This window comes from Lissotriton vulgaris, chromosome 6, assembly GCF_964263255.1.
Source record: "Lissotriton vulgaris chromosome 6, aLisVul1.2, whole genome shotgun sequence".
Lineage (NCBI taxonomy): Eukaryota > Metazoa > Chordata > Amphibia > Caudata > Salamandridae > Lissotriton > Lissotriton vulgaris.
The window spans coordinates 1498237728-1498309816 of record NC_141694.1 but is presented as its reverse complement, the minus strand read 5'-3'; positions in this window follow the sequence as shown (position 1 = coordinate 1498309816).

Sequence of the window (72089 nt, the reverse complement as noted above, 5' to 3'; positions counted from 1 at the left end):
AGAGAAAAGCAGCAGAGTCGGTCGAGAGTGAGTATAAGGGTCATGCGTTGTAAGATTGCGGTGTTTTATGTTGTTCCTGTGTTGTAATGTCAAGCGGAGTTGAATGCCTGTAGTGTGATTGAGGGAAGGTTGTGAGCGCGCGCAACCGGATGAAATCTTAAGCTCCAGGGAAGGACTTAAGTGGTTCGGGTGTATCGAACACCCAGAGTAATTTGTCTACCATTGAAAGGGAGTCATGAGGTACCATTGATTTTCCCGACAGACCGATGATAGGGGGAGCGTATGAGTGAGTGAATGAGTAGCGGACGCTGGTCGTACGTTTACTGTGTGTAAGTAACCTATCAGTTGAGGCGATCGTCGGACCGTAAGAGGGAAGACGTTTCGTCAGTTAAGGTGACAATTACAGTTAGACTGTGGCCGTACAGTCAGAGAAAAGTGATCGCTTGGACGGAAGTAGTCATTTTTCAGTGTATGAATGAAAACGCATGCGAAATCGTGAGACAAATTGAGAAAGAAGGAGAATTGCTGCAAGAGGGAACGAGTGACGTCAGCATAGAACCGAGCTGAGATTGGTTAGTTTGTCAGACGTCAGCAAAGAGTCGCACTGAGATAGGCCGATTAGCAAGAGCCGCGTAGGGATTGGTTGGTTGGTTGTCATCGGGACGTAAACAAGGAAGAGTAAAGGAAAAAATTGTAAATTATCGAAAATGAAGTGTTTTAAGAGTTTAAGAGCACTCTTTAGGAGAAATAGAAGAAACTTATATGCCGGAGAGGAAGCTCCACCAGAAGGCACACCAGCTTATTATATGGCAGTGAATGTAGGCTTGCACTCGATATTATGGATTTCCGAGTGGAATAAGCTGACTGAAGGGAGTAAGGAACTGACGTTTCCGAGATTTGGAACATTTAAGCTAGATGTGTTGAACGAACTAAAAGCGGTAATGCTTGCAACAAGACCTCTACCGAGGCCAACACAGTTCGAAGCACTTAGTGTATGGTTTAGAACAGCACACGAAAAGAGCGTAAAGAGGCGCCAGGAAAGAGTGAGACGATCAGTAAAGGCAGTACAGGATGCCAAATGGGATGAGGAAGCTAAGAAATGGAGAGTACAAAAGATAGAAGCAGATAAACTGTACCCGATGCTAGAAGTTACGGGAGAAAAGAAACCTCTAGAGGAAGAAGAGGAAAGCGAGACAGAAGAGGATTTGATAGAGAGGCTATTGACAGATAGACCACCTCCGTACAGCGGAGGGGCCGCAAGTCCTATATTACCACAAGAGGACGGAGCTAGATGGGGGGAATACAAATCGATCCCAGTAACAGAGTGGGATGCCAAGAAAGAGGAGGAAGTACCTCAATCTAGTTCCGAACAGAGAATAGTGGGAAGATTCGTGGTCCAGAAAATGCCAGAAACGCAACATGCAAGGTCTTATCAAATGCCGGATGCTCTACAAGTACCGGTTACCATAGGCCCTATTGTGTCAATCTACAACCCAGAAGGGGTCCAGCAGGAGGAACAGGCACGATGGGACAGGGAAAGGGCAGAGATGGAGAATAGAGATACCATGATGAATCCTCAGAGACAGATATTAGCACCGATGAGTCGGAGTACTCCATTAGATGCAGCAACAGGTCCCTGGGTAGAACAAGGGCGTCAAAGAGGGCCAATGGACTTAAGGGGACCAAAACCGAAAACCCATAAGGAATTAAGGGAATACTTGAAAGAATGGGATACTGCCGAAGAGGCTCGGAATAAAAGTTTAGAAACAGGAGCAGAGTGGAGAGATCAGGATAACCGGATCCTCTCTCATTGTGGAGCTGGCGAAAGCAGCCCAGAGTGGGAGAGAGGGAGTCAGGAAAGCAGAGGAATTAATTGTCCTACTATCAGCGGCAATAGGCAAATGTGCGGAGACAGGAGTACAGGGTGTGGCGAAGTGCCTCGCGTCACCTTTAGTGAAGGGGAACGAAGGACGCAGGAGTATCGTAATACTTTCAGATGCACTCACCATACCCCGGGTGAAATAGTGCAACATTGGAATCACGGGAACATGGAGAGTCGTGAAGGGTCTCGCCATGCATCCGGTGAGCGCGAGCGAAGTCATGAGAATATAGGGAGTCGCGAAACGTCTCGCCATACTTCTGGTGATCAAGAACGAGATCGCGGGAGCATGGAGGGCCATGAAGGACCTTATCGGTTACTGAGCGACACCAGACAGCAAGCGAGTTACAGTGATTTAGAACAGAACGGTGGATCCTATCTCGTATCTGGAGAAACCGAGCCGAAACGACGAAGTGTAGGGATGGGGGATGGAGTAATGTTCCACCACACCCCACGGGAAGATGGAAAGGCTTGGGATCTAGAGAGGTGGGAACAAAGGGATGGAAAGAAAACTCCTCATAACTCACCTGTGCTTAGGCGTAGGGCGCATAGTGGAGGTGAGAGAGGTATGAGCGAACCACCTAGGACTGACATACTGAGAGCCGAAATAAAAGCCAGACGGATCGATGTAATGAGTTTGAAGTCAGACTTAGATGAAATAATTGATGGCACAGTGGCAATAGAGAGGTTAGAGTTGTACGCACCAGATGAAATACTGTTTTTATCAAAGGATGTTACTCGGAAAGCAAGGGCAGCTCATGAAAAACTATCCGAATTAGCAGAAAAGTATATGATAGACATGTCACGAACCAAAGCCTTGCAGCCCAATCATAGGCTAAATTGCACAGACCTAGATTTGGATGAACGTAGAACGATTGGACTAAGAGTACACATACGGGAACTAGTCATGTGTATCAGAATATGGAGAGATCTGGATAGATGGGAGGAAAAATGGTCTAAGAAGGGATCTGTCAGAAGAAGCACAATTGTGAAATCCCAAGATACAGACCTAATGCGAATGGAAGCTTTCCCTTTGCGAGAAATCGCGAACGGAAACTACGTCCATGTACCTTGGAGTAGGGGGGATTTAGCGGCATTCACTAATTCTTTCCCCAAGTTAAGAGAAAACCCCGTTGAGTGGTACAAGCAGGTAGAGAGGTTCGTGAAGATCTCTAAGGTGCTGTGGATCGATTTGAACACATTGTTCGATATCGTAGTACCCGGAGATTTGTGGACGGCATGCAAGCTTAATGTTGAATGGCCTACCTGTGAGCCTCCGAGAGATAACCGGACAAATGGTCCATCAGACAGAGTCATGGAGAAATACGAAAGAGTAATAACATGGCTGAAGGAGAAAGTGCCAGTACAAGACATAGACTGGGTTAAGATAGATCGAACAACTCAGGAGCCCAAAGAGACAGTTCACGAGTTCTATGAGAGGCTACTGAAAGCATTTAAACAATACAGTTGATTAGACGTAATGGATCCTAAGGACATAGGACAGTTTGTGTCGAAGTTTGTTTTAGGATTAAGACCAGACATAAGCCTGATGATACAACAGCATCTGATTTGTTGGCAGAACAAACCTTTAGACGAAATTCTGAGGTATGCAAGGTACTGTAGCGATGAGATAGATTCGAAAGCGAAGAAACTCAAGGAAAAATTAATGCTGGTACAAATGCAAGCAGCTGGAAAGGGTGGACAGCGGCAACAGGGAACAGGAGCGCAAGCAAAGAAACAGAATAATCAGAGCAGAGATGAGGAAGAAAGACCGAGACCGAGAATGGATATCGCGACACTGAAAAAGACAACGAGGTGTCATCAGTGTAACGAGGTGGGACATTGGAGACGCGAGTGTCCTTACAATGTTGAGACAGGGGAATTAGAACAAGAGGAGGAAGAGGTACAGAATAACGTGGTTAAGGGAGCCGCCCCGAAGGGAAAGTTTATCAAAGGGGGGACTCAGACTCCTCGAGCCCCGTTTCCTCAACCACCTCGCATCACAAACGGAGGGAAAACCTATAGACAAATGCCATTGTTTGTAGGAGGAGAAGAATGCTATTACGTTGATCCTCTTACAGGGCAACGAGTCAACAGGGAGGAAGAATGTACTCTAGGAGCAGCCTTGGAAGTAGATCAGAGAGGACCATACGTAGAGGCTGAAGTAGCTGGATGTCCTACAACCTTTTTGGTAGATACGGGTGCTACTCGATCCACGTTGAGATCAGCGGTAGTCCCAGGTTTGCCAATATCGGGAGAGACGATTCAGGTGGTAGGAGTCGCAAACAAGAGGATGACTAATCCTCTGACCGAACCAGTATCGGTAAAGATAGGGAATTACAGTGACGAACATCAGTTTGTGATCTGTGATTCTAGCCCTGTGTGTTTGCTAGGAAGAGATCTATTGTGTAAACTGAATTGCACAATACATTGTACACCTGAAGGAGTAGAAGTGCAGACCAATGATGAGGATGCCGATTTTAAGGTTGTAAACTCGCAAGAGTGCGTGGAACTATATCCTACCTTAACAGTGGAGGAACTTCCACAGGATTTGAGGGAGAAAGTGTCAGCTGAGGTGTGGGATTTTACTGGAGAAGAAATAGGACTGATCAAAGGAGTAGAACCAGTAAAAATCTTGGTAAGACCCAATGCTGAGTATCCAAGAACTCCACAATACAAGTTGACTCCAGAGACGATTGCAGGAATAAAGCCTGTGATCGAATACATGATTAAACAGGGAATACTGAAGGAGATCGTGGGAAGTCCATGTAACTCCCCGATTATGGGTTTGCAGAAGCCTAGTGGAAAATACCGAATAGTGCAGGATCTTCGGAAGATTAATAACATTGTTGTCTCATGTTGTCCAGTGGTACCGAATCCATCAGTGATATTATTTCAGATACCGTTCCAAGCTGAATGGTTTACCGTGATAGATTTATGCCAGGCTTTCTTTTCGATACCTTTAGATGAAGAGAGCCAGTATCTTTTCGCTTTTAAGCTGGAAGATCGCGTCTTAACATGGTGTCGTATCCCTCAGGGGTATACAGAAAGCCCATCGATCTTTAACCAGTTATTAAAAAGAAATCTTGAAAGTCTAGTACTGCCCAAGAATTCGGTTCTAGTCCAGTACATAGACGACCTCCTAGTTGCGTCAGAAACAGAGGAAGCTTGTAGAGAAGACACCATAACCTTGTTAAATCACTTGGCCGAGAATGGACACAAGGTATCTCCAAGTAAATTGCAGTATTGTATGACTGAGGTGCAATACTTGGGCCATAGGATTGAAAAGGGAAAGCGGAAGGTGTCTCCAGACAGAATAGAGGCGATCATGAAAATGAACGCGCCTACAACACAAAGAGAAGTCAGGATGTTTCTAGGTATGGTCGGTTATTGTCGGCAGTGGATAGCCAACTTCTCACTGAAGGCAAAACCGTTATTACAACTGACGCACAAAGGAGTAAGTGATCCGGTACCATGGGACAAAGATTGTTTGATGGCGTTTTTGCAGCTGAGGGAGGACTTATGTCGTGCCCCGGCCTTAGGAATGCCTGATTATACAAAACCATTTTTGCTTTACTGCTGCGAAAGAGAGGGATGCGCGTTAGCAGTTTTAGCTCAGATCCACGGAGATGCGCGTAGACCAGTAGCGTATTTTTCGGCTACATTAGATCCAGTAGCCGCAGCGTTGCCCGGATGTCTCAAATCCGTAGCCGCAACGGGTGTCAGCATTGAACGTTCTGAAAGCGTAGTAATGGGACATCAGTTAGTTGTGTATGTACCTCATTCTGTAGAATTGTTAATGACCAGGACTAAGACTCAGCATCTGACAAATAGCAGGCTCACACGCTACGAGCAAGTAATACTGGCTGCCGAGAATGTGACCCTAAAAAGATGCTCCGTCTTGAATCCTGCAACTTTGATGCCACTTCCAAACGAGATTGATGACGAAATTTGTACAGATCATGACTGCCTTGATGTGACTGAACTATGCACCAAACCGAGACCCGATATTGTGGATGAGCCATTGACTGACCCAGATGAAATTTTCTTTGTTGATGGTTCATGTGTAAGAGACAATGTCGGTCAGCTGAGAGCAGCTTATGCAGTTTGCACAATTACGAGAGTAATAGAAGCCGCTTGCCTGGAAGGAGTACACTCCGCTCAGGTAGCTGAAATTGTTGCTTTGACTCGTGCCTGCTTAGCGGGCGACAAACTTCGAGTCACCATATACACCGATAGCCAGTATGGTTTCGGGGTAGTTCACGATTACGGGCAGTTATGGTCTCAAAGAGGTTACATGACCTCCTCGGGTTCTCCCATTAGGAATGGAGAATTCGTGAGACTTTTGTTAGAGGCATTGCAAGGCCCAACAGCTATAGCAGTGGTCAAATGCGCAGCGCATACGAAGAACATTGACTTTGTATCACTAGGTAACCGCTATGCTGATGAAGTAGCGCGTTACTGCGCAGAACAGGGATATTCTCACACTGATGTAAAAGTGGGGGGAATCCAGGAAAGAACTGAATTGACAATGTTGTTGGATACTGTAGATACGTGGGATGAATTAAGAAGTGTTCAGGAAAATGCACCAGATGACGAGAAAAAGAGTTGGGAAACAGCGGGTTGTTCCAGAAGCGAGATGAATTTCTGGATCTCCGCCGATGGGAGAGCAGTTTTACCAAATGAACTTGTTAGTCCAATGGCAAGGAAATTGCATGGATCAGCACACATAGGAAGAGATGCTATGGTGAGAGTATTCAGACAAACGTGGTTTAATCCTAAATTTAGAGTAGCGGCAGAAGCAGTGTGTCAGCGATGTACGATCTGTCAGCAACTAAATGTGGGCAAGAGAACACCAGTTACATTGAGTCATATTGGGAGGTCTGGGGGGCCTTTCAATAGGATGCAGCTTGATTTTATAGAAATGCCTAAATGCAATAGACTCAGATACGTTTTAGTGATTGTTTGCATATTTTCTAGATGGGTTGAGGCTTACCCTACACGTAGGTGCGATACACTTACAGTAGCAAAACTGTTACTTAGAGAGTTGATACCGAGGTTTGGGGTGCCATCCTCTTTGGAATCGGACAGAGGAACTCATTTTAACAGCGAAATAGTGAAGATGCTATGTTCAGCTTTGGGTATCGATCAGAAACTCCATTGCAGCTATCGACCAGAAGCTTCAGGGATTGTAGAGCAAATCAACAGCACGATAAAGTCCAGACTTGCCAAAGTTTGTTCAGCAACATCCCTGAGTTGGCCAGACGCACTTCCAGTGGTTCTTATGGGCATACGTAGCACACCGGATAGAAAAACAGGTCTCTCTCCTCATGAAGTGCTAATGGGGAGAGCTATGAGATTGCCATCGGTTCCGACTGCAGCTCTAGTGAACATCACAGACCATTTGATCTTGGACTACTGTAAGGGACTATCTGATGCCGTTAATTCTGTGTCCCTCCAGGTCCAGGCTGCAGAGGTTCCATCAGCACAAGATTTGTGCCATGACCTGAGTCCGGGAGACTGGGTCCTGGTGAAGAAGCATGTCAGAAAGAACTGCTTAGACGTGCGCTGGAGAGGACCGTTTCAAGTCATACTTGTGACGAATACTGCAGTAAAGTGTGGAGGCCTGCCAAACTGGATACATGCCTCACACACCCGAAGAGTGCCAACACCTCTAGAAGAAACAGCTCCTCTCTCGGATGAGAATCCAGCGGAAAGCGGAGAAGCCATAGAGGGGGAAAGCCGAGCTGTGGAGGTGATTGAAGAGGCTGAGATTGAGACGGAACAGGTCGACGAAGGTCAGGACATCAGTGAGACCGAAATCGCCTCAGGAGAAGAAAGTAATTGGGAGTCCGACACAGATATCGAACAAACTGAGAGTGACCAAGAGACTGGTCCAAGAACAAGGAGCAGGAGGACAAGGAGAGACGAAGCCAGTTGGCCGGAGAGAAGGAAAGGGCCAAGCTCGGAAGAAAAGCAAGAAAGAACTCTTGTTCCGATTGCAGAAGAATCAGACCAGGAGGAGGAAACTACAGACTCAGGAACTGAAAGTCCAAGGAGATCGAGAAGGGTACGCGTGCCCTGCAGAAGGTACGCCACCCCAGAGTGGACTTATCTAGCAGATGTCTTGGGGACAGAAATTTGGGAGAGTGAAGAAAGTGAAAGTAATCGATCACGATCCATTTGTGGCAGTGGAGATATGGATGTTGACGCCTGGACTCGAGACTGAGGGGTTACTGACTTTCACACTTCCCATACCCCCATATTTGAGTCAAATTCAAGATCTAGTGCTAAATAGATTACAATTTCCAACTTTTGGCCAGCAAATGCCAGAAGAAGAAGAAAAAGTTATTCGTTTTGAATTATTAGAAATTGTTGTGAAAGCTGCAGGTGCGAGAATAATCGTTGATGCATAAGAGACTTTTGTATATAAGCTATAAAGAAGAAGATAACCTAGCACCGAGTGGAAAGAAGAATAAAATTAGGGATTACATTTAGAGGACGGAGAAGGGTTAGGGTTGTCTGTTGCTAAAAGAGAAAAGACATTGTTGCGAAAAAGAGACTTTGTTGATAAAAAGCACTTTACAGACTGAGAAGGCAAATAAAGCAAACAAAGACTGGAAAAGAAAAACTTTTCGCAAAAGAAGGAGCTAAGCTGTTTGATAACATGGAGAACGGCAACCCAAACCGAAAAGCTAGATGTATAATAGGTACACTAATAGCAGTAGTAATTTTTCTCATAATTACAGTAGTGACAATATCATACCTAATAGGACATGAAAGTGATAAAGAAACAGCAAATGTACAGCCTGTAACGACTTTGAGACCTGCTCTTGTGGGGAAAAAGGAGGAGAGCAATGTTATACGTGAAAAGGCGTTATTGGCAGACGAAGCTCGTAGATTACATGTAGACGAGTCACAGGGAAACTTTAGGTCAAACGCATATGCTAAACTGTTATATGAATATATCGATGCCATGGAGGCCAAAGATTGCTATGTTTGTATGCAATTGCCGGCTTCTGTAGACGAAGGCATTAGATATCATCATCTCCCATTGACTTATGGGATAACATGTAGTTTACTGCTCAGTATATTTTATGGTAGGGAAGGATTTGAGTACTACTTTTCAAATTATGATTCGGTACTGCCTGAAGTTCCGAATTATAAGCAAATGAATAAGTGGGACTATTACAAAAAGGAGGATAGACTAGCTAAATTCTTTCTTCCTTGGGATACACTAGATACATCATATGCACGCAGAAATAATCTAACTTGCAAAGTATCAGAGGTTGAGAAAAAATTCATAGGACAAGTAGATGATAGATACAGAAGACAGAAGATTCTGAAAATGTCAGGACAGTGGAAAACGGATTGGACCGAAGAAGAGAAAGCACATAAAAAGAAGGGTAGCAATGGTCCAATAGCATTGGATAGAACGCAGAAAGGAAAGTTATGTTTAACTCGAAGCAAAACGTATTACGAGAGTGTATTTGTAGGTGAAGTAAATTGTGAACATGCTTTTAGATTGGAGTACTATACGAAAGACTTTATGAAGGAGATGCAAGTTATTCCGAATGTGTATTTTGTATGTGGAAGAAATGCCTATGTAAAACTACCTGACAATTGGTATGGTTCGTGTTACTTGGCAATTGTCTTCCCCAAAATATATCACGCAAAGGATGTAGCGATAATAGAAGGAAAGGCTTCGAGGAGAGCGAAAAGGGAAGTAGGAGATGCAGAAGTAGTAGGAGATGTATTTGGAGCAATGTTTCCGATGTTAGGTTTAATACTTAACGACGTTAAGATCAGGAGACTGGCTACAGTTGTAGATAGATTATCTGCAAGTACTGCAAGGTCATTAATGTTGGTAGAAGGTGAGATGCAGTCGATTAGAGCAATGGTTCTTCAGAACCGACTTGCTTTAGATGTACTGCTAGCAAAGGAAGGCGGAGTTTGTAAGGCTTTGAAGGTCCAGGAATGTTGTACTTATATTCCTGATAATTCAAAACCACTTGAGAAAGTCATACGGAACATTACACAGATTCATCAAGAGATCGAAGATTTATCAAAAATAAATGTTTGGGAAAAAGTTGGTCATGGAGTAGGAAAGGTTGGGAGTTGGTTTTCCAACCTTGGGAAAAGCATAGTATGGTACATAATAAAGCCTGTATTGATAGTATTAATTTGTATAATCACATTGTTAGGTTTAGTAAAATTATATAAATGGTATAGGTCGAACCGGTTACAACGAACAATGAGAGAGCAAGAAAGGAGATTAGCTGCTTTACAAGATCAACAGTATAAAAGTTTAAGAGCTCTCGAAACGATGAAAAGAGGGAATATTGTAACTAGTCCTGTTTAGAGATGTTATTCAAATTGCATTTAGTGATGACTCCTAGAAGTCATCAAAGGGGGGACTGAGAGAGCGCAATTTTGAATAAAAATCATGTATAGGCCGTATTTACAAGCACATCGTATAACGTAGGAATGAAACGTATATCGTAATGTGAAATTGACACTTATAGCATATAGATAACCGATATAATCCAAAGTAATATAGGAAATGTAACTGTATTCACTTTAGGACATGTATTAGATTTAGAAGGCCCGTATATGTAGTAGGCTGATGTAGAGATGGTGTAGAAATGCTTACGAAATATAGAACGTGAAAGGTCGAATTCATGTACGTGTGTAACCTTTAAACGGAGAAGCAGCGAGAAATGAAACGTGAAGAAATGTGTAGAACATGTATAAAACGATATAGAGAATGAGAATATAAAGTTATGCTTTACGTAGTTTATATTCTATGTACAATGTATTCACATATGTGTAACAGACTTTTGCTAAATACGAATATACATAAAAATGTGTGTTAAGGATTATACTGTGTAGAAGGCTTTTGTGAGAATGTTAGAAAGGTTTAGGTCATTTGTGATTCTAACCTGACTGACCGAGGGTTAGCAGGAGCACAGTCCAATGTATATAATTTAGCGGACTTACAGGAGTCGTAAATAGCTTGATGTGGACGTGAGAGCCAAGAAGTCTAGCACTTGTTAGATTTAAGGTGACAACGCTGGACAAGGTTTATTGCCTGAACGTGATAGGAAGCGCTAAGAATTTGAGGCTTGTTTTTGAATGACCATTCACAGGACCTAGAAGGTCAAAGAATAGCAGTTGTAAGTTAAAGTCTTGTTTAAGTTCATATGACTTTTGATCTGAAAGTGTCAGTTGCAGTCGCCAATAAGAAGATGAAGATGACATCTAAAGAGGGAAGGTCAACTTAACGGACGGCGAAAGAGATGAAGCAATGGAAGAAGCTAGAAGCTGACATCATCGGGGAAAGTCCGTGGTGGGCGTCAAGGGGCGTTCCACCCACACTGTGATTGTGTATTTTAGGGACAGCACCCCGGGGAGAAGATAGCGATTAGCCAAGGCGATTGGCTCAGAACAGCTCAGAGAGAGAAGGGCGAAGGGTAGATGACTTGAGCAGATGCGCTGAGAGAGATCAGAGCGCAAGAGAGCAGTAGGCCGAGGACCCTTAAGAAGAGCGGATGGGTAGGCAGAGAGGGTACTGCTTCTTAAACTTAAGTTACCTTTAGAGGCTAAGAGAGTTTGATCTTCTTTGGAAGTCAAACTGCTGACACCTTTTTAGGTTAGGAACTTGCGAAGTAGGGATGTCACTTAGCATAGAGTAGGGTCAGATTTAACGTGATACTTTTCTTTTTCTGTAGATGACGCCAAGGAACCACTTCACATCGAAGCTTTAAATTGCTGATATTGGAATTGATTTTGTATTCTTTTGTATACTTTGAGGTTTATCCTGAGCAGATTGTAATTGCATCCAACTTTGACTTTTATATAAAACTTTCAAACTTTATCAGTTGTAAGTGGTTCTTCCGAGTGGCGTCAGTTAATGGGGTTTGTCTAACCTATGCGGGGGTTGTCTTTTACTCAATGACAGATACTAGCGGTCCAAAATAGATGAATGAGATAAGTTATTAAATTGATCATAAATTGATATCAAAATCTCATTCCCCGCAAAGTCCATAGTGCTCGTTGAATTTGTTCCTTAAACTCCCACTAATGTTAGAGCAAGGATGAAGAAGTGTGAGGTTAGATAGATACTGGCCTCAATAGTTATGTAATGCGTTTGCAAGTTGCTAGTTGTAGTGCAACACAAATTTCTGCTGAATGATTGAGTTAATCTTAAGGAGCATTGGTTACAGACTATGTCTTTCTTTCTTCATATAGGTTCTCCTTCCAAACGAACAAGGAGGAAGGAGCTGGCTAGAGCGGCCCGGCAACGGAGGATCGATGCCACTGTGGCCGAATATCGGCGGCTGGTGGCCCTGGAGGACGAAAAAAGTGTGCAGTCGACCACAACAACTACGTCGTCTGCATCGGCCTCCGTTCCCCCACGGGCTGCCAGTGCCACCCAGCACAGTGGTCCACCCAGACTGAGCCGGGCTGCCAAAGCCAAACGCCACCGCCGAGTAGCAAGGACAACAGCTACAGCTTCCTCTCACAGCCGTTGCACCTACAAGGCATTGAAGGCACGCCTGCGCCGCAGTACCCTGATGGTGTCCCGCCTCCAGCAGGAGCTCCACCACTTTTCCAACCAGTTGGAGGGGCTCCGTGTAGAGCACGCCTTGCTCCACCAGGAGCATGATGCCCTGGCCCAAAAAGTTGACAGCATCCGCCCATAGTGTCCCTTGCCCCTTTTTTAGAGACTTTTGGGGGGTGGGAATTGGGAGTTGGGTTTTTGGGGACTTTTGAAGGACAATCGTTGGGGTTAGGGAGGGTCTTGCGGGAGATTATTTTGTTAGGGATATAAATATACTTTTTCAAACTTTATCTGAGCATACCCGTTTCTTACTGCTTGCCTGGTGGGTGGGGGTTTAACGTTGACTTTGTTTTCCTGAAAGTTTAGTTCCATTTTCTTCCTTTAAGTGTAAATGCCCAAATGTTTTCAACACTAAGTGCCTCTCACAGACGAAGTGAATCCAAGAGTCCTAGGACTTTAGTAGTACTACCTTCAGTCTCTCGTCTCTCGTACTAATACTCCATTATACCCCCAAACCACCAAACGCTTATCTTACCTGTAATTTGTGTTTGAAAGTAGGGCTAGACCCAGGGCTGGCTCCACGGGAGACAGCGAATATGGTTGGCAATCTTGGTCGGATAAAATTTCCTCATAGCGGTGGTACTAGTGGTGTGACACAGTGGCAGTTGCATGCCTATGAAAAAAAAGAAAATGAAATCTGGTTTGTCCTCCTGAGCAATTCAACGGTACAACTGAGAATATAGCAGGTGACAGAACAGTACAGTAGAACAGTGCCACATTGTAGCCTAACAAATGGTAAAGTATAACTACTAATTCGGTTGAAGTTCTTTCACATTAGCAATGGTTCTTTGTCAAGCAGAGTAAGAATATATCCTCGGATTTCTTCACCAGCCTGTTGCTATCACCTTATCCTCCCCAGCAAGTGTGTGGATTTATTGCTGTCATTTAGTCACACATCAATCAAAACCACACAGCCCGGGGGAAGAGGGTTAGGGTTTGAAAAATGGATGGGTACGGGGGTTTTTGGGAAAGGTTTTGGGAGACAAGAAAAAATAGCACAGCATAGACAAACAATTGTGAACATAAACAAATCTTTGGGTACAAACCTATCCATCAATCTTTGAAAGTGCATGCACTACTGCATACATGTCAGTGAAAAGTAAGTAGTACATTCGACAACTGTGGAAGAATAGAAAGAATGCAACAGTACAGGGCCTGTGTGGAATTATTGATAACGATATTCAACATAAGGTCTCTGTACTTAGCCAGATACCCGAGCGAGAGCCTTGCTGGTCACTATAAATCCATTCACAACAACACTCAGTGGGGTTGGTCTGGAAGGTATAGTAGATAGAAAAGGAGAAATTGCTTGTTTTCTAGGTGTCCCCTCACTCACCAGGGTTGCCCCTTGGTGACATGCTTCATCATTGGGGCCATCCCAGTCCTCTACGGCCTGGGGCGTGCTGCGACTTGCGAATTACGTAGGAGCACTTACAAATGACTATGTGTGGTGCAGATGTGATAGTGGAGTGGACTAAGTGATGTGTTAAGGGATCAATTTAGAAGCAGAGAGAGATCCAAGAAATGCAGTCACAGTCAGAGAAAAAGGCAAGGGATACTGTATCTATGTGGTTGTAGTGGTCCTGTTGGAAGTGGTAAGTAAGTTGCCTGCAGAAAAAAAATCCTCCTTTTAGCGGCACTCCTCCTTTGCAGCCGACGCTTCGTCCATCGATGTTGGTCACCAGAAGACACCCTGTAAAAAAAAGCACAGCATAGACAAAGAATGGAACATAAACAATTCTTTGGGTACAAACCTATCCATCAATCTTTGAAAGTGCATGCACTACTGCATGCATGTCAGTGAAAAGTAAGTAGTACATTCGACAACTGTGGAAGAAAGAATGCGACAGTACAGGGCCTGTGTGGAATTATTGATAACGATATTCAACATAAGGTCTCTGTACTTAGCCAGATACCCGAGAGCCTTGCTGGTCACTATAAATCCATTCACAACAACACTCAGTGGGGTTGGTCTGGAAGGTATAGTAGATAGAAAAGGAGAAATTGCTTGTTTTCTAGGTGTCCCCTCACTCACCAGGGTTGCCCCTTGGTGACATGCTTCATCATTGGGGCCATCCCAGTCCTCTACGGCCTGGGGCGTGCTGCGACTTGCGAATTACGTAGGAGCACTTACAAATGACTATGTGTGGTGCAGATGTGATAGTGGAGTGGACTAAGTGATGTGTTAAGGGATCAATTTAGAAGCAGAGAGAGATCCAAGAAATGCAGTCACAGTCAGAGAAAAAGGCAAGGGATACTGTATCTATGTGGTTGTAGTGGTCCTGTTGGAAGTGGTAAGTAAGTTGCCTGCAGAAAAAAAATCCTCCTATTAGCGGCACTCCTCCATTGCAGCCGACGCTTCGTCCATCGATGTTGGTCACCAGAAGACACCCTGTCCACTGCCTGCCTGATGCTGAATTGTGGCTCGCTAGTGTGAAGCCTGACTCCATCCTTTTTTCCCCATTGCAGAGACTGAAACCCGGCCTGTAGTTATTCAACGAAAAACAGGAAGTGATATAATATTACAACACCACTGATAAATAAATATAAGGTATGTAGGCTGTGGAGTGCAAAAAGTCACAATTTGATTTTCCTAGTAGACAGTACAATATTTTTGAAAGTGCGTACTCTGAGTCACCTTTTGAAGGATAAATAAGTATGGGCAAATTAATGTAGCGGATCTTGCCCCTCAAGCTAGGTGTACTGTAAACTGTGTTTTAGAACAAAATTAGATCTTCCTAGCAGTGCTCCCACCCAGACCCTTACTAAAGCCAGTCGCAAAAATGTAGAAGACCCCCAATCAAATCTCAAAAAATGAGGCCTAGCAGAAAACTGGTGACAAAACTTACTTTGAAAGTAAAAGTAGGCCGAAGTACCCCCTTCCTAATTACCCATTACCCACCGTGGATTGCATTCAAACCACTTGCAAGCAACCAAGCAAAATTAGCCATAGCCAGCATCGCTCCAAGACTCGAAATCCCCCCCACTCAAATACATGCAATAGAAATACTGCTAACCCTAACGGACCCTAAGTTAAGAATAGTGGCAAAGGCTTTCTTTAACTATGCCAAATCCCCCCTTTCCCACACAGGATTTTCTTCAAATGACTTGCAACCAAAATTACACATTCTCACGAGTGCTCTAAGACCCCAGAACTCAGTTGGAAAAATCTAGAACACCCCGAAACACATGCAATCCTGCTGCTAGGGCTAACCCTAACGAACCCTAAGTTACTAAAAGTGCCAAAACTAAAGGCTTTTTCGCGAGGATTTTGTCCCAACCACTTCTACCCGGTATTAGACCTTCCCAGGAATGCCCCAAGACCCGGCAACCCACCCGCCAAGAAGCATAACACCCCCAAACAGGCCAAAAGCAAAATCTCATACTTGCAATATTTCTGGGCCTTCGGTCCAAACGCGCTGCGTAGCTAGGCCATAAGTCGGGGTTGGCACGACGGATTTCCTGAAAAGCAAATGCAATCAAGATTAGAGTGTCCCAGCAATGCTCCCAGACCACGAAACTCACCCACAAACAGACGGAACCACCCCTAAGAGCACCTCAAAGGCAAGCAAGTCATCAAAAACACAAAAAAAATTCCGCCTGGGATTTGGTCCAAAACACTTTTATCCGGTATTAGAGCTTCCCAGCAATGGCCCCAGAGCCGTCAACCCAGGAGAAAACGAGTAGAAGACCCCCAAACAGCCAAAGAGCAAAAGTACAAAAATGGGGACTTAGTCAATTTTTCACAAATTTCCCAAATCACTCCGCGCGCGCTCTGCAGCTAGGCCCTAACTCCCCTCTGCCACCATGGATTGGCTTCAAACCTCTTGCAAAGTAAAGTATATATAGCCAGCAGTGCTCCCAGACCACGAAACCCACCCACAAACACCAGGAAGCCCCCCAAACAGGCCCCCGAAAACGCTACATAGAGCAAAATGTCAGAAATAGCCAAAAAAAAAAATCGGCCTGGATTTTGTCCCAACCACTTCTACCCGGTATTAGACCTTCCCAGGAATGCCCCAAGACCCGGCAACCCACCCGCCAAGAAGCATAACACCCCCAAACAGGCCAAAAGCAAAATCTCATACTTGCAATATTTCTGGGCCTTCGGTCCAAACGCGCTGCGTAGCTAGGCCATAAGTCGGGGTTGGCACGACGGATTTCCTGAAAAGCAAATGCAATCAAGATTAGAGTGTCCCAGCAGTGCTCCCAGACCACGAAACTCACCCACAAACACCAGGAAGCCCCCCAAACAGGCCCCCGAAAACGCTACATAGAGCAAAATGTCAGAAATAGCCAAAAAAAAATCGGCCTGGATTTTGTCCCAACCACTTCTACCCGGTATTAGACCTTCCCAGGAATGCCCCAAGACCCGGCAACCCACCCGCCAAGAAGCATAACACCCCCAAACAGGCCAAAAGCAAAATCTCATACTTGCAATATTTCTGGGCCTTCGGTCCAAACGCGCTGCGTAGCTAGGCCATAAGTCGGGGTTGGCACGACGGATTTCCTGAAAAGCAAATGCAATCAAGATTAGAGTGTCCCAGCAGTGCTCCCAGACCACGAAACTCACCCACAAACACCAGGAAGCCCCCCAAACAGGCCCCCGAAAACGCTACATAGAGCAAAATGTCAGAAATAGCCAAAAAAAAATCGGCCTGGATTTTGTCCCAACCACTTCTACCCGGTATTAGACCTTCCCAGGAATGCCCCAAGACCCGGCAACCCACCCGCCAAGAAGCATAACACCCCCAAACAGGCCAAAAGCAAAATCTCATACTTGCAATATTTCTGGGCCTTCGGTCCAAACGCGCTGCGTAGCTAGGCCATAAGTCGGGGTTGGCACGACGGATTTCCTGAAAAGCAAATGCAATCAAGATTAGAGTGTCCCAGCAATGCTCCCAGACCACGAAACTCACCCACAAACAGACGGAACCCCCCCTAAGAGCACCTCAAAGGCAAGCAAGTCATCAAAAACACAAAAGAAATTCCGCCTGGGATTTGGTCCAAAACACTTTTATCCGGTATTAGAGCTTCCCAGCAATGGCCCCAGAGCCGTCAACCCAGGAGAAAACGAGTAGAAGACCCCCAAACAGCCAAAGAGCAAAAGTACAAAAATGGGGACTTAGTCAATTTTTCACAAATTTCCCAAATCACTCCGCGCGCGCTCTGCAGCTAGGCCCTAACTCCCCTCTGCCACCATGGATTGGCTTCAAACCTCTTGCAAAGTAAAGTATATATAGCCAGCAGTGCTCCCAGACCACGAAACCCACCCACAAACACCAGGAAGCCCCCCAAACAGGCCCCCGAAAACGCTACATAGAGCAAAATGTCAGAAATAGCCAAAAAAAAAAATCGGCCTGGATTTTGTCCCAACCACTTCTACCCGGTATTAGACCTTCCCAGGAATGCCCCAAGACCCGGCAACCCACCCGCCAAGAAGCATAACACCCCCAAACAGGCCAAAAGCAAAATCTCATACTTGCAATATTTCTGGGCCTTCGGTCCAAACGCGCTGCGTAGCTAGGCCATAAGTCGGGGTTGGCACGACGGATTTCCTGAAAAGCAAATGCAATCAAGATTAGAGTGTCCCAGCAGTGCTCCCAGACCACGAAACTCACCCACAAACACCAGGAAGCCCCCCAAACAGGCCCCCGAAAACGCTACATAGAGCAAAATGTCAGAAATAGCCAAAAAAAAATCGGCCTGGATTTTGTCCCAACCACTTCTACCCGGTATTAGACCTTCCCAGGAATGCCCCAAGACCCGGCAACCCACCCGCCAAGAAGCATAACACCCCCAAACAGGCCAAAAGCAAAATCTCATACTTGCAATATTTCTGGGCCTTCGGTCCAAACGCGCTGCGTAGCTAGGCCATAAGTCGGGGTTGGCACGACGGATTTCCTGAAAAGCAAATGCAATCAAGATTAGAGTGTCCCAGCAGTGCTCCCAGACCACGAAACTCACCCACAAACACCAGGAAGCCCCCCAAACAGGCCCCCGAAAACGCTACATAGAGCAAAATGTCAGAAATAGCCAAAAAAAAATCGGCCTGGATTTTGTCCCAACCACTTCTACCCGGTATTAGACCTTCCCAGGAATGCCCCAAGACCCGGCAACCCACCCGCCAAGAAGCATAACACCCCCAAACAGGCCAAAAGCAAAATCTCATACTTGCAATATTTCTGGGCCTTCGGTCCAAACGCGCTGCGTAGCTAGGCCATAAGTCGGGGTTGGCACGACGGATTTCCTGAAAAGCAAATGCAATCAAGATTAGAGTGTCCCAGCAATGCTCCCAGACCACGAAACTCACCCACAAACAGACGGAACCCCCCCTAAGAGCACCTCAAAGGCAAGCAAGTCATCAAAAACACAAAAGAAATTCCGCCTGGGATTTGGTCCAAAACACTTTTATCCGGTATTAGAGCTTCCCAGCAATGGCCCCAGAGCCGTCAACCCAGGAGAAAACGAGTAGAAGACCCCCAAACAGCCAAAGAGCAAAAGTACAAAAATGGGGACTTAGTCAATTTTTCACAAATTTCCCAAATCACTCCGCGCGCGCTCTGCAGCTAGGCCCTAACTCCCCTCTGCCACCATGGATTGGCTTCAAACCTCTTGCAAAGTAAAGTATATATAGCCAGCAGTGCTCCCAGACCACGAAACTCACCCACAAACACCAGGAAGCCCCCCAAACAGGCCCCCGAAAACGCTACATAGAGCAAAATGTCAGAAATAGCCAAAAAAAAAATCGGCCTGGATTTTGTCCCAACCACTTCTACCCGGTATTAGACCTTCCCAGGAATGCCCCAAGACCCGGCAACCCACCCGCCAAGAAGCATAACACCCCCAAACAGGCCAAAAGCAAAATCTCATACTTGCAATATTTCTGGGCCTTCGGTCCAAACGCACTGCGTAGCTAGGCCATAAGTCGGGGTTGCCACGACGGATTTCCTGAAAAGCAAATGCAATCAAGATTAGAGTGTCCCAGCAGTGCTCCCAGACCACGAAACTCACCCACAAACACCAGGAAGCCCCCCAAACAGGCCCCCGAAAACGCTACATAGAGCAAAATGTCAGAAATACCCAAAAAAAAAAATCGGCCTGGATTTTGTCCCAACCACTTCTACCCGGTATTAGACCTTTCCCAGGAATGCCCCAAGACCCGCGGCGCCAACCCACCCGCCAAGAAGCATAACACCCCCAAACAGGCCAAAAGCAAAATCTCATACTTGCAATATTTCTGGGCCTTCGGTCCAAACGCACTGCGTAGCTAGGCCATAAGTCGGGGTTGCCACGACGGATTTCCTGAAAAGCAAATGCAATCAAGATTAGAGTGTCCCAGCAGTGCTCCCAGACCACGAAACTCACCCACAAACAGACGGAACCCCCCCTAAGAGCACCTCAAAGGCAAGCAAGTCATCAAAAACACAAAAAAATTTCCGCCTCGGATTTGGTCCAAACCACTTTTAGTGCTTCCCAGCAATGGCCCCAGACCCGTCAACTCACCTGCAGAGAGGTAGAACAACACCCCCACAAGTGCCGAGTCTTTCTTCATTGGGTGTAAACCAGCCCTCTGCTTTGATGGAAATAGGAGTCTGGAGGAGGAGGATAGAGGAGCATGTTCTTCTGAACTTGTGAACCTGAGGAATGCAGACTGCGGCACCTTCAAATCAATTAGCAAACAAGTGAAGACAGTTCTGGTGATGGGCTTGTTTTTGTGATTATCTGATTAAAGTTTGAATTATATTAACTGTGCACAACAAAGAAAGACAGACACACAGGAATAAAAGTGAATAAGGATGAAAAAGAAAGTTATTGATTCGTTGTCTCATTTTCAGGGCTCGGTATCACGGTCCAGGAATAAGAATAAGGCTTCGTCATCATACTCTGTGAATTCAGGCAGGGTGAGCTCAGTGTCACCTGACAGAGTAGAAATTCCCTCATCTATGTTGCTGGCCACCTCCTCTTCATCCGGCACGCTCTCTCGTACTCTGAAGTCTGGTGGTATGAGGTGCTGATTCATCTTGATCATTGTTAACCTCTCCACATTTTTGGGCGAGAGGCGGCTCCGTTTGGGAGTTACAATCCCACCAGCTGCACTGAAAACCCGTTCAGAAGACACGCTTGCGAGTGGGCAAGACAAGTAGTTTAAAGCCAGGTTGGTGAGCTGTGGCCACAATTCTTTTTTCCCATGCCAATACGCCAATGGGTCAGAATTAACATAGACCTCTGTTGAGTCATTCAGATAGTCCTTCACCATCGACTCAAGGTCCTCATCCAAGGTTCCTCCACTTTGCTTAGCTCTTGCTGTGCCTCTGACCTTTTGAGAACCAAACCCACGCAGAGCTAGCCAATCCTCTTCAGCCTCCAATGTTTCTGTTGTCTTTCGTGCAGATGATCCGGTTGCCGGTGTCTTTAACGGCTGAGAGGTCACTTGTGCCACAGCCACAGGTGCAGAAGTGGATTGTTTTGACTGGGGATGGCCTGCTGATGTACTGCCATTTCCTTCAATTTCCAGCCGTTCTGTTTCAAACTTCTTGGCTGACAAGGCTAGCCAACGTTTGTACTTTGGAACATGTTCATCATCAAAAGGAAAGAATGCTTGGCCTGCCAGCGCCTTTTTGTAGCGTGGATCCAGAATAGTAGCACAAATGTAATGCTGTTCTGAGTGGATCTTTTTAAGACGTTCATCACCTTGTAAGAGCTCTAATAATTGCTCAGCCAGAAGCAAAGAGTCTTGGTTTTTGTCATCTTTTCCAAACACAGAACACACCTCCTTCAGTTGGTCCTCCAGCATGTACAACAATGGGATAGCTTTTCCCAAATTAGAGTCCTCCTTGCTGACTGCACGCGTGAAGAACTCAAAAGGACGAAGCATGCGTGTCAGGCTTTCAACTATGTTCCATTGCGGCCCACCCATCCTCAGCTCCTCTGTACCCTCTTTAAGGAAATATTGATCGAGTTCCGTATACTGCTCATACAGACGCTCAAGCATGTAGAAGGTTGAGTTCCAACGTGTTACCACCTCCTGGATGAGTGCTTTCACTGGCATTTGACGTTGATATAGCAGGCTCCTCAGCTGCTTCCGGGCCTTAAAAGAATGCCTGAAATGCTTGCACATTTTTCGGCAGGTCTCCAATACACTGTACGCTGCACTGCCTTTATTACCCAAGAATTTTTGGACAACCAGGTTTATACAGTGCGCCAAACACGGCACTCTGAAATAGTAACCGTCCCTCATGGCCTTAACTATATTGGCGCCATTGTCCGTGGAAACATAACCAACCTTGCGTTTTAGTGGGGACAGCCAGTTAAGGACCTTTGTGTTAAAGACATCCAAAATGGTTTCTGCTGTGTGACGTTTCTCCAAACCAAACATGGCTAGTGTTGCATGTTTCCGAGCACCTTTAAAAACAATGTTAGTGTCAACACCTGCGTTTAGCTTTGCTTTAGCCCCTGAAAAAGAGACCCAGTGTGCAGTGATGCACATGTAATCAGCGCCTGCGCCACTGGTCCACATGTCTGTTGTCAGATGTATAGTGTGAACAGCACTCTTCTGCAAAGCTGCCCCAATCACCTTCAGAACATCTTCATGTAGTGCTGGAACCGCAACTCGGGCAAAATAGAACCGGCTAGGAACCTTCCATTTAGGGCAGAGCGCTGTCACTAATTCTAGAAAACCAACCCCTTCTACAAAAGAAAAAGGGAGAAGGTCCAGAGCTAGCATTTTAGCCAGCTTAGTGTTATACAGACGGGTCATTGAGTGGTTGCGTTCATATTGCGCTTCTGTAAACAACGTCTTTTTAATGTTGCCCTGGACCAAGGATTTACGGGATGATGATGATCTCTTCGACCCAGTTACGCTCGCTGATGAACTTTTCCGCATTGATGTCTCACTCTCTCCCACACTCTTAGTGTGGCTCCCATGGGGTGTGCTGCTGACAGGGGAACTGGGTGTAAGTGAAGTGTTTGAATCGTCTTCTACCTCCTCGTCATCACCAGATGAAAAATCAACGTTTTCATTACGTACAATTGCGGCTTTCTTGACCGCCTCTAGGTGCGGAAACCATTGGACAGGGTGCGCTCTCTCAAGATGACCTCTCTGGCCTCCGGTACCATAGTTAGAACCAAGCTTACCACGACTAAATCGAAGCTTACAAAGGCTACAAATGGCTACGTTTTCCTTTTTTGGGCAAACACTAAAGAAGTCCCAAACTGGAGACTTGAAATGTCTTCGGGGGCCGGAGGAGGCGGCGATACTGGTGGTGGTGGTCCTGCTGCTAATGCCAGATGAAGTGGAGGATGTGGATTGCCGAACTTCAGTACGTTTTGCACTTTCACCACCACGAATTGAGGTCGAGGACGAGGTGGGTACCTTCTTGTGAGGAAGAAATATGGAAGCGGTAGGTTTTGGTGTACTACTTAACTCCAAATCTAATGATTCCATTTCCATTGCCTCCTCGCCGACATCATCATCACGCTCAGCAGCTTCTCGGGATAGGGTCAAAATGTCTCTTTGCTGCATGCCCGATGGGGCTGCAGTGACCTTTGTGATGACTGGCTCGTCGTCATCGTGAGAGGCTTCATCACCAGCAGTATCTGTCACTTCTTGTTGAGCCTCATCACACTCCATAGGTTTGAGTTTTTGGACGACCTTCCTTTTACGCTTAGGTACCGGTGTCAGATCATGGTGTGCCTCACTGTCAGACCGCAGTTGTGGTTCCCAAGACAGATCACTTGCATCAGAACGAGGTGGGCTTGAAGAAGATGTAGACACCCCCCTTGATCTTTTCCTTGCTAGGGATGTGGAAGACAATGAATGATCATCAGGAGGAGTGGCTTCCAATGATACCTCGGCTTCATTGTCGATTTCCTGATGTGCCCCTACTTCGGGAGGAACAACTATTGTGGGCACTTGTGAACCTCCATGCACCTTTGCTTGCGCATCTCCTTTTGCTGCCTCTCCTTCCACATGTACTTGGGCGTGTACTTGCACATGGTGTTGTTGTTGCGGCTGTGGTTGTTCAACACTTGTCAGATGAGTTACAACAACCTGTGTTGATTCAGGGACATTGCTGCTACTTTCTTGCGATGAGCCAACATCACTGGTCGATGGTGATTGGAGAAGTACACTGACTGCCTCTGAAGCACTCAAGGGCTTTGACTTAAGTTGGCGTGGTGGTGGAGGCACTGAACCCAATGGAGCAGGGGTGCTGCTCCCAGCTTGGTCCCCAGCAGATCCTGCTGCTGCAGGCGTACTTTTTTTTTTGCTCCCAAAAAACGTGGCGGGTGGCACACCAGCATCCTTGGTAACTTGCTTCTTCTGCTCCTTACTAGCAACTTTCTTGCTAGAGGAGCTACGGAGAACTTTCTTTGGGGGCGGGGCCATCTTCTTCAGAGCAGGTCAGACAGCAAGCCGCAGTTGCACGAATTGTAGAGTTGTCTGAGGCCAGACGTGACGTCGCGTGACGTTATGCTGCACACACACACCGCTGCAGGACTTCTTCCTGGCACTGGTGGTTCTCTTGAGTCTTGTGCACCTAAAAGAAATGGAAGACAGAGGAACATCAGTTCAGTTATAGAGCACAAAAAAATCGAAAAACACTGCAAAATCAGCACAATCCCAATCCATCCATGCCCTCCATAATGTTTAAATTCAAGACAACCCACAGAAAGACTAGGCCCATGCAAGACTCACTACCCCTGGGCATAAATAAAGGTTGAAAAGTAGGCAAAATGGTTGGAGGCCTAACAACAAAGCCTGCATTCAAAATGGCCACTTGCCTCCTAGCACATGGCCAGGGCCTGCCTGTACCAGCACTCAAAATGGCCCCGTCCCACATGGCCTGTCCCCATGAACACCCCCAAAAATCGAAAAACACTGCAAAATCAGCACAATCCCATTCCATCCATGCCCTCCATGATGTTTAAATTCAAGACACCCCACAGAAAGACTAGGCCCATGCACCACTCACTACCCCTGGTCAAGGCCCCAACAACAGGTCAAAAATCGAAAAACACAGAAAAATCAGCACAATCCCATTCCATCCATGCCCTCCATGATGTTTAAGTTCAAGACAGCCCACAGAAAGACTAGGCCCATGCTAGACTCAAATACCCCTGGTGAAAAGGCCACAAGTACAGGCCCAAAAAACGAAAATCACTGAAAAATCTGCACAATCCCATTCCATCCATGGCCTCCATGATGTTTAAATTCAAGACAACCCACAGAAAGACTAGGCCCATGCAAGACTCACTACCCCTGGGCATAAATAAAGGTTGAAAAGTAGGCAAAATGGTTGGAGGCCTAACAACAAAGCCTGCATTCAAAATGGCCACTTGCCTGCCAGCACATGGCCAGTGCCTGTAGCTGCACTCAAAATGGCCACCAGCCACATGGCATGTCCCTCCCCATGAACACCCCCAAAAATCGAAAAACACTGCAAAATCAGCACAATCCCATTCCATCCATGGCCTCCATGATGTTTAAATTCAAGACAACCCACAGAAAGACTAGGCCCATGCAAGACTCACTACCCCTGGGCATAAATAAAGGTTGAAAAGTAGGCAAAATGGTTGGAGGCCTAACAACAAAGCCTGCATTCAAAATGGCCACTTGCCTCCTAGCACATGGCCAGGGCCTGCCTGTACCAGCACTCAAAATGGCCCCCACCCACATGGCCTGTCCCCATGAACACCCCCAAAAATCGAAAAACACTGCAAAATCAGCACAATCCCATTCCATCCATGCCCTCCATGATGTTTAAATTCAAGACACCCCACAGAAAGACTAGGCCCATGCACCACTCACTACCCCTGGTCAAGGCCCCAACAACAGGTCAAAAATCGAAAAACACAGAAAAAATCAGCACAATCCCATTCAATCCATGCCCTCCATGATGTTTAAGTTGAAGACAGCCCACAGAAAGACTAGGCCCATGCTAGACTCAAATACCCCTGGTGAAAAGGCCACAAGTACAGGCCCAAAAAACGAAAATCACTGAAAAATCTGCACAATCCCATTCAATCCATGCCCTCCATGATGTTTAAGTTGAAGACAGCCCACAGAAAGACTAGGCCCATGCTAGACTCAAATACCCCTGGTGAAAAGGCCACAAGTACAGGCCCAAAAAACGAAAATCACTGAAAAATCTGCACAATCCCATTCCATCCATGGCCTCCATGATGTTTAAATTCAAGACAACCCACAGAAAGACTAGGCCCATGCAAGACTCACTACCCCTGGGCATAAATAAAGGTTGAAAAGTAGGCAAAATGGTTGGAGGCCTAACAACAAAGCCTGCATTCAAAATGGCCACTTGCCTGCCAGCACATGGCCAGTGCCTGTAGCTGCACTCAAAATGGCCACCAGCCACATGGCATGTCCCTCCCCATGAACACCCCCAAAAATCGAAAAACACTGCAAAATCAGCACAATCCCATTCCATCCATGCCCTCCATGATGTTTAAATTCAAGACACCCCACAGATAGACTAGGCCCATGCACCACTCACTACCCCTGGTCAAGGCCCCAACAACAGGTCAAAAATCGAAAAACACAGAAAAATCAGCACAATCCCATTCAATCCATGCCCTCCATGATGTTTAAGTTGAAGACAGCCCACAGAAAGACTAGGCCCATGCTAGACTCAAATACCCCTGGTGAAAAGGCCACAAGTACAGGCCCAAAAAACGAAAATCACTGAAAAATCTGCACAATCCCATTCCATCCATGGCCTCCATGATGTTTAAATTCAAGACAACCCACAGAAAGACTAGGCCCATGCAAGACTCACTACCCCTGGGCATAAATAAAGGTTGAAAAGTAGGCAAAATGGTTGGAGGCCTAACAACAAAGCCTGCATTCAAAATGGCCACTTGCCTGCCAGCACATGGCCAGTGCCTGTAGCTGCACTCAAAATGGCCACCAGCCACATGGCATGTCCCTCCCCATGAACAACCCCAAAAATCGAAAAACACTGCAAAATCAGCACAATCCCATTCCATCCATGGCCTACATGATGTTTAAATTCAAGACAGCCCACAGAAAGACTAGGCCCATGCACCACTCACTACCCCTGGTCAAGGCCCCAACAACAGGTCAAAAATCGAAAAACACAGAAAAATCAGCACAATCCCATTCCATCCATGCCCTCCATGATGTTTAAATTCAAGACACCCCACAGAAAGACTAGGCCCATGCAACACTCACTACCCCTGGTGAAAAGGCCACAAGTACAGCCCAAAAAAACGAAAATCACTGAAAAATAAGCACAATCCCAAGCCATCCAGCCCCTCCATGATGTTTAAATTCAAGACACCCCACAGAAAGACTCAGTCCACCCACCACTGAGTACCCCTGGGAAAAAGGCCCCAAAACAGCCCAAAAATCGAAAATTCCAAAATTTTAATTGCAGCAACTGTATTGCCCCAAACAAACTTACTTGTAAAATTTCTAATCCAACAGTGATCCAAAGAAAGTCAAAAAGGCCTCAAATCCAAAGATCCAGCAGCATCCACAAAAAGTAATCCTTCCAGCTGCACATCCAAATGAAAAGTGACCAGGAGATGGACAAAGCACTGGGAGGAGCCTGCTGAACAGGAACAGGAAGTTGAAGACTGTGGGGCACTTCCTTCCTCCCACCCCCCTGCACCCCTCCCCAAAATGGACTCCTCGCTAAAAAAGTGCAGGCAAATGTCAAACTAAGGAGTTATTCACATAAAAATCATCATTTCTAGAAGGTTTATGCTGCTTGCTGGTGGATTTCTTGTGCAGAATTGCAAATTTATATTTTCGCTCGCCGCATCTCAAATCTCGCAATTGCGAAGTACCGCGAGACGTGATCTCGCCGTACTCGCGTTGACAAACTATCGCTGGCAAGCCGCGATGACGTAATCGCGCTCGCCAATTCCAGCGGGATCACACAGCAACATCCAAAATGGCGCAGCACTCGCAAACTATCGAAAAAAACAACTCGGCAAACGATGATAAACGCCGCGCGCCGCAAAAATTGTATCACCAACGCCGCGCGCCGCCAAAAAAATCCGCTGCGTGCGAATTTGCGGATTTTGCGGGAAATCCGCAAATCTCGCGGATTGCGGATTTCCCGAAAATCCGCAAAATCCGCGAGCGTAACGGATTTTCCGCCCATGCTTAGTCGGAGGCAGTTTTACACTGGAATACAGACATTAAACATATGCCGAGATCGCTCTCCGATTGTTAGGAATCGAGCTAGTCCTGTTTCAATGGCCATGCCTTGTTATCATGTGACCAGGGGCTGGGAGCTATATAGTCAGTCCTACCTTTAGTTCATTGCTCGATATTGCCAGTGTTTGGATTCCCTTCCTGGTTGTTGGATGCTGGAGGCTGCAGAGCTGATTTTTCCTCTCTGTGGTCCTTTCCCTTGTTTGCTGAGCTGTACCCTCTCACGGGCTCGTGAGAAGGGTTATTCCTGTTTTTTACCTCGTTCCCGTCCCCTCCCTGTCTTTTCTCTTTTCTGTTAGGTATTTAGAGGTATCCTGGTAACCCCTCCCTTTTTTCCTTTCTTATCTTTGTTATTCACTTGGGGGTTAGGTTACGTTCCGATTTATTGATAGAGTGAACCGGGGGCTCCCGGTCACTCTAGCGAGCCTGCCAGCGTTTCCCGGTAGAGCTGAGAACCGCCGCTACTACGTAGCGCGTCCCCTCCTCAGCGCTATCCGCCTCCTTGTATGCGGAAGTGACATTTCGGGTCACTCCGCGGCGGTCTAGAGTAAACACTAGCGCTGAATTGAAAGCGCCCGGAGGTTTCCCTTGTCTCGGCCCCATTGGATTTTGTAGTTCCCTCACAGGGTTTTTTGGTAGAGGTTGCTTGCCTTCCCAGACCTTTTTCCCCGTTTAACCTTTTAGGCGCCAGTGCCTAGCACCCTGCTCCCGCTGTGATACTGCTATAGTTTTAAAGGCAGTCTGATCCTTATCACGTTTGTTTCTTCATTTACACAGCATCTTTGCGAAGCCAATCCTGCACAATACACAGGTGAGAGGGGACTGGTAACTAAGGCATGGTCATAGAGGGTTGATATCAACAGGGCCCAGTGTATGTACAACGTGTTGTTTTTCCCTACTTGTGCTGCAGGTGCAGAAGCGCAAAGATCGTGGGAGCAGTGTCCTGGTGCCGTCAAGGGTGGTAGACTTGGTGTCTTCTTCATATAGCCACCCTCTTTTCTGGTCCATCGGTGCACCCACAGTGTGGTTCCTGTGGGTGTCCAGTGGGCAGGAGAAGGGGACTGGTGCATGCTACGTCCCTGCAGTGTTCGGGCCGGTTGGGGATCTAACAGAATATCGAGCCCACGTTAATATAACACTGCCCGGACTTAGCATGGATGAGGATGGGAATCCCCTGGCGGGAGGTACGGGGGGCCCCTCGATGCAGGATATAATGGGAGCTGTTCATACCCTGCAGGCACAGGTGCAAGAGTTGCAGCAGGAGAATGTAGGGTTGAAGCAGGAGTTAGTCGCCGTAAGAGCCCGAGAACAGTCACAGCAGAGGGGCACTACTCCAGTAATCCAGCCAGCTACCTTCCAGTATACCGGAGGAGCGGGTTCCAGTACTGCTAGCGGCGGTTCACCGATAGCGGTAACAGTCTCTACTCCTGTGGCAGTGCCCTTAGCCCCCCCTGAGAGATTCACTGGAGACAGTGACAAATTTGGCACCTTCATGAACCAGTGTCAACTGCACTTTATGTGCAGAACTAATGCCTTTCCTGACGACTCTGCTAAAATCGCTTTTATATTGTCATATCTGGCTGGTAACGCGGCCCAATGGGCAATCCCGTTAGTGGAAAATAACGACCGGGTGTTGTACAACTACCAGGCGTTTAAAGTCTTGATGCATGGTCTATTTGCCAAGCATGCGTTCATGCAGGCCAGCGACGCCGAGCTGTTGAAACTGCGGCAGGGCAGGCAGGATTTGTTATCATATATCGCCAACTTCAATCGCTTGGTTTCCGAGACGCATTGGCCGACTGAAAAGAGGACGTCCCTTTTTTATCAAGGGTTAAATGAAGAATTGAAGGACATAGTGTCTCAAGTGGTGGATCCTCCAGAAGACTGTGCGGCATTCATAGACTTGGTAGTGAAACTTAACCATAGGGTGACAGAAAGGCGAGGTGAGCGTAGTAGATTTCAGTACTCAAGAGGTGGTTATGTGAGACCAGAGGTAAAGGCGGGAGGCGACAGCAAAACCACACCCGAGCCTATGGAAATAGGTGGTGTACGAGGCCCATTGACATCAGAGGAAAAGAAGAGAAGGAGAGAGAAAAATCTGTGCTTGTATTGCGGACAAGGGGGGCACTTTGCTCGTGATTGTCCCGTGAAACCTTCTGGAGCAGGGTTTGGGAAAAAGGTGGCATGTATACAAATAGGTAGGATCTCGGAGAGAGAAAAGACTTTACAATATGAAGTGGTGGGGGCGATTGATCAGGCCCCTAGGCATTTTGTGATCAATGCGCAGCTATTGATATCCGCGCAGAGCCGTGTCCCGGTGTCGGTGTTGCTTGATTCTGGGGCCACCGGGAATTTCATGGATATATCAATGGCGGATAAATTGAAGGTACCTTGTCAGCTAAAGGAACAACCGGAACCAGTAAGGGCCATTGATGGAACCGAGTTGACTTCGGGGTGTATCACCAGACAGACCGAGCCCTTGGGTTTAGTATGTGATAATGGGCATGTGGAGTCCGTGGTTTTCGATCTGATTGATGCCCCCTCGTTTGGCCTAGTTCTGGGGGTCCCGTGGTTACAAACGCACAACCCTAGGATTGATTGGGTACAGAGATTGGTCACTCTAGATTCGGTACACTGCTTAAAGAACTGTTATGTAGTGGCGGCGGAGCAGATTAACCCTTTGTCCTGTGCGGCTACCGAGAAGTGTAGAATCCCTCCACAGTATGCAGCCTATGAGGAGGTGTTTGACAAAGAGTGTGCCCAAGGACTCCCTCCCCACAGATCATACGATTGTAAGATCGACCTTATACCGGGTGCCCCATTGCCATGTAGTCGGGTTTATGCATTATCGGAACCAGAAGAGGCTCATCTGAAGACCTATATAGATGAGATGTTGTCGTTGGGGTACATACGCCCTTCTTCTTCGCCCGTATCATCGGCCATCTTTTTTATACCCAAAAAAGAGGGGTCCTTGCGGGCCTGTGTGGACTACCGCACCTTGAATTCCGCAACGGTTAAAAATCGTTACCCTCTTCCGCTCATCTCCGTGTTGCTGGACCAACTCCGCAAGGCTACAGTATTTACGAAACTGGACTTGCGGGGCGCATATCATCTTATCAGAGTCCGGCCGGGGGATGAGTGGAAGACGGCTTTTAAGACAAAGTACGGATTGTTCGAATACACTGTGATGCCGTTTGGTCTATGCAACGCGCCCGCGGCGTTCCAGTTCTTCATAAATGAAGTACTTGGTAAATATCTGGACCGAACCGTCATAGTGTATTTGGATATCCTCATTTATTCGGAAAAAGGTCTTGATCACACAGAGCATGTGAGACAGGTGTTAAGGACATTACAGGAACAACATTTGTACGCCAAGTTAGAGAAATGTCAGTTTGGGGCTTCTGAAGTGGAGTTCTTGGGATTTGTTATTTCTGCATCAGGCATTCGTATGGATCCAAAGAAGATTCAGGCTATAGTGTCCTGGCCAGTGCCGACGAATGTAAAACAAATCCAGATGCTTTTAGGTTTCGCTAACTTTTATCGGCGATTTATTCTCCATTTCTCCGAGATAGTGGCCCCTATGACTCGCCTCTTGAGAAAGGGCGTTCCTTTTGTGTGGACTGGTGAGACTCAGGAGGCTTTCCGGATGTTGTTGAAACAGTTTGTGTCTGCACCTGTGTTGGTGCATCCTGATCCTGCCCTGCCGTATTTTGTTGAAACGGATGCGTCGTTGTGTGCGGTAGGGGGTGTTTTGTCGCAGAGAGACGAAGCTACTGGCCATATGCATCCCATTGCGTTCTTTTCCAAACTCTATTGCCAGCAGAACGCAATTATACGGTGGCCGAGAGAGAACTGCTGGCGGTCAAATTAGCGTTCGAAGAATGGCGCCATTACTTATGGGGTGCGCGCCATGTGATCACCATCTATACCGATCACAAGAATCTAGAATTCTTTCGTTCCGCAAAGGCATTAACACCGCGTCAGATGCGATGGGTTTTGTTTTTTAATGAATTCGATTTCGTTATAACATATCGACCTGCAGCCCAACAAGTGAAATCTGATGCGCTCTCCAGAATACATGTGGATAAGAAGGACGAGGAATCCTTGAGTGCATGTAGGACCATGATAGATCCGGAGAGAATTGTAGGGGCATTGACACTGGAAGACTTCCCTGCTGTAGTAAAAGATCAGTTAAGTCACCTGGACTTGGCCCCTTGGTTATCCCTGCCACAAATTGAGATGAAGGATGGTCTATTGTACAAGGAGGGCAAGTTGTTCATTCCACCTGAGCTAAGGGATGAGGTGTTGGAGTGGTGTCATTCATCAACCTTGGCAGCCCACCCTGGTATACGAAAGACGAAGGACCTGTGCATGAGGTGGTTTTGGTGGGTGTCCATGTCAAGGGATGTTCAGGGTTATGTAAGTGCATGCCCAGTGTGTGTAACGAACAAGCCTTCGCATTGCAAGCCCTCAGGACTTTTACAGCCTTTGGCAGTACCACCTGGTCCCTGGCATTCCTTGAGCATGGATTTCGTAACCGATCTGCCTACGGTCACAGGTCTTACTACGGTGTTAGTGGTGGTAGACTTATTTACCAAGATGGCCCACTTTATCCCGTTTCCCAAGATCCCTACCGCAAAGGAGATGGCAGTGGTGTTCATGTCCTCCATTGTGCGTTTGCATGGGCTACCGGAGGTAATTGTATCTGATAGAGGGGCCCAGTTTGTTTCACAATTCTGGACCGAGTTATGTCAGGTGCTTAAGACCAAGATCTGTCTCTCTTCGGCTTATCACCCCCAGTCTGACGGCCAGACGGAGCGCACCAATCAGACGATGGAGCAATATTTGCGGTGTCTGATAACATCCTTGTCGTGCGATTGGGTCACTGCATTGCCCATCGCGGAGTTTGCCTATAACAACAGTGTGCACTCCGCCTTGGGCATGTCCCCTTTTTTCTGTTCCTTGGGGTACCATCCAAGGGCCATGGCGATACAACCCACGGGCCGCGTGCCAGCCATTGACAGTATATGTAAGCAATTGGGGGAGGTCTGGACGTTGGCGCGAACTAGTCTCTTGGAGGCGAAGGAGGCTATGAAGATTCAAGCTGATAAGCACCGAGTCCCTGCGCCTACATACAAAATAGGGGATCTAGTGTGGCTGTCTTCCCGCAACTTGAGGTTACAGGGTCCACGTAAACTGCAACCCAGGATTGTGGGGCCTTATCCCATCCTCCAGATTATCAATCCAGTGGCCCTGAAGCTTGAGTTGCCACAGGAGTACAGGGTGCATCCTGTGTTCCACACCTCACTGCTTAAACCCTATGTACCAACTGATCAGGTGCTACCACCCCCCTCTGCGGTCATGATTGACGGACAGGAGGAATATGAGGTCCAGGCGATCCTTGATTCGAAGCGCGTCAGGGGGCGTTTGTACTATCTAGTGGATTGGAAGGGGTACACGAAAGATGACAGGTCCTGGGAGCCTGCTGGGGAGGTTCACGCCCCGCGGTTGGTTCGGGTATTCCATAGATCACACCCCTCAAAGCCCAGACCGGTGGGAAGGATTGTCGGGGGGGGGGTACTGTTAGGAATCGAGCTAGTCCTGTTTCAATGGCCATGCCTTGTTATCATGTGATCAGGGGCTGGGAGCTATATAGTCAGTCCTACCTTTAGTTCATTGCTCGATATTGCCAGTGTTTGGATTCCCTTCCTGGTTGTTGGATGCTGGAGGCTGCAGAGCTGATTTTTCCTCTCTGTGGTCCTTTCCCTTGTTTGCTGAGCTGTACCCTCTCACGGGCTCGTGAGAAGGGTTATTCCTGTTTTTTACCTCGTTCCCGTCCCCTCCCTGTCTTTTCTCTTTTCTGTTAGGTATTTAGAGGTATCCTGGTAACCCCTCCCTTTTTTCCTTTCTTATCTTTGTTATTCACTTGGGGGTTAGGTTACGTTCCGATTTATTGATAGAGTGAACCGGGGGCTCCCGGTCACTCTAGCGAGCCTGCCAGCGTTTCCCGGTAGAGCTGAGAACCGCCGCTACTACGTAGCGCGTCCCCTCCTCACCGCTATCCGCCTCCTTGTATGCGGAAGTGACGTTTCGGGTCACTCCGCGGCGGTCTAGAGTAAACACTAGCGCTGAATTGAAAGCGCCCGGAGGTTTCCCTTGTCTCGGCCCCATTGGATTTTTGTAGTTCCCTCACGGGGTTTTTTGGTAGAGGTTGCTTGCCTTCCCAGACCTTTTTCCCCGTTTAACCTTTTAGGCGCCAGTGCCTAGCACCCTGCTCCCGCTGTGATACTGCTATAGTTTTAAAGGCAGTCTGATCCTTATCACGTTTGTTTCTTCATTTACACAGCATCTTTGCGAAGCCAATCCTGCACAATACACAGGTGAGAGGGGACTGGTAACTAAGGCATGGTCATAGGGGGTTGATATCAACAGGGCCCAGTGTATGTACAACGTGTTGTTTTTCCCTACTTGTGCTGCAGGTGCAGAAGCGCAAAGATCGTGGGAGCAGTGTCCTGGTGCCGTCAAGGGTGGTAGACTTGGTGTCTTCTTCATATATTTACAACAAGGGGTGGGTCTTCATATAGCCACCCTCTTTTCTGGTCCATCGGTGCACCCACAGTGTGGTTCCTGTGGGTGTCCAGTGGGCAGGAGAAGGGGACTGGTGCATGCTACGTCCCTGCAGTGTTCGGGCCGGTTGGGGATCTAACACCGATCACAATCCTATAATATTGTCCCTTAATATACCTCACTATTCCCCACCCCAATTTAGCTGGAGGTTTAACGCTACGGCGCTAACAGACTCGATTTATGCTGATACCACAGCAAAGGCCATTAAGGACTACTTCCGAAACAATGAACCGACTATGGAAGACCCAGGTATTTTATGGGAGGCATTCAAGGCCACCTTACGAGGGGTATGTATTAGCACCATGGTTGGCATTTTGCGAGATATTAGAGGGCAGCTGAAGCGATGTGAAAAGCGGCTAAAAGAACTAGAGACTCAATATGAGCAAGCTCGACATCCATCCATACTGGGAGAGTTACGACAGGTGTTGTCTGAACATCAATCGTTTGCAGATGACGAACTTAAATATATACATAAGCGCCCCACGGCGAGGAGATTTGGAGGAGGTCGGCCGGGGAGAATATTGGCGGCTAAAATTAATGACGGACGTGGCCGTCACTCGGTGCTACAAATACGGGGGGAGGATGGATCATAGTACACAGCCACTAAAGACATTTTAGAGGGATTCAGGCAAACTTATGGGAAGCTCTATACATCACGTAACACAGCACCACCCAGGGAAATACAGGAATATTTAGAAGACGTAGCCATTGCATGGCTCTCCGATACGCAGCGGAAGTATTTAGCCTTACCGATCACAGTAGAAGAAGTAGCGGACATTATTAAGTCCTTACCTAACGGTAAATCCCCCGGTCCGGACGGCTTTACATGTGAATTTTACAAGGAGTATGTCGCTATCGTTGCCCCACACCTGGTAGCGATGTATGGCACTGCCTTTGAACAGAATGTATTGCCACAAACACTAAGGGAAGCTGTAATAATAGCCCTATTGAAGCCTGCGAAAGATCCGGAGCTTTGTGACTCATACAGGCATCTCTCACTAATTAACGTTGATTCGAAAATATTGGCCAAGCTACTAGCAGTCAGACTGCAACCCCTTATGACTAACCTGGTCTTACCAGACCAGTCTGGTTTCATCCCATCTAGAGCTACAACACATAACACTAGGACGTTGTTTGCAGTATCGCACTATTTAACACCTAACACCAAAGCAGTGGCGGTCATGTTCGATGCCGCTAAGGCGTTTGACTCTATTGAGTGGTCATATTTCACTACGATATTGGGGAGGATGGAATTCCCGCCAATATACATACATTGGGTGAAGTTATTGTATACAAAGCCGGTCGCTAGGATATGGATCAATGGGTATGTGTCGGAACCGATAAATATCACTCGTGGGACAAGGCAGGGCTGTCCTCTGTCCCCTTTATTATTTGCACTGGCCTTGGAACCACTCGCATGTAAAATATGGCAGCTGCATCACTATTCAGCACTACAGTTCCAATCAGGTCTGCTGCACATTTCACTCTATGCGGACAATATACTTCTTTATGTCCGAGATCCAGAACCAAATCTGGCCCCGCTCCTGAGGGAGTACGTTAAATTTGGCAGGCACTCTGGGCTTCAGATTAATTGGGAAAAAACCTCTATCATACTGATGACTGACACCACTAAGCCACACGTCACTGACTTTCCTTCAGAATGGCTGATTGAATCTGTTAGGTACCTGGGGATATAGTTTCACAGAGACCCGGAGATCGTCCTTCGCACAAATTATGGGTGAGTTATTGACACAATGGAGGATAAGGTTAAGAGGTGGATACAGCTCCCACTATCATTAGCAGACAGAATAGCGATTGTTAAAATGAACATTCTGCCTAAATTTCTCTATCTATTTAACAACATTCCTATCCAACCACCTAGGGAGGTATTTAATCGCATAACTTCACTAGTACTTAAATGGTATGGGCAGGCAAACAAGCCAGAATAGAGCTGCAAACACTAACATTACCGTACTCGAAAGAGGGGTTCTGTGTGCCTGATTTTTATTTATATTACTTATGCACACAGGCGCAATATGCTACTTATTTGTACCACACTGTCCGGTACCTGACACACTCGGCGGTAGAAGAGGGGGATGCACTGCCCACACCACTGACGGCAGTCATCACACATCAAAGACAACCACTACATGCGAAAGACATTAATACTATAGACACCACAAACAAAGCCTGGTGACATCTGGGCAGACTAGCTCACAAATTGCCTCTGTATGCTCCTGCACTCCCGCTGAACGACCATCCGGAATTGTCGGTCACTAGGGAAAAGGTGGGAATGGAGTTACTGAAACAGATGGGAATAGCTACATTCGGGGATTTGTACAATGAAGGTGTGTTCAGATCTATTGTATATTACAAATCTGGCACTACTATTTAAGTTCACTTATTTTAGACTCCAGGAAGCAATCAAAACACTGTACTCAGTATTTCCTAACGAGCCGCCAAAACCGGATACGCTACAATACATGTTAACTTCATCTGGCACCACGCACTTAGTCTCCAAACTATATAACATAGCACAGGCTGAGTTACCATATAGTACAGACAAAGCAAGAGAGAGATGAAGCGCGACACTGGAGGTACCTCTGACAGAGGAGGAATGGGGCACTACCTGTGCATTGACACAAATGTTAACACCCAATGGCAATCTGCGGATTTTGCATTTTAAATACCTTCAGCAAACGTACTATACACCTGCCAGACTCTTTAGGTACGGTCTAAGACAGGATGCCAGATGCAAACGCTGCGCTTATGATGACGCTAATTTTATACACCTAGCATGGAATTGTACGAAAGTGCTGAGCTACTGGAGGGAGGTGATTATGTCAATATTGAAAATGACTAGTGCTGGGCTAGAATGTACTACATGTACCTGTTTACTGGGGCCGAATGTGAACGCTCGTGTTGGTAAGAGGAAGTTTTGCGCGGTAGCTTTGTTGTTATCCAGTCAGTCAGTCAAAGCTTTTATTTTCAGTTAAAAACCATAAAAAGACAAATTACAAATTCATAAGCTAATTTAAAAAAATACAAATTAAAACTTTTTAAAAACTTCGCAATAAAAGCTATATCATACAATATACAAAAGAGCGAATTAAGGCAATATGGGGCCACACACCCGTATCATAATGACAGACATAAAAAAAAGTAGCTAAGGCCCCACACAGTTTTCCAAAAAGGAAATACCCCCGCCATGATCAAGAGGAGAACCCTTAGCTATTGGGGGGTGTTTTTAAACTTCCTTTTAAGATTGCACACCTAGTATACCACATGGATAAAAGGAACCTTGATGTTGCAAACACAGCCAGGGCCGTGGTGTCCGCTCTTAAGATCCTCAGAACTTCCCTAAAGTCTCTGAGACCCCTGGACCTGCAGTACTGGACTATCCACTTGGCCCTCGCCCCATGGTACAAGGGGCAGAAGAGCAGAACGTGCTGGTCTATCTCCTCTGCAACCCCGCACCCGGGGCAAGTGCTTACTAATTGTGAGTTCCCAATCCACTTATACGTGAGGCCCGTAAGGGGCAGTGAGCCATGCCTAAATCGGATGTATAGTTTCTTAGCCAGTAGAGGCTGGATAACATCCAGGAACTTCTCAAATCCGGGGAGTGCCTTAAATCAAGAAAGTGCTCAGTCAACCTACCCATGGAAGGATTTGTAAGAACACTAGCAAGGCGATGTTGGTTTAGAGCCAGACTCAAGGATTTTTGGGAGATCTGGGGGCAGGCCACCTCAAGGGATGACCACAGATCCCACATTCCGAGTGCTAGAGTGAGATGTTTGATGTGGGTCAGCCATGGGATCTTTCCCGCACCACTTCTAGACAAGAGATCGCGCAGGTCCTCTCTGAAGCTCTCTAGTTCCGGAGTGGACCAAAGTTGTCTCCAATATGGCAGTGGACGATTCAAAACAATTTCCTGTATAGGGACTAAGCCAAGATCGAACCTTAAGGGGGTTAGGGGGGTGCTCCTGGGGAGTCGCAAAATGTGTCTAATGAAGCTGTTCTCCGTAAGGGAAAGCGAAGGAGTGCTAACATGCCCCCAGAGGTCCGCTCCATACATCGCACCCCCTCATGGCTGCACTTTGTATATTTCAACCGGCGGACCCACCAGTTTCTGAGACGTTTCGCTAAAAACTTTTAAAATGCCACCAAGGATTGAGACAATTTCAAATTGGCCCTAACTGCGTGTGAGGACCAGTCCATTTATTATTAAGGGTGACCCCCAAATAGTCAAATGTGGACACTCAGTCCAAAGGCAGTCCATCCATGTGGGGGTGGGGACAATTTGTTTTTTTAGAGTTATACACCATATATTTGGTTTTGGAGACGTTAATCTCCAAATCCCTCATCCTACAGAAGCCACAGAAAGCCTCCAATGTTCACTGGATACCCCCAAATGAAGGTCGCACACATAAATCGGGGCACCCAACTCCAAAAGCAGAGCCCAAAGCTTGTCCCTGTTGACTAGGTCGAATGCGTACCTAAGGTCCACAAAAATCAGGTACAAACTACCCGTCCCTAAAACAACAGTCCTCCAGTATATAAGCTGGACCTGAACAGTTGGTCAATCGTAGATACCCCCGCCCGAAATCCTGCCTGCAGGGAGGTTAGGATGTGGTGGTCATCCATCCAGTTCTGCAACCTACTTGTGCTGCAGGTGCAGAAGCGCAAAGATCGTGGGAGCAGTGTCCTGGTGCCGTCAAGGGTGGTAGACTTGGTGTCTTCTTCATATAGCCACCCTCTTTTCTGGTCCATCGGTGCACCCACAGTGTGGTTCCTGTGGGTGTCCAGTGGGCAGGAGAAGGGGACTGGTGCATGCTACGTCCCTGCAGTGTTCGGGCCGGTTGGGGATCTAACAGAATATCGAGCCCACGTTAATATAACACTGCCCGGACTTAGCATGGATGAGGATGGGAATCCCCTGGCGGGAGGTACGGGGGGCCCCTCGATGCAGGACATAATGGGAGCTGTTCATACCCTGCAGGCACAGGTGCAAGAGTTGCAGCAGGAGAATGTAGGGTTGAAGCAGGAGTTAGTCGCCGTAAGAGCCCGAGAACAGTCACAGCAGAGGGGCACTACTCCAGTAATCCAGCCAGCTACCTTCCAGTATACCGGAGGAGCGGGTTCCAGTACTGCTAGCGGCGGTTCACCGATAGCGGTAACAGTCTCTACTCCTGTGGCAGTGCCCTTAGCCCCCCCTGAGAGATTCACTGGAGACAGTGACAAATTTGGCACCTTCATGAACCAGTGTCAACTGCACTTTATGTGCAGAACTAATGCCTTTCCTGACGACTCTGCTAAAATCGCTTTTATATTGTCATATCTGGCTGGTAACGTGTCCCAATGGGCAATCCCGTTAGTGGAAAATAACGACCGGGTGTTGTACAACTACCAGGCGTTTAAAGTCTTGATGCATGGTCTATTTGCCAAGCATGCGTTCATGCAGGCCAGCGACGCCGAGCTGTTGAAACTGCGGCAGGGCAGGCAGGATTTGTTATCATATATCGCCAACTTCAATCGCTTGGTTTCCGAGACGCATTGGCCGACTGAAAAGAGGACGTCCCTTTTTTATCAAGGGTTAAGTGAAGAATTGAAGGACATAGTGTCTCAAGTGGTGGATCCTCCAGAAGACTGTGCGGCATTCATAGACTTGGTAGTGAAACTTAACCATAGGGTGACAGAAAGGCGAGGTGAGCGTAGTAGATTTCAGTACTCAAGAGGTGGTTATGTGAGACCAGAGGTAAAGGCGGGAGGCGAGAGCAAAACCACACCCGAGCCTATGGAAATAGGTGGTGTACGAGGCCCATTGACATCAGAGGAAAAGAAGAGAAGGAGAGAGAAAAATCTGTGCTTGTATTGCGGACAAGGGGGGCACTTTGCTCGTGATTGTCCCGTGAAACCTTCTGGAGCAGGGTTTGGGAAAAAGGTGGCATGTATACAAATAGGTAGGATCTCGGAGAGAGAAAAGACTTTACAATATGAAGTGGTGGGGGCGATTGATCAGGCCCCTAGGCATTTTGTGATCAATGCGCAGCTATTGATATCCGCGCAGAGCCGTGTCCCGGTGTCGGTGTTGCTTGATTCTGGGGCCACCGGGAATTTCATGGATATATCAATGGCGGATAAATTGAAGGTACCTTGTCAGCTAAAGGAACAACCGGAACCAGTAAGGGCCATTGATGGAACCGAGTTGACTTCGGGGTGTATCACCAGACAGACCGAGCCCTTGGGTTTAGTATGTGATAATGGGCATGTGGAGTCCGTGGTTTTCGATCTGATTGATGCCCCCTCGTTTGGCCTAGTTCTGGGGGTCCCGTGGTTACAAACGCACAACCCTAGGATTGATTGGGTACAGAGATTGGTCACTCTAGATTCGGTACACTGCTTAAAGAACTGTTATGTAGTGGCGGCGGAGCAGATTAACCCTTTGTCCTGTGCGGCTACCGAGAAGTGTAGAATCCCTCCACAGTATGCAGCCTATGAGGAGGTGTTTGACAAAGAGTGTGCCCAAGGACTCCCTCCCCACAGATCATACGATTGTAAGATCGACCTTATACCGGGTGCCCCATTGCCATGTAGTCGGGTTTATGCATTATCGGAACCAGAAGAGGCTCATCTGAAGACCTATATAGATGAGATGTTGTCGTTGGGGTACATACGCCCTTCTTCTTCGCCCGTATCATCGGCCATCTTTTTTATACCCAAAAAAGAGGGGTCCTTGCGGGCCTGTGTGGACTACCGCACCTTGAATTCCGCAACGGTTAAAAATCGTTACCCTCTTCCGCTCATCTCCGTGTTGCTGGACCAACTCCGCAAGGCTACAGTATTTACGAAACTGGACTTGCGGGGCGCATATCATCTTATCAGAGTCCGGCCGGGGGATGAGTGGAAGACGGCTTTTAAGACAAAGTACGGATTGTTCGAATACACTGTGATGCCGTTTGGTCTATGCAACGCGCCCGCGGCGTTCCAGTTCTTCATAAATGAAGTACTTGGTAAATATCTGGACCGAACCGTCATAGTGTATTTGGATATCCTCATTTATTCGGAAAAAGGTCTTGATCACACAGAGCATGTGAGACAGGTGTTAAGGACATTACAGGAACAACATTTGTACGCCAAGTTAGAGAAATGTCAGTTTGGGGCTTCTGAAGTGGAGTTCTTGGGATTTGTTATTTCTGCATCAGGCATTCGTATGGATCCAAAGAAGATTCAGGCTATAGTGTCCTGGCCAGTGCCGACGAATGTAAAACAAATACAGATGCTTTTAGGTTTCGCTAACTTTTATCGGCGATTTATTCTCCATTTCTCCGAGATAGTGGCCCCTATGACTCGCCTCTTGAGAAAGGGCGTTCCTTTTGTGTGGACTGGTGAGACTCAGGAGGCTTTCCGGATGTTGTTGAAACAGTTTGTGTCTGCACCTGTGTTGGTGCATCCTGATCCTGCCCTGCCGTATTTTGTTGAAACGGATGCGTCGTTGTGTGCGGTAGGGGGTGTTTTGTCGCAGAGAGACGAAGCTACTGGCCATATGCATCCCATTGCGTTCTTTTCCAAACTCTATTGCCAGCAGAACGCAATTATACGGTGGCCGAGAGAGAACTGCTGGCGGTCAAATTAGCGTTCGAAGAATGGCGCCATTACTTATGGGGTGCGCGCCATGTGATCACCATCTATACCGATCACAAGAATCTAGAATTCTTTCGTTCCGCAAAGGCATTAACACCGCGTCAGATGCGATGGGTTTTGTTTTTTAATGAATTCGATTTCGTTATAACATATCGACCTGCAGCCCAACAAGTGAAATCTGATGCGCTCTCCAGAATACATGTGGATAAGAAGGACGAGGAATCCTTGAGTGCATGTAGGACCATGATAGATCCGGAGAGAATTGTAGGGGCATTGACACTGGAAGACTTCCCTGCTGTAGTAAAAGATCAGTTAAGTCACCTGGACTTGGCCCCTTGGTTATCCCTGCCACAAATTGAGATGAAGGATGGTCTATTGTACAAGGAGGGCAAGTTGTTCATTCCACCTGAGCTAAGGGATGAGGTGTTGGAGTGGTGTCATTCATCAACCTTGGCAGCCCACCCTGGTATACGAAAGACGAAGGACCTGTGCATGAGGTGGTTTTGGTGGGTGTCCATGTCAAGGGATGTTCAGGGTTATGTAAGTGCATGCCCAGTGTGTGTAACGAACAAGCCTTCGCATTGCAAGCCCTCAGGACTTTTACAGCCTTTGGCAGTACCACCTGGTCCCTGGCATTCCTTGAGCATGGATTTCGTAACCGATCTGCCTACGGTCACAGGTCTTACTACGGTGTTAGTGGTGGTAGACTTATTTACCAAGATGGCCCACTTTATCCCGTTTCCCAAGATCCCTACCGCAAAGGAGATGGCAGTGGTGTTCATGTCCTCCATTGTGCGTTTGCATGGGCTACCGGAGGTAATTGTATCTGATAGAGGGGCCCAGTTTGTTTCACAATTCTGGACCGAGTTATGTCAGGTGCTTAAGACCAAGATCTGTCTCTCTTCGGCTTATCACCCCCAGTCTGACGGCCAGACGGAGCGCACCAATCAGACGATGGAGCAATATTTGCGGTGTCTGATAACATCCTTGTCGTGCGATTGGGTCACTGCATTGCCCATCGCGGAGTTTGCCTATAACAACAGTGTGCACTCCGCCTTGGGCATGTCCCCTTTTTTCTGTTCCTTGGGGTACCATCCAAGGGCCATGGCGATACAACCCACGGGCCGCGTGCCAGCCATTGACAGTATATGTAAGCAATTGGGGGAGGTCTGGACGTTGGCGCGAACTAGTCTCTTGGAGGCGAAGGAGGCTATGAAGATTCAAGCTGATAAGCACCGAGTCCCTGCGCCTACATACAAAATAGGGGATCTAGTGTGGCTGTCTTCCCGCAACTTGAGGTTACAGGGTCCACGTAAACTGCAACCCAGGATTGTGGGGCCTTATCCCATCCTCCAGATTATCAATCCAGTGGCCCTGAAGCTTGAGTTGCCACAGGAGTACAGGGTGCATCCTGTGTTCCACACCTCACTGCTTAAACCCTATGTACCAACTGATCAGGTGCTACCACCCCCCTCTGCGGTCATGATTGACGGACAGGAGGAATATGAGGTCCAGGCGATCCTTGATTCGAAGCGCGTCAGGGGGCGTTTGTACTATCTAGTGGATTGGAAGGGGTACACGAAAGATGACAGGTCCTGGGAGCCTGCTGGGGAGGTTCACGCCCCGCGGTTGGTTCGGGTATTCCATAGATCACACCCCTCAAAGCCCAGACCGGTGGAAAGGATTGTCGGGGGGGGGGGTACTGTTAGGAATCGAGCTAGTCCTGTTTCAATGGCCATGCCTTGTTATCATGTGATCAGGGGCTGGGAGCTATATAGTCAGTCCTACCTTTAGTTCATTGCTCGATATTGCCAGTGTTTGGATTCCCTTCCTGGTTGTTGGATGCTGGAGGCTGCAGAGCTGATTTTTCCTCTCTGTGGTCCTTTCCCTTGTTTGCTGAGCTGTACCCTCTCACGGGCTCGTGAGAAGGGTTATTCCTGTTTTTTACCTCGTTCCCGTCCCCTCCCTGTCTTTTCTCTTTTCTGTTAGGTATTTAGAGGTATCCTGGTAACCCCTCCCTTTTTTCCTTTCTTATCTTTGTTATTCACTTGGGGGTTAGGTTACGTTCCGATTTATTGATAGAGTGAACCGGGGGCTCCCGGTCACTCTAGCGAGCCTGCCAGCGTTTCCCGGTAGAGCTGAGAACCGCCGCTACTACGTTGCTCGTCCCCTCCTCAGCGCTATCCGCCTCCGTGTATGCGGAAGTGACGTTTCGGGTCACTCCGCGGCGGTCTAGAGTAAACACTAGCGCTGAATTGAAAGCGCCCGGAGGTTTCCCTTGTCTCGGCCCCATTGGATTTTTGTAGTTCCCTCACGGGGTTTTTTGGTAGAGGTTGCTTGCCTTCCCAGACCTTTTTCCCCGTTTAACCTTTTAGGCGCCAGTGCCTAGCACCCTGCTCCCGCTGTGATACTGCTATAGTTTTAAAGGCAGTCTGATCCTTATCACGTTTGTTTCTTCATTTACACAGCATCTTTGCGAAGCCAATCCTGCACAATACACAGGTGAGAGGGGACTGGTAACTAAGGCATGGTCATAGGGGGTTGATATCAACAGGGCCCAGTGTATGTACAACGTGTTGTTTTTCCCTACTTGTGCTGCAGGTGCAGAAGCGCAAAGATCGTGGGAGCAGTGTCCTGGTGCCGTCAAGGGTGGTAGACTTGGTGTCTTCTTCATATATTTACAACAAGGGGTGGGTCTTCATATAGCCACCCTCTTTTCTGGTCCATCGGTGCACCCACAGTGTGGTTCCTGTGGGTGTCCAGTGGGCAGGAGAAGGGGACTGGTGCATGCTACGTCCCTGCAGTGTTCGGGCCGGTTGGGGATCTAACACCGATCACAATCCTATAATATTGTCCCTTAATATACCTCACTATTCCCCACCCCAATTTAGCTGGAGGTTTAACGCTACGGCGCTAACAGACTCGATTTATGCTGATACCACAGCAAAGGCCATTAAGGACTACTTCCGAAACAATGAACCGACTATGGAAGACCCAGGTATTTTATGGGAGGCATTCAAGGCCACCTTACGAGGGGTATGTATTAGCACCATGGTTGGCATTTTGCGAGATATTAGAGGGCAGCTGAAGCGATGTGAAAAGCGGCTAAAAGAACTAGAGACTCAATATGAGCAAGCTCGACATCCATCCATACTGGGAGAGTTACGACAGGTGTTGTCTGAACATCAATCGTTTGCAGATGACGAACTTAAATATATACATAAGCGCCCCACGGCGAGGAGATTTGGAGGAGGTCGGCCGGGGAGAATATTGGCGGCTAAAATTAATGACGGACGTGGCCGTCACTCGGTGCTACAAATACGGGGGGAGGATGGATCATAGTACACAGCCACTAAAGACATTTTAGAGGGATTCAGGCAAACTTATGGGAAGCTCTATACATCACGTAACACAGCACCACCCAGGGAAATACAGGAATATTTAGAAGACGTAGCCATTGCATGGCTCTCCGATACGCAGCGGAAGTATTTAGCCTTACCGATCACAGTAGAAGAAGTAGCGGACATTATTAAGTCCTTACCTAACGGTAAATCCCCCGGTCCGGACGGCTTTACATGTGAATTTTACAAGGAGTATGTCGCTATCGTTGCCCCACACCTGGTAGCAATGTATGGCACTGCCTTTGAACAGAATGTATTGCCACAAACACTAAGGGAAGCTGTAATAATAGCCCTATTGAAGCCTGCGAAAGATCCGGAGCTTTGTGACTCATACAGGCATCTCTCACTAATTAACGTTGATTCGAAAATATTGGCCAAGCTACTAGCAGTCAGACTGCAACCCCTTATGACTAACCTGGTCTTACCAGACCAGTCTGGTTTCATCCCATCTAGAGCTACAACACATAACACTAGGACGTTGTTTGCAGTATCGCACTATTTAACACCTAACACCAAAGCAGTGGCGGTCATGTTCGATGCCGCTAAGGCGTTTGACTCTATTGAGTGGTCATATTTCACTACGATATTGGGGAGGATGGAATTCCCGCCAATATACATACATTGGGTGAAGTTATTGTATACAAAGCCGGTCGCTAGGATATGGATCAATGGGTATGTGTCGGAACCGATAAATATCACTCGTGGGACAAGGCAGGGCTGTCCTCTGTCCCCTTTATTATTTGCACTGGCCTTGGAACCACTCGCATGTAAAATATGGCAGCTGCATCACTATTCAGCACTACAGTTCCAATCAGGTCTGCTGCACATTTCACTCTATGCGGACAATATACTTCTTTATGTCCGAGATCCAGAACCAAATCTGGCCCCGCTCCTGAGGGAGTACGTTAAATTTGGCAGGCACTCTGGGCTTCAGATTAATTGGGAAAAAACCTCTATCATACTGATGACTGACACAACTAAGCCACACGTCACTGACTTTCCTTCAGAATGGCTGATTGAATCTGTTAGGTACCTGGGGATATAGTTTCACAGAGACCCGGAGATCGTCCTTCGCACAAATTATGGGTGAGTTATTGACACAATGGAGGATAAGGTTAAGAGGTGGATACAGCTCCCACTATCATTAGCAGACAGAATAGCGATTGTTAAAATGAACATTCTGCCTAAATTTCTCTATCTATTTAACAACATTCCTATCCAACCACCTAGGGAGGTATTTAATCGCATAACTTCACTAGTACTTAAATGGTATGGGCAGGCAAACAAGCCAGAATAGAGCTGCAAACACTAACATTACCGTACTCGAAAGAGGGGTTCTGTGTGCCTGATTTTTATTTATATTACTTATGCACACAGGCGCAATATGCTACTTATTTGTACCACACTGTCCGGTACCTGACACACTCGGCGGTAGAAGAGGGGGATGCACTGCCCACACCACTGACGGCAGTCATCACACATCAAAGACAACCACTACATGCGAAAGACATTAATACTATAGACACCACAAACAAAGCCTGGTGACATCTGGGCAGACTAGCTCACAAATTGCCTCTGTATGCTCCTGCACTCCCGCTGAACGACCATCCGGAATTGTCGGTCACTAGGGAAAAGGTGGGAATGGAGTTACTGAAACAGGTGGGAATAGCTACATTCGGGGATTTGTACAATGAAGGTGTGTTCAGATCTATTGTATATTACAAATCTGGCACTACTATTTAAGTTCACTTATTTTAGACTCCAGGAAGCAATCAAAACACTGTACTCAGTATTTCCTAACGAGCCGCCAAAACCGGATACGCTACAATACATGTTAACTTCATCTGGCACCACGCACTTAGTCTCCAAACTATATAACATAGCACAGGCTGAGTTACCATATAGTACAGACAAAGCAAGAGAGAGATGAAGCGCGACACTGGAGGTACCTCTGACAGAGGAGGAATGGGGCACTACCTGTGCATTGACACAAATGTTAACACCCAATGGCAATCTGCGGATTTTGCATTTTAAATACCTTCAGCAAACGTACTATACACCTGCCAGACTCTTTAGGTACGGTCTAAGACAGGATGCCAGATGCAAACGCTGCGCTTATGATGACGCTAATTTTATACACCTAGCATGGAATTGTACGAAAGTGCTGAGCTACTGGAGGGAGGTGATTATGTCAATATTGAAAATGACTAGTGCTGGGCTAGAATGTACTACATGTACCTGTTTACTGGGGCCGAATGTGAACGCTCGTGTTGGTAAGAGGAAGTTTTGCGCGGTAGCTTTGTTGTTATCCAGTCAGTCAGTCAAAGCTTTTATTTTCAGTTAAAAACCATAAAAAGACAAATTACAAATTCATAAGCTAATTTAAAAAAATACAAATTAAAACTTTTTAAAAACTTCGCAATAAAAGCTATATCATACAATATACAAAAGAGCGAATTAAGGCAATATGGGGCCACACACCCGTATCATAATGACAGACATAAAACAAGCATTAGAAATGCAATAGGTCTCGCAGCATTAGAGTTAGTGCTTTTAGAATTGTTAATGGTTTTTTTTGTAAATCTTTAGCATGAGGTTGAGGGTGAGTGAGGGTGAGGGGTTGAGGGTGAGTGAGGGTGAGGGTGAGGCTGAGGGGTTGAGGGTGAGTGAGGGTGAGGGGTTGAGGGTGAGTGAGGGTGAGGGGTTGAGGGTGAGTGAGGGTGAGGGGTTGAGGGTGAGTGAGGGGTTGAGGGTGAGTGAGGGTGAGTGAGGGGTTGAGGGTGAGTGAGGGTGAGTGAGGGTGAGTGAGGGTGAGTGAGGGTGAGTGAGGGTGAGTGAGGGTGAGTGAGGGTGAGTGAGGGTGAGTGAGGGAGGGAGGGTGAGTGAGGGAGGGTGAGTGAGGGAGGGAGGGTGAGTGAGGGTGGGTGAGGGAGGGTGAGTGAGGGTGGGTGAGGGTGAGTGAGGGTGAGTGAGGGTGGGTGAGGGTGAGTGAGGGTGAGTGAGGGTGAGTGAGGGTGAGTGAGGGTGAGTGAGGGTGAGTGAGGGTGAGTGAGGGTGAGTGAGGGTGAGTGAGGGTGAGTGAGGGTGAGTGAGGGTGGGTGAGGGTGGGTGAGGGTGAGGGGTTGAGGGTGAGTGAGGGTGAGTGAGAGTGAGTTAGGGTGAGGGGTTGAGGGTGGGTGAGGGTGGGTGAGGGTGAGGGGTTGAGGGTGAGTGAGGGTGAGGGTGAGGGGTTGAGGGTGAGGGGTTGAGGGTGAGGGGTTGAGGGTGAGGGGTTGAGGGTGAGGGGTTGAGGGTGAGGGGTTGAGGGTGAGGGGTTGAGGGTGAGGGGTTGAGGGTGAGTGAGGGTGAGTGAGGGTGAGTGAGGGTGAGTGAGGGTGAGTGAGGGTGAGGGTGAGTGAGGGTGAGTGAGGGTGAGTGAGGGTGAGTGAGGGTGAGTGAGGGTGAGTGAGGGTGAGTGAGGGTGAGTGAGGGTGAGTGAGGGGTTGAGGGTGAAGGGTTGAGGGTGAAGGGTTGAGGGTAAGTGAGGGTGAGTGAGTGAGGGTGAGGGGTTGAGGGTGAGTGAGGGTGAGGGGTTGAGGGTGAGGGGTTGAGGGTGAGTGAGGGTGAGGGGTTGAGGGTGAGGGGTTGAGGGTGAGTGAGGGTGAGGGGTTGAGGGTGAGGGGTTGAGGGTGAGTGAGGGTGAGGGGTTGAGGGTGAGAGGGTGAGTGAGGGTGAGGGGTTGAGGGTGAGGGGTTGAGGGTGAGTGAGGGTGAGTGAGGGTGAGGGTGGGTGAGGGTGGGGGGTTGAGGGTGAGTGAGGGTGAGTGTGGGTGAGTGAGGGTGAGTGAGGGTGAGTGAGGGTGAGTGAGGGTTCATTCAGCGGTGTAGACAATGTAGTGGCAGCAGGACATGACGTCCCTCTCCAGACTCTCGCATCAAGGCGCTCTATCAGAGTACAGACTTTCCTATCTTGAAGGGAAAAGTAAACTCGCACCAGAGTATTCCAATATAAAAATCCATAGCTTTAAAATCGGAGACCCTTCAAAGTATACGCACCTTATAGCTTGGCGGCGCGACAAATAATTTGTTTGTGCAGAAAGAAAAAGGTGTGTTATTGATAAAGATGTGGTTCCTCATTTAAAACCGCCGGGCTACCTTGGCAAATAATTCACACTCATCCCCCACAGCCCAGGTAAACCGACCCTGCTCATATTGAGCCCGCAATTCCACCCTGTTCATGAATGAGTAAGAATAAGGTGTAAGTAATGAAACGCTTACCCTGCTGCAGCCTGCCAAAGTGTCAACTCCGACAAAAGCCCTAGCATTCCTCCCTGCCCTGTTGCCAGGCCAACTCACAGTGAGGCAGGAAAGCGAGAGACTGGCTCTAATAACCCCCTTTGGAGGAGAGAGAGAGAAGGAGCTGGGAGGCGACAGCAGGGCGGAGCTCCTCTCGGCTTCTGTTAATGAAACTCCAGGAAATGAGTCAGTGCCTACTAACACATCCCTTCTATACAACTGGGCATCAAGTTACCGACCACCCACTCAAAACAGGAGTGCTCTGGGACAACGGCTGCAACTGCCTGGAAGAGTAAAAGGCGGAGAACGTGGTTGCGCCGAGTGCCAGGGCCCAGAGGAAGGGGCAGGTCGGAGCAGACGACTCGAGAGCACCAGAGAAAAGGCATAATGGCAGCCTCCATGGGAGGCGGGCACACTAGATTCAGCATGACCAACTGTCTAGTGGCCCCACGCCATCTGCTGCGCCGTCAGCCTGTCCCGATTCCAAGACGATCGCAAACTGCATTTTGGGGCTTGCAGTTTCGCTTTTACACTTGCAAGCCTGGACTCAACATCCCATCATGCAAAGTGCTGGAGGTTAAAAACGTCAAGCATGCCTTTAGGCGTCTAGGACATGAGAGCAACTACAGAACACAATCAGAGGTCCCGTCCAACGACAGTATTCAAGGCGACCGTTTTTGTTGAGTGTGCTTTGAAACAGACTTTAATCGCTTGCGCGTCCTTTCTATAAAAGCTTCATTTCAGAGTATAATGAAAACATGCACTTTGTGCTGCGCAGCGTCCTTAGCACTAGAAACTGCATACAGTACTTGATAGACAACTATTGGCAAACGTATCTACTCAAATATGGCGACTGTCTATGCCTACGTGAAAAGCCTAACCGTTTTAATGGGGCCGATTCAAAACCACCTAAAAGTAAAAGAAAGTCTCGGAAGATGTGTAATGCGGTTCTCTATTGTGGCTAGACCGGAATAACATTTTATGATGTAATCCGAGATACATAATCTTGTCAACAAAAAAACGATACTCCCGAAAATAAATAAAAAGTAGCCTATACACACAACACTAATTAAGAAAGGAATTGAATTAGCCAAGCCGTGTTTTGATGTTTTCTCAATCTTTCAATTACGTTTAGAATAGCTTCTCAAGATGGCTGGCCGTCTATGTTCGACATCGGTAATCGTGCCCTTAAAGGTAATCTAACTGCAGCCAATGCGTAGAGTCACTGCATGTTCTGGAGGAAAAGGGATACCAGCTGATCGCAATATGTGGTGCCAGGGAGCGCTTGTTCCCCGTACCTTGGCAGCCCAGCCCGCTTTCAGCTGGAAACACGCCCACGTCCCGCAGAGGAGTGAGCCTGGGACAGGGGAAATATAACGCTGTACAGAACGAAGCTAGACTCCTGCTGTGAAAATATGCACGACACCGTAGAAAGAAGTAGTCGCAAACGTGATTCTGATGATCCATTAGAAAAGGCTTGTAGTAGGAGCAATGAGGGGGAGGAGAAATGCGCTGGGGTCAGGTGGGGGAGGGTGGGTTTGGAATGACGAGCTCGCGAGGCGGTGTTGGCGGGGAGGGGGCGGAGCGGGGGAGAGGGTGTGTGTGAAACGAGACGGAGGGGAGAGAGGGGAGGGGGAGGAGAAATGCGGCAGGCAGGCAGGGGAGGAGAGGAGGGGGGAGGAGAAATGCGACACGGCGGGAAGGGGAGGGGGCGGAACGGGGGCGGAGAGGGGAGAGAGAGAGTAGGCAAGGGTAAACAAACACGGACGTGCACGCGCCCGTGACTTTTAAGGTCAATGCGCATGCGCATAAGCTTAATGCGCATGCGCATTGACCTTAAAAGTCACGGGCACTGCAAGGAATCGCCACGATTCCTTGCAGTGCAGATAAAGTGTGGATAACTCGCTATAGTCTCGCCTTGCTCGATGCGCATGCGCATCGACAGGCGAGACCTAAAAAAGTAGCTAAGGCCCCACACAGTTTTCCAAAAAGGAAATACCCCCGCCATGATCAAGAGGAGAACCCTTAGCTATTGGGGGGTGTTTTTAAACTTCCTTTTAAGATTGCACACCTAGTATACCACATGGATAAAAGGAACCTTGATGTTGCAAACACAGCCAGGGCCGTGGTGTCCGCTCTTAAGATCCTCAGAACTTCCCTAAAGTCTCTGAGACCCCTGGACCTGCAGTACTGGACTATCCACTTGGCCCTCGCCCCATGGTACAAGGGGCAGAAGAGCAGAACGTGCTGGTCTATCTCCTCTGCAACCCCGCACCCGGGGCAAGTGCTTACTAATTGTGAGTTCCCAATCCACTTATACGTGAGGCCCCTAAGGGGCAGTGAGCCATGCCTAAATCGGATGTATAGTTTCTTAGCCAGTAGAGGCTGGATAACATCCAGGAACTTCTCAAATCCGGGGAGTGCCTTAAATCAAGAAAGTGCTCAGTCAACCTACCCATGGAAGGATTTGTAAGAACACTAGCAAGGCGATGTTGGTTTAGAGCCAGACTCAAGGATTTTTGGGAGATCTGGGGGCAGGCCACCTCAAGGGATGACCACAGATCCCACATTCCGAGTGCTAGAGTGAGATGTTTGATGTGGGTCAGCCATGGGATCTTTCCCGCACCACTTCTAGACAAGAGATCGCGCAGGTCCTCTCTGAAGCTCTCTAGTTCCGGAGTGGACCAAAGTTGTCTCCAATATGGCAGTGGACGATTCAAAACAATTTCCTGTATAGGGACTAAGCCAAGATCGAACCTTAAGGGGGTTAGGGGGGTGCTCCTGGGGAGTCGCAAAATGTGTCTAATGAAGCTGTTCTCCGTAAGGGAAAGCGAAGGAGTGCTAACATGCCCCCAGAGGTCCGCTCCATACATCGCACCCCCTCATGGCTGCACTTTGTATATTTCAACCGGCGGACCCACCAGTTTCTGAGACGTTTCGCTAAAAACTTTTAAAATGCCACCGAGGATTGAGACAATTTCAAATTGGCCCTAACTGCGTGTGAGGACCAGTCCATTTATTATTAAGGGTGACCCCCAAATAGTCAAATGTGGACACTCAGTCCAAAGGCAGTCCATCCATGTGGGGGTGGGGACAATTTGTTTTTTTAGAGTTATACACCATATATTTGGTTTTGGAGACGTTAATCTCCAAATCCCTCATCCTACAGAAGCCACAGAAAGCCTCCAATGTTCACTGGATACCCCCAAATGAAGGTCGCACACATAAATCGGGGCACCCAACTCCAAAAGCAGAGCCCAAAGCTTGTCCCTGTTGACTAGGTCGAATGCGTACCTAAGGTCCACAAAAATCAGGTACAAACTACCCGTCCCTAAAACAACAGTCCTCCAGTATATAAGCTGGACCTGAACAGTTGGTCAATCGTAGATACCCCCGCCCGAAATCCTGCCTGCCGGGAGGTTAGGATGTGGTGGTCATCCATCCAGTTCTGCAGCCTGGACAGTAGGACTCAAGCGAAGAGCTTCAGTAATATGTCGATCAAACTGATGGGCCGGTAGTTTGCAGGGTCGAGGGGGGAAGCCTTCTTATAGATGGGGATAATTTGCGCACCCAACCATGTCGTAGGGATATCCAAACCCTCCATAATGGCATTAAACAGAACACAGATGTAGGGCGCCCAGACCCTTTGTTCGGACCGGTAAAGGTCACCAGGGATTCTGTCCAGGCCTGGAGCTTTCCCTGCAGCCAGGCTTTTAAGCGCTGCATTAACTTCCAGCAGTGTGCAAGGATGATTGACTTGAACCGTACCCCTCAAGGGCACAGTAGCCAATGGTATTGATAATTCCTGTGCATCAACTGGGTGGTCTGAGGGGCCAAGTGAGTATAGGCGCTTGAAATGGGCAAGCCACGTGTCCTCACTAAGATTGGGAAGTATGGCTGACATCTCTGCCACCGATCCCCCCCGAACCAAATTCCAGAAGGACCTATAGTCCCGGGCAGCGAGCGCCCTGCTCACCTTGTCCCATCTGTCCGCCTCCCATTCAGATTTGGCCTCTGTAACTAGAATTTTATAGTTTTGTCTTGCCTTCCTAATCCGTCTGGGTGACCCAGTTTTTACCTCTTTTACCAGGATAGTTTTCGCCGCCCTGCAGTTTTTATTAAACCAGTGATGTTCGTTCTTCCGGACCCTAGACCTACCAGGCTTAGTGGTATAGAAGTAATCTGCCTCTTTAGGTACGGTCTCAGACAGGATGCCAGATGCAAACGCTGCGCTTATGATGGCGCTAATTTTATACACCTAGCATGGAATTGTACGAAAGTGCTGAGCTACTGGAGGGAGGTGATTATGTCAATATTGAAAATGACTGGTGCTGGGCTAGAATGTACTACACGTACCTGTTTACTGGGGCCGAATGTGAACGCTCGTGCTAGTAAGAGGAAGTTTTGCGCGGTAGCTTTGTTGTTATCCAGTCAGTCAGTCAAAGCTTTTATTTTCAGTTAAAAACCATAAAAAGACAAATTACAAATTCATAAGCTAATTTAAAAAATACAAATTAAAACTTTTTAAAAACTTCGCAATAAAAGCTATATCATACAATATACAAAAGAGTGAATTAAGGCAATATGGGGCCACACACCGGTATCATAATGACAGACATAAAAAAAGTAGCTAAGGCCCAACACAGTTTTCCAAAAGGGAAATACCCCCGCCATGATCAAGAGGAGAACCCTTAGCTATTGGGGGGTGTTTTTAAACTTCCTTTTAAGATTGCACACCTAGTATACCACATGGATAAAAGGAACCTTGATGTTGCAAACACAGGCAGGGCCGTGGTGTCCGCTCTTAAGATCCTCAGAACTTCCCTAAAGTCTCTGAGACCCCTGGACCTGCAGTACTGGACTATCCACTTGGCCCTCGCCCCATGGTACAAGGGGCAGAAGAGCAGAACGTGCTGATCTATCTCCTCTCCAACCCCGCACCCGGGGCAAGTGCTCACTAATTGTGAGTTCCCAATCCACTTATACGTGAGGCCCCTAAGGGGCAGTGAGCCATGCCTAAATCGGATGTATAGTTTCTTAGCCAGTGGAGGCTGGATAACATCCAGGAACTTCTCAAATCCGGGGAGTGCCTTAAATCAAGAAAGTGCTCAGTCAACCTACCCATGGAAGGATTTGTAAGAACACTAGCAAGGCGATGTTGGTTTAGAGCCAGACTCAAGGATTTTTTGGAGATCTGGGGGCAGGCCACCTCAGGGGATGACCACAGATCCCACATTCCGAGTGCTAGAGTGAGATGTTTGATGTGGGTCAGCCATGGGATCTTTCCCGCACCACTTCTAGACAAGAGATCGCGCAGGTCCTCTCTGAAGCTCTCTAGTTCCGGAGTGGACCAAAGTCGTCTCCAATATGGCAGTGGACGATTCAAAACAATTTCCTGTATAGGGACTAAGCCAAGATCGAACCTTAAGGGGGTTAGGTGGGTGCTCCTGGGGAGTCGCAAAATGTGTCTAATGAAGCTGTTCTCCGTAAGGGAAAGCGAAGGAGTGCTAACATGCCCCCAGAGGTCCGCTCCATACATCGCACCCCCTCATGGCTGCACTTTGTATATTTCAACCGGCGGACCCACCAGTTTCTGAGACGTTTCGCTAAAAACTTTTAAAATGCCACCGAGGATTGAGACAATTTCAAATTGGCCCTACCTTCGTGTGAGGACCAGTCCATTTTATCATTAAGGGTGTCCCCCAAATAGTCAAATGTGGACACTCAGTCCAAAGGCAGTCCATCCATGTGGGAGTGGGGACAATTTGTTTTTTTAGAGTTATACACCATATATTTGGTTTTGGAGACGTTAATCTCCAAATCCCTCATCCTACAGAAGCCACAGAAAGCCTCCAATGTTCACTGGATACCCCCAAATGAAGGTCGCACACATAAATCGGGGCACCCAACTCCAAAAGCAGAGCCCAAAGCTTGTCCCTGTTGACTAGGTCGAATGCGTACCTAAGGTCCACAAAAATCTGGTACAAACTACCCGCCCCTAAAACAACAGTCCTCCAGTATATAAGCTGGAGCCTGAACAGTTGGTCAATCGTAGATACCCCCGCCCGAAATCCTGCCTGCAGGGAGGTTAGGATGTGGTGGTCATCCATCCAGTTCTGCAACCTGGACAGTAGGACTCAAGCGAAGAGCTTCAGTAATATGTCGATCAAACTGATGGGCCGGTAGTTTGCAGGGTCGAGGGGGGAAGCCTTCTTATAGATGGGGATAATTTGCGCACCCAACCATGTCGTAGGGATATCCAAACCCTGCATAATGGCATTAAACAGAACACAGATGTAGGGCGCCCAGACCCTTTGTTCGGACCGGTAAAGGTCACCAGGGATTCTGTCCAGGCCTGGAGCTTTCCCTGCAGCCAGGCTTTTAAGCGCTGCATTAACTTCCAGCAGTGTGCAAGGATGATTGACTTGAACCGTACCCCTCAAGGGCACAGTAGCCAATGGTATTGATAATTCCTGTGCATCAACTGGGTGGTCTAAGGGGCCAAGTGAGTATAGGCGCTTGAAATGGGCAAGCCACGTGTCCTCACTAAGATTGGGAAGTATGGCTGACATCTCTGCCACCGATCCCCCCCGAACCAAATTCCAGAAGGACCTATAGTCCCGGGCAGCGAGCGCCCTGCTCACCTTGTCCCATCTGTCCGCCTCCCATTCAGATTTGGCCTCTGTAACTAGAATTTTATAGTTTTGTCTTGCCTTCCTAATCCGTCTGGGTGACCCAGTTTTTACCTCTTTTACCAGGATAGTTTTCGCCGCCCTGCAGTTTTTATTAAACCAGTGATGTTTGTTCTTCCGGACCCTAGACCTACCAGGCTTAGTGGTATAGAAGTAATCTGCCAGTGCAGTGAGGAGCTCATTATGAGTGTGCTGGAGGGCCAGAAGACCTAATGGATCTAGGTTGGACCCTGACATATCGCTGGCCACTAATAGGGCCCCAGCTACATGATTGTAGATTTCCGCTACCGTATCCGGGGCTAATACCACCTTCACCCAGCGAATTAGTCTGCCTTCCGCCGTTTGCAGGTAATTTTCATTATGTGAGGATTGCTCTGCAGTCTGTGTATTATGTGCCCCTACGTGGGTGACCAATTCCAGCGTTAAGAGATTGTGGTCACTCTCAACCCTGGGGATTACCATAAACGTTTTTACTTTTGCCTAGAATTCCACATTAACCAAGATATAATCTATTGTGGTACTTCTATCTGGTCTATTAAAAGTGTGAGCACCCGGTATATCTGGTAACAGTCTGCCATTGCATGCCCTAAAGGAATTAGATACAACCAAGTTATTGATTGCAAGAACCAGTGGCGATAATCGCTTTACTGGGTACATATGGCATTCAGAGATTGACCAAAACTCGTCCTCCTCGATCGTTACCGGGGGGATCCCCCAGAGTGGCTCAAAGTGACAGTTGAAATCTGCACCTATCACCGTATTGTAAGAGGAGGGAAAGGATGAGAATAGTACCTCCAGGGCCTCTAAAGTTGATAAACCTAGCTTGAGTGGAATCGGGCGTAAATAAATATTAATCACGGCCACTACCGTGGCATCCTTAAGGGTAAGAAGAATACAAAGGATGTCTGGGCTGTGTGTGTCAACTACCTTAGCTGAACACCCCAGATGCACTGCCACCCAAATGCACAATCCTCCTGAAGGTTTTCCCCTGAGTCCCTGCACTGCCGGTATATGATAGGACGCGAATCCTACCCTAAATGGGGCAGACAGGAGTCAGGTTTACTGGAATAGGCATAAGTCGTAGCCATCCATCAGATCTCCCCACTCCGGGATCGTCAGTTTTGCCCCCAGCCCTGCAACATTCCAGGACCCAATCAGAGAATGGCTATGGGATCCCTGGCCAACGGGAGATTCCGGGTGTATGTCATAAGGTGGGGAAAGGCCACCCTGACATACACCGACTCCCGACCTCCCCCAGAAGCATTCGAGATCAATGGTGAAAATGGGGATAAGACACCGGCACTATGGGGCACTGATTTAGATCCTTAGGCCCTGTCTCACTACTAGAGCCTCCCTCGATCGACCTCACCGAAGAATAACTTACCATAGTGTTATCATCCCCATATGGTGTTAGTCAGTCAACATGGCTCGGCGCCCTATATCTATTGCCCACTGGTAGATTATACTCCAGGTCATACCCACCAAAAAGAGGAAGAGGCTGCGCCATGGTCTGTGGATAGAAGTACCCCAAGTGGTGAGTGCAAATTTTACTTGTGTTTTCCAACCCGCCATTGCCTAAGATGTGTTTAACCACCTCTGTGTCTCTAAAATTAATAATCACACAGTCGCCTCCTATATCCTTGTGTCTAGTACCCAGCCAGCTGACTCTGCGTGCAAATAGGATCTCCCTCTGCCCTGGTCCCACTATAGGTCTATGCCGATTTAGCCAGAATATGATTTTGTTTTTTAGCTCTGGGTAGGATTTGGTGGAACTTGTTTCCAGATGTGGAACTCCTGTGAGCACCACCACGTAAGGCATGGCGCCAGGCGGTAGCTGAGGACGGGGAGCAAGTTTGGTTGAGCTCTCTACCTGCCGTTTCTGGGAGGCAGTGGGCATGGGTTTGCCATCCCAGGTAAGCGCTTTGTTGTTAGTTAAACGCAGGATATCTATGTGTTGGGAAAGCAAGGTTGCACCAACTATTAAACAATGGACGGAAGATCTAGCTTACTGTTGCGATATGTTACATACGTACGAAGAAGAATTACCAACTAGATCTAGAACCAAAGACTTCTGGGTGTATTTCACCGATTATGTAAGAGAAAACCAAATGTCATAAAGATATGTGAATTGTCTGTGTTGTTTCATGCTCATAGACAGAAGTGTAATCTTTCAGTATCTCTATTATTGTATCAAGATTACATGTGAGCTAAGATTGCAATAGTGAAAAGGTATTTTCTGTTTACTGTATTGTGATGTACCACACGAAAAGTTTCAATAAAAAGATTTATAAATGTTTTTGTTTTAAATGAAAATGAGTTTTTCACAACCAAACCAAGTGCATGTCCTACTTTTTTAAATAAACTGCACCCTACCCTTGGGCTGTCCAGAGCATTCTTTAGGGGTGACATTTGTATTAAAAAGGAAGGTTTGGGCCTGACAAGAGGGTTAATTTGCCAGGTCAACATGGCAGTTTAAAACTATACTCACAGACTCTGCAATGGCATGCTTGAGACATGTTTAAAGGGTTACTGAAGTGGGTGGCACAATCAGTGCTGCAGGCCCACAAGTAGCATTTAATTTGCAGGCGCCTGGCACATGTCGGACACATTACTTGAGACTCATAAGTAAATTAAATATGCCAATTGTGGGTAAGCCAGTGTTACCATGTTCAAAGCAGAGAGCACATGCACTGTAGCACTGGTTTGTAGTGATAATGTGCCCAGATTCCTAAAGCCAGCAAAAACAAAGTCAGCAAAACAGGAGGTCAGAAGGCAAAAAAGTATGGGAAAACCACAGCAAGGATGCCAGGTCTAACACATGTGTATCCCAGCTAAAAATGTGGGGAGAGCTACCCAACACCTTGGGAGTTCACTGAGGCGGCAGAACCTAGAGAGACCATCAGAATTGGCATGGTCCTTTGCAGGACGGTGTTCCGTCGTAGAGTCCATTCCCTCTAGGAAGATGGACTACCTCAACACTTTGGGATTCTCACACCTCATTTGCGTCAAGATTCTGAGGGGTCTACAATCTCTCTGAACCAGGAAGGGAGTATCAAATATGTATGGTCTCAGCATGTTCAGTGCCAAGACTACAGCAAAGACTGCCCTTTCTATTGCACTTTATTTCTGTTCCCTGTGCCTCTTTGTTAAGCAGTAAGAGCAGAGCCCCTACACCTTGCTCTGAGGCCTCTGTTTGGAAAATTAATTCTTAGGAGTAGTCACGGGTCTTGATCACAGGTGCTGGGCACAATCAATCAATCAATCAATGCATTTATATAGCGCACTACTCACCCGCAGGGTCTCAAGGCGCTAGGGGAGGGGGGGTCCGCTACTGCTCGAACAGCCAGGTCTTGAGCTGTTTCCTGAAGGCAAGGTGGTCCTGGGTCTGGCGGAGGTGGGTCGGGAGGGAGTTCCAAGTCTTGGCGGCCAGGTAGGAGAAGGACCTTCCTCCTGTGGTGGCTCTTCGGATCCGGGGGACAGCGGCGAGGGCGTGGCTGGTCGATCGGAGCTGGCGTGTGGGAGCGTAGAAGTTGAGGCGGCTGTTGAGGTATGCTGGTCCTTGGTTGTCCAGGGCTTTGTGTGCGTGGGTGAGGAGACGGAAGGTGATTCTCTTGTTGACCGGGAGCAATGCAGATCTCTCAGGTGTCCGGAGATGTGGCTGCGACGGGGGATGTCCAGGATGAGTCGTGCTGAGGCGTTCTGGATCCGCTGGAGTCTCTTCTGGAGTTTGGTGGTGGTTCCGGCGTAGAGGGAGTTGCCGTAGTCCAGACGGCTGGTGACGAGGGCCTGGGTGACCGTCTTCCTGGTCTCGGTGGGGACCCACCGGAAGATCTTACGTAGTATGCGCAGGATGTTGAAGCACGATGAGGAGACGGCGTTGACTTGTCTGGTCATGGAGAGGGAGGAGTCCAGGATGAAGCCCAGGTTGCGTGCGTGGTCTGTTGGTTTGGGTGCGCTGCCCAGGGCGGGGGGCCACCAGGAGTCGTCCCAGGCGGAGGGTGAGGATCCCAGGATGAGGACTTCCGTCTTGTCCGAGTTCAGTTTCAGGCGGCTGTTCATCATCCACTTGGCTACTTCTGTCATCCCTTCGTGCAGGTTGGCTCTGGCGGTTGCGGGGTCGTTGGTGAGGGAGAGGATCAGCTGGGTGTCGTCGGCGTAGGAGATGATGTTGAGGTTGTGTTGGCGTGCGATGGCCGCAAGGCGGCTCATGTAGACGTTGAAGAGGGTTGGGCTGAGCGAGGAGCCTTGAGGAACGCCGCAGATGACTTCGGTGACTTCTGATCTGAACGGGGGGAGGCGGACTCTCTGTGTCCTTCCGGCGAGGAACGAGATGATCCATTCCAGTGCATTCTCCTGGATTCCGACGTTGCTGAGGTGCTGCACTAGGGTGCGGTGGCAGACAGTGTCGAAGGCCGCGGAGAGGTCTAGGAGGATGAGGGTCGCTGTTTCTCCGTTGTCGAGCAGGGCTCGGATGTCATCGGTGGCTGCGATCAGGGCGGTCTCGGTGCTGTGGTTGGCCCGGAAGCCAGACTGCGAGAGGTCGAGGGATCCGTTCGTCTCAAGAAAGGCGGCCAGCTGCTTGTTGACGGTCTTCTCAATGACTTTTGCAGGAAACGGGAGCAGCGAGATGGGGCGGTAGTTCTTGAGGTCGGTGGGGTCGGCTGATGGCTACTTTAGTAGAGCGCTGAGTTCGGCATGCTTCCAGCTCTCCGGGAAGGTAGCGGTGTCAAAGGAGGTGTTGATGATGTCCCGCAGGTGGGGTGCGATGACAGCGTCTGCCTTGTTGAAGACGTGGTGAGGGCAGGGGTCTGTCGGAGATCCGGAGTGGATGGATTTCATCGTGCGGATGGTGTCTTCGGTGCCGATCAGGGTCCAGGCGCGGAGGGTGGTGGTGGGGGGCGCTGGTTCAGTCGTGGCGTGCGTCGGTTGGGTGCTGAAGCTGTTGTATATGTCCGCGATCTTGTTGTGGAAGTAGGAGGCCAGGGAGTTGCAGAGGTCTTGTGAAGGGGTGATGTCGTTGTTTCCGGCGTTGGGGTTGGAGAGCTCTTTGACGATGTTGAAGAGTTCCTTGCTGTTGTGTGCGTTGTTGTCCAGCCGTTCCTTGAATGCAGACTTCTTGGTGGCGTAGATCAGTTGGTGGTGTTTTTGGGTGGCGAGCTTGAGGGCAGCCATGTTGTGCGGTGTAGGGTCTCTGCGCCAGGCTTTCTCGAGGTCTCGGCAGTTCTTCTTGGAGCTCTTGAGTTCGTCGGTGAACCATGGGGCTTTCTTGCTGCAGGGTCTGCTAGGCGGGGTCTTCAGAGGGGCGAGGTCGTCTGCGCAGTCGCAGGCCTTTAGGGTGTCAAAAGCTTTCTAGCAGACTCTGGCCAAATCACCTGGCATGGCTGCTGCCTGTAAATCAGCTCTGACAAGGAGTCATCATTGGTATCATATCCCATGACAAATCTCCTGTAGTAGCCAGTGAGGCCTAAGAAGGTTCTCACCTCTGCCTGTGTCTTGGAGGGTTCTCAAGCCAGAATGGTTTCAATTTTGGTTAAGAGAGGGTGCACCTTGCCACCTCCTACTTGGTGACCCAAGTAGAGCACTGAACACTGCCCTATCTGGCACTTACTTACTTAGATACTCAGGCCTACACTCTGCAGAGCCCGAGGCACTTCCTGGAGGCTAGAATTGAAGACTGCAGTGTTGTCTAGATAGGCAGCACTGAAGTTCCCCAGCCTAGTCAGGACTTGGTTGACCACCATCTGCAAGGTGGGAGGGGCGTTCTTCAACTTGAAGGGCATGACCCGGTTTTGGAAGTGACCTTCTAGGGTGTAGAATGCAGACCTCTCTTTAGACTCCTTGATCAAGGTAATCTGCCAGTACCCAGACATTCAGTCAAATGTTGTGAGGAACTTGGCAACTCCAAGCCAATCTATGAGCTCATCAGATTTGAAGATGGGGTGTGCATCACTCTTGGTGACCGCATTGAGCCAACTGTAGTACACACAGAACCTAGGTTCTGCAGCCTAGCGGACCAACACCACTGGGCAGGACCAAGGGCTGTTTGAGGGCTCAATAACCCCAATTGCCAGCATCTTGGAGACATCATCCTTAATGCTGGCTCTCACCTTGTCAGACAACTTGTAAATGTTATTTTTCTGCAGGTATGCTGTCCCCAGTATCAATATCATGGGTACACCATATAGTGAGTCCTGGGGTAAGTGAGAATAAAGGGGGAAAATGCCCCAGCAACTGGCAGCAGTCTCTCTGTTCATCTAGGGTCAGTGTAGGGGAGAGGCCGACACTGTCCAGTGACTAAACCGGCTCCTGGGAAGAAAAGAGGTTGGGGAGAAGTTCATTCTCCTCTTCCACCCCATCATCAGTAACCACGAGCATGATATGCTCAGACCTCTCGAAGTGGGGTTTGAGTCGAATGATATGCAGGGCCTTTAAAGTGTTCCTAGGAGTCTTTAGGTCCACCTAGTAGGTGACATCACTTTTGGGCTCCTTCACTTGATAAGGCCCAGACCAGTGATCTTACAGGGACCTAGGCACCACAGGCTCCATCACTCACACTTTTTGGCTAGGCTGAAACTCCACTACAGTGGCATTCTAGTCATACCAGTGTTTTATGTCCTCCTGGCAGGCTTCTAGATTCTCCTGTGTGAGTTTTCGGGAGCGGGCTGTTTGGCTAAGAAGGGCCAGCATGAAGCTGACCACATCCTGGAGGGCTCTACTGAGATCTTCCTCCGAGTCCTCCTTCACCAAACTGAGAGGTCCTCTCACAGGGTGCACATACAGGAGTTAAAAGAAGCTAAAGCCAGTCCCCTTCTGTGGTACCTACTTGTAGGTGAACAAAAGGCATGGCAGAAGAATGTCCCACTTTTGCCTCATGGGTTCTGACAGGCCCATAATCATGCCTTTTAGGGTCCGGTTTAACCTTTCAACAAGCCCATTGGATTGAGGATGGTAAGGAGTAGAGAACTTGTAGGCTACCCCACACTCCTTCCACACGGTCTTCAAGTACCCTGACATGAAGTTGGTACCCTGGTCAGATGCCAACTCCTTTGGGAAACCCACATGGATAAAGATCCCCGTCAGTGCCCCGGCCATGGCAGGCACTGTCGCAATTCTTAGAGGGATATCTTCCCGCTACCAAGTGGCATGGTCCATGTTAGATCTGGGGGTCTCTAGTTGGCAATGGTATTCACCTTTGTCCAAATAGGGACCCTTGCTTCTAAGTCAGGATAAGGGGATTACACTCCTAGATAACCCCTGCTCACCCCCTTGGTAGCTTGGCACAAGCAGACAGGCTTATCTCAGAAGCAGTGTGTTAAGCATTTGTGAATATACACAGTAATACAGTGAAAGCACTACAGATGGATAAATGCGACAACGTTCTCAACAAAGTACCTGGATGCGTAACGCAAAATGAACAAAAGGATCGCAAAAGGGGAGATGCGTCGGTTCCGTGATCCGGGGGAAATGATGCGTCGTGGCTCAATGCTTGCGTCGTGATTCTTACCGGTGCGGCGTTGATGCGTAGGTTCTCGGCTTGCGGTCTGGTTGCGATGCGCAAGATGGCACCTCGATGCGATGCGACAATCCTGGTGCGATGCGAGAAGATGGCGCCCTTGATGCGACTATGCGATGATGATGCGTAGACGCCCTGGCAGGCTTGCGACGACTCTGTACTTTGGAGCCGCTACAGGTCCTGCGACATGCTTCTCCGGTGATGCGATGGCGACTCTCTCGATGGCGTCACGCTTCTCCGGTGATGTGGCAGCATCCAGTTTTCGACGAAGACACGCTTTCTGGGAGATGCGGCGGTGGCACGCTTCTCCGGCGGTGCGACGATTTCAGCTGCGGCGGCGACACGCTTCTTCTCGTTGCGTCACGCTTCCAGCTCCCAGCGACACTCAGGCTTCTGCAGTTAGAATTCCAAGCAAGGAAATTCAGGGGGGGGCTGGAGATGAAGCCTTTTGTCCCTGAGACTTCAGCAGGAGGCAAGCACAAATTCAAGCCCTTGGAAAATATTCTGTAGATGATTAAAGTCCTTAAAAAGTTCCTTTTCCTTTCCCTTGGCCATAAAGAAACCACTGCAGGCCAACCCAGCAAACAGCACACCGGCAGAGGGGCAGTCCAAACTCCTGCAGCTTCCTTGGTTCTTCTCATTGGCAGAAGGTTTCTTGTTCCTAGAAGTGATCTAAAGACCTTGGGTCTGAGTCCCAATATTTACACTGCTTTTCTCTTTGTTCTCTGAAGGCAGAGGGGCCTTTGCCCACTCGAAACCAGTTCCTGAGCACTCTGTTCACAGGACTCCTTATTTCCTTTCATAGTGCAGGGCAGAAACATCAGACGCTCCACAGGAGGTGGAGCCGGCATTGTGGAGGGAAAGCACAGCCCTGGAGCACTTTGTTGACATGATCCCTTCTCTTCTTTCACAGTGCATGGCATAAACATCAGCCGCACCCCAGGGGGTGGAGCCAGCATTGTGGAGGGAAGGCTCAGCCCTATTCAGGTCCCAGGTGCAACTCCTCCCTCCCATCTACATGCAGATCTCCCTATTCACCACTGGGCTGACTCTTTCTGTCTTCTGGAATCCACCAGCCCTGCCACTCAAACTCCAGACAAGGAATACACACCTAGCAGAGGCAGGCTTTGGATAGTTAGACAAGAAAATACCTACTTTCCAAAAGTGGTATTTTCAAACAAAGAATGTTAAAACCAACTTTACTAAAAGATGTATTTTATCATTCTGAGTTCAGGCAAACTAAATTCAAATTTCTACCATGTTCCCTGAGTCAGTTAGGATTATAAGAAGTAATAATCTAACTGCCCATTCTGGCCTATGGAGAACAGGTAGCCTTGCAATACTGAAAAACAAAAATGGCTGTAATTCACTACTAGGACATGCTACACACGCCAGGGCATGTCCTACCTTATACTTACAATGTACCCTGCTCTTGGGCCTACCATAGGGTTGTCTGATATGAAGAAATGGGAAGGTTTAGGGACTGGCAAGTAGGTGCACTGGCCAAGTGGACATGACAGTACCAGACTGCACACAGGCCTTGCAATGGCAAGCTGAGACACACTTTACAAGCTGCTTCTGTGAGTTGCACAGCCAGTGCTGCAAGCCCACCAGCAGCATTTGATTTACAAGCCCTGGGCACACATGGTGCACTGTACTAGGGTCTGACAAGTAAATCAAATAACCCAATCAGGGAGTCACCAATTAGTACATCAATTTAACATAGGGAGCACTTGCACTGTGGCACTGAATAGCAGTGGCACAGTGCCCAAAGCAACCAGAAGGCATGGCAAAAGGACGTCCCACTTAAGCCTCATTGGTTCCTCAAGACCCATGATCATGCCTTTAAGGGTCCGGTTGAATCTCTCCATCAGCCCATTACATTGTGGGTTGTAAGGAGTGGTGAACTTATAGGTAACACCACACTTCTTCCACTGAGACTTCATATAACTGGAAATGAAGTCTGTATCTCGGTCAGACACCACCTCTCTGGGAAACCCCACACGAGAGAAAATCCCCATCAGTACACGTCCCACCATGGGGGCCGTCACTGTTCTGAGCGGGATGGCTTCCGGGTAGCATGGTCCACCAAGACCAGGATAAACCTGTTGCCCATGCCTGTCTTGGGGTCCAGTGGCCCCACAATGTAAATGCCCACCCGTTCAAAGGGGGTACTGACTACAGGGAAAGGTAGGAGAGGAGCCTTGTGCTTCCTTCCACTTTTTCCACTTGCCTGGCAAGTTTGACAAGTCCTACAATGAGTATCTAAATTCCTCCGCATCTGGAGCCAATAAAAGTCGAAAGAAGCCTTTCAAATTTCCTGTTCTGCCTCAGATGTCCAGCTAAAGGAACATCATGAGCCAACCCCAGTAGGAAGGCTCTAAAGCACTGGGGTATACCACCAGCACATGGGCTGACCCAGGCTCAGCAACCTTACGCTTGCTATACAGGAGGCTTTCTCCCAGTAGATCCAATGTGATCCAGACTGATCACCTGCTGCCTGGTTTGTGGCCTGTTGCCTCAAACCCTCAAGAGAAGGGCACTTCTTCTGCTCTGCACAAAATTCCTCCCTGGAGGACCCCCTTCTTGATGCCAATGGGTCAGCTCAGGTAGGTTCCCAGTTCAGGAACATGCTCTCCTGTAGGTTCCAGGGCATCCCCCTAAAGGTCTGCATCCTCCTGGACCGTGGGAACAATGGGGGCTGGTTTTTCCTGTTCCCCCTACCTCCTCTCTTTAAGGCAGGTTCCTGGGCCATACTTTCAGGCTCCAGGATCTCTTGAACACCCTTGGCTGCCATAGATCGAGTGGTCACACACGCCCACTCAAGCAGACCCAACACATCTAAATGAGCCTTCTTCTCCACCTTAGCCCAAGGGGAGCTTTCCAAATCATTGCCTAACAAACAATCAACAGGCATGGCTGGCCTCACAGCTACTTGAAGAGTACCAGAGACCCCCCCGCCCCCCCACTTGGAACTTGAGCTACTTTGCAATGGCTCTCTGTGTTGTCAGTGGCAACAACTGGGAAGAATACATTGGGGGCCACCTGCTCTTCAGACACCAAGTGACACTTGACAGCTGTCACACTGGCTCTGATGTCTCTTAGAGCGTCCACTCTATGGCCATTGATGGTCCCCCACTGTCAGTACTTTTTAGTTTTATCAGGCAGCTGAGATTTTGGGACCACACACCAGGGCATGTCCTACCTTATACTTACAGTGCACCCTGCCCTTGGAACTACCATAGGGGTGTCTGATATGAAGAAAAGGGGAGGTTTAGGGACTGGCAAGTGGGTGCACTGGCCAAGTCAACATGGCAGACTGCACACAGGCCTTGCGATGGCAAGCCTGAGACACACTTTACAAGCTGCTTCTGTGGGTGGCACAACCAGTGCTGCAAGCCCACCAACATTTGATTTACAAGCCCTTGGCACACATGGTGCACTGTACTAGGGTCTGACAAGTAAATCAAATAACCCAATAAGGGAGCCACCAATTAGTACATTAATTTAACATAGGGAGCAATTGCACTGTGGCACTGAATAGCAGTGGCACAGTGCCCAAAGCATATACCCAGCAAAAACTTATCAAAAACAGAGGAGGCCCTCGACTCCCTTATCCCGATGGTTTCCAGTAAGTGTGGCTCCCGCGCCCCCAGTCCCTGGTATGATGGCAATCTGAGGGCTCTGAAAAGTGTCTGCAGACGTGCAGAGAGAGACTGGAGGAAGAGGTACGACAGCAGCAAAAAAAACCTGTATATGGCTGCGGTCAAGTCTTATCACCGCGCGGTTTGTAGAACCCGGGCTGAATACTACGCTCTGGAGTTTCGCAATAGTGGGAATCCTGTTAAAACCATCTTTAAGGCCCTTAAAGACCTTGTGGCAAGGAAGCCGGCCGGTAACTCCATCAGCTCCAATATTCATTGTGAAGCGCTGGCGGCTTTCTTCCTGGAGAAGGTCCAGACCATATATAGGGCCTTCCCCTCCTCCACTGCTCAAACCAGTATGGGGCCTCCCATCCGGCTGGATCAGGTGGTGCTAGACTCTCTCCCCTCCCTCTCTTTGGAGTCTTACACGGCCTTGGCTCTCCGAGTTAAGTCGGGGTCGCCGGACGACCCGCTCAAGCCACCTATGTTCAGAGACCAGGTTTTTGCTCGCCCGGTTTGCGACTTAATCAACACGTCGCTAGCATCAGGCCAGGTGCCTTTGAAATGGAAGCATGCGGTAGTAATGCCCATTTTGAAAAAAACATCTCTCGACCCTACAAAATCGGAGAACTACCGCCCGATTTCGCATCTCCCGTGGCCAGCCAAACTCGCGGAGGCGCATGTCAACACCGCCCTCACTGGTCATCTGTCGCGTGCCAACATTCTGGACGACACCCAGAATGGTTTTCGGGCTGGCCACAGTACAGAGACAGCACTGTTATCTATGGTCGAGCACCTTCGGGTAGTTCTGGATGCAGGTCAAACGGCGGCGCTTGTTTTGTTAGACCTTAGCGCCGCCTTTGACACGGTCTCCCATGACATTCTCCTGCAACGTCTTGAGGGGATAGGGGTGATCGGCACTGCACACCAGTGGTTCCGTTCGTTTCTCAGGGATCGTTCCTTCTGTGTGGCGTTCCCGCCCTACCAGTCCAAATGTCATCCTCTGTCTCTTGGGGTCCCACAGGGCTCCTCACTGAGCCCCACGTTGTTTAACATCTACGTGAGGCCGCTGGCTGAGGTTGTGAAGCTCTGTGGTATGACCATGGTGTCGTACGCAGATGACACCCAGCTAGCGGTCACGATCAGCGGGGACTCTGGGGTGGATGCCCCAAGATTCAGAGAAGGACTCAGGGCGGTGGCTGGTTGGATGACGTCCAACTGTCTCCAATTAAACGCCAAAAAAACGGAGGTGATGATCTTTGGGAAGCGGACGGACCTATGGGGAGATACTTGGTGGCCCTCTGAGCTGGGGCCGACCCCCACTCCGGTTGCGGAGATCAAAAACCTTGGTGTTTGGCTGGACCCTTCCCTCAACTTCGATGGCCACACCAAAAGGACGGCGGCTTGCTGCTTCGGCATCCTGCGCAATCTGCGCCCTGCCCTCAAATACTTCGATGCCGCAACTCGCCAATTGGTGGTGCAAGCAACGGTTTTGGCGCGGTTGGACTATGCCAGCTCCCTTTTTATAGGATTAAACCAGGCTGAGTTAACTCGACTTCAAAGAGTGCAGAACGCTGCGGCCAGAGCGATCGTAGGTCTTCCTAGGTTTTGCTCGGCCGGTCCATCTTTGCGAGCCTTGCATTAGTTACCCGTTAGGCAGCGGATCCACTTTAAAGTTTTGTGCCTTTCCTTCAAAATTCTGAAGGGCCTATCACCTCCCTTACTGCACCAACTTTTGCGCCCTTACATCCCGGGCCGCACCCTGCGCTCGCTAGACCAAGAATTAGCGGTAACCCCTCGGTTCATACTCAGTCGGGTGGGGGGCCGCTCTTTTAAGGTGCGGGCAGCCGCACTCTGGAACGCTCTCCCTTTGAAACTCCGGACCTTTGGTGACCTGCTCTCCTTCCGCAAGGCCGCTAAAACTCATTTATTTTCTGAGCTTTGTTAAATCCTTCACTTCCCAATTTCTTAATAATTATTTCTGTTCCCCAGTTGTGTTGTGTTCGCCACCTTGTCGGTGCGCCGGGACGCTCCTTCGCTGGAGCAGCCGTGCGCAATACAAATAGCACTAACATAACATAACAATCTGACAAAATGAAAGGGAGAATCACGCCAATGATGCCGGTCTAACAGTCCTCCAAGACCAGAATGAATCTGTTGTCCATTGCTGTTTTGGGGTCCAGAGGCCCTATGATTTCGATGCCCACCCTTTCAAAGGGGATGCCGACAAGAGGAAAAGTTTGTAGTGGAGCCTTGCACTTCCCTCCTGACTTGCTACTCACCTTGCAGGTAGGGCAGGACCTACAGAACACATTTCAGGCCTTCTTCATTTGAAGCCAATAAAAGTTGGTGACAAATCTGTCAAATGACTTGCCAAGGGTACACCTTGAGTCAGCGTTAATTAGTACTGGAGGATTTTATTTATTTTATTTTATTTATTTATTTCATTTGTATAGCGCAACAGCTACCCAACAAAGGGTTTCCAACACACAGGTTGCACAAGGCTCAGGAGCCTTAGGCTCAATATATGAGACCATTCTCCCAGTAAATCAGACATTTGCCAGTGGCGTCACCAGATGCCTGGGTCTCAGCCTGCTGCCGCAGATCCACAAGACACGTGCATTCCCTCTGCGCCTTGCAGAATACCTCGCTGGTGGGACCACCTTCCTGCTGCCAGTTAGTCAGCTCAGGCAGGTCCCTGAGTTCTACCACATCCTCCCCTGTAAGTTCCAGGTTGTCCCTCTCAGGGTCAGCCTCCTCCCGGACTGTGGGAGTCTCCGGGGCAGTTTCCAATGCCTCTTGGACTTCTTTTTTTTGTCAAGAACCTGGGCCATTCTTCCAGGCTCCAGGTCCTACTGACTACCCTCTCGGGCTTTCATGGACAGTCTGTTCAGGCACACCCACTCTAGCAGTGCTTAATTTGAGCCACTGGTTTCCAGTGCTCAGCACCCCACTTAATTGCCAACACCGGCACTTGACAGCTGCCACATGGTGGTGCTGTTTTTTTGTGATTTAACCCGTTGCGTGCTCGTGACAGAACCGTTCCGTCACGAGCCTCGGGTGGGCTGTGCTGGTGACGGAACGGTTCCGTCACGACCCGCTCGGCGCGCCTGCGCGGTGCTGATTTCACGCCTGCGTGGCACGTTCTATTAAGCGGGCGGGCCGTGACAGAACCATTCCGTCACAAGCACAGCCCACCCGAGGCTCGTGACGGAGCGGTTCCGTCACGAGTACGGGAGCGCCGCGCGGCCCCCCCCTCCCCTTTAGCACTGCGGCGGAATAGCCGCCGCAGCTAAGGGGTTAAAGATGATCAACAGTTGTTTACTAATTCAATATACATTGTAAACTACTAATACCTGCCACCCAAATCATTCTTATAACATTGGGGGCCTCAATCAGTATGAATCGGCACAACTGTAGCAGTGTGATGGTTCGTAGTTGTGTATGTACTGCCATTGAGAGTGCTGGCAGGGGCGATGGGTGGTGCAAACTGAAGTGGCCTCCTGATCAGGTCCCTGGCACTTATTTGTTTTACAAATTGAGCACTGCCTCTGGCAACCCTAACATCTCCAAGTGGGACCTGGGCTCCACCTCCTTTCAGGCATTATGCTCCAGGTCTTTGCCAAGCAGACACTCCACAGGCATGGATAGACTATCAGCGACCCAGAAGGAACCGGAGACCCTCTCCATTCAATTCAAAGGGGGAAAGAGCCACTGTGTAGTGGTGGAAAACATACAGACTACCTGCTAAGAAAATGCCAGATGAGGCCTGATGGTTGTTATGCTGGCTCCAGTGTCTCTCAGAGCCTCCACCCACTGCCCATTGATGGTGACTCACTGCCAATACCTCCTAGCATTGCTAGGCACGTGGGTTCTCTGCACCATGTCTCCATCACCCGGGAACACTAGGGTACCCTCTACTCTGTCCCCCAAAATATCTGGGACAATCTCCTCCCCAAGTGCTACACCAGCCAGCCCAGTGACTGCCCATCTGTGGATGGTTGTGCCTGCTTGAGAGACTTGCCATCTACCTTGAAGTGCCCTTCCTGTTGGCACTCAAAGTACTTAAAGGGTGCCTTCTCTTCGGACGTACTGTAAGGGAACCATTTCTTTTTATTCTCAGTAGGGGGCTGGGAGCCCTGGTGTGAACAACTATTTCTGGGCCCTTTAAAAATCTCCTTGTTTTTGTTTTAGTCCCCCCTCCTTTTTCTGATGAGGACCCTGTCCACCCTTGTGGGGGTCCCCCCAGATATCTTCCTGTGGACGCTGGTGCTGACTCAGTGGTCCACCTCCTTAGCAAGCTCCCTGGGGTCAGAGAGCTTACTGTCAACAAGGTGTTGGTGCAGATCTGGAAAACAAATACTGAACATGTGCTCCTTTGCAAACAAGTTATACAGCCCCTGGTAATCCTTTACCTCACTGAACTTCACACAACCATCCAGTGCCTTGCAAAAGGAATCAACACTTCCGATTGTCCCTAAACTTCTGTCTATACTTCTCTGGGGCCAAGCCAAACTTCCTGATCAGGGCTTCCTTCGTGGGGGAATACCTCATCATGTCACCCAAATCTAAGACCAGTAGGGTGACCC